General features: G+C 41.5%; 3 protein-coding genes across 11 annotated transcripts in view; 1 reads left to right on the top strand and 2 right to left on the bottom strand.

The window, feature by feature from the left end:
- Positions 1-9,832: 9,832 nt before the first annotated feature.
- On the top strand, positions 9,833-15,827 carry fgf16 (fibroblast growth factor 16). Its single transcript, XM_030739790.1, has 3 exons — positions 9,833-10,982; positions 12,494-12,597; positions 14,484-15,827. The coding sequence occupies exons 1-3, from the start codon at positions 10,679-10,681 to the stop codon at positions 14,727-14,729; spliced, it is 654 nt and encodes a 217-aa protein (XP_030595650.1). The 5' UTR covers positions 9,833-10,678; the 3' UTR covers positions 14,730-15,827.
- Positions 15,828-18,387: 2,560 nt separating this feature from the next.
- Positions 18,388-59,455, bottom strand: atrx (ATRX chromatin remodeler). Of its 8 annotated transcripts, none has more exons than XM_030738840.1 (35): positions 59,363-59,439; positions 57,840-57,983; positions 56,488-56,549; positions 56,336-56,385; positions 56,089-56,210; positions 55,923-56,003; positions 52,858-52,967; positions 52,695-52,762; positions 50,669-52,599; positions 49,990-50,059; positions 49,180-49,322; positions 48,926-49,093; positions 48,705-48,819; positions 48,520-48,619; positions 48,080-48,256; positions 46,240-46,381; positions 46,006-46,115; positions 44,906-45,052; positions 44,644-44,821; positions 43,806-43,943; positions 43,497-43,672; positions 43,292-43,409; positions 39,490-39,620; positions 39,124-39,218; positions 38,870-39,009; positions 36,682-36,832; positions 36,487-36,587; positions 35,616-35,724; positions 35,265-35,442; positions 33,426-33,617; positions 24,094-24,243; positions 22,288-22,404; positions 20,925-21,020; positions 20,709-20,837; positions 19,827-20,051 (listed from the first exon to the last, which is right to left on the bottom strand). In XM_030738840.1, the coding sequence occupies exons 3-35, from the start codon at positions 56,542-56,544 to the stop codon at positions 19,827-19,829; spliced, it is 6,015 nt and encodes a 2,004-aa protein (XP_030594700.1). In that variant the 5' UTR covers positions 56,545-56,549; positions 57,840-57,983; positions 59,363-59,439. The 8 variants fall into 8 exon arrangements, with proteins under 8 accessions (XP_030594703.1, XP_030594695.1, XP_030594700.1 ...); XM_030738838.1 differs by having other exon boundaries at positions 59,239-59,438; XM_030738839.1 differs by having other exon boundaries at positions 57,840-57,963; positions 59,239-59,438.
- A 4,623-nt stretch (positions 59,456-64,078) lies between these two features.
- The window catches only part of kif3a (kinesin family member 3A), a 16,401-nt gene continuing 8,980 nt past the window's right edge, over positions 64,079-71,499 (bottom strand). The window contains exons 10-18 of one of the 2 annotated variants that reach the window (XM_030739229.1): positions 70,607-70,615; positions 69,885-70,041; positions 69,616-69,796; positions 68,532-68,642; positions 68,175-68,300; positions 66,268-66,321; positions 66,098-66,166; positions 65,862-65,992; positions 64,079-64,866 (exon numbers count right to left, since the gene is read on the bottom strand). In XM_030739229.1, coding sequence (XP_030595089.1) covers positions 64,818-64,866; positions 65,862-65,992; positions 66,098-66,166; positions 66,268-66,321; positions 68,175-68,300; positions 68,532-68,642; positions 69,616-69,796; positions 69,885-70,041; positions 70,607-70,615 — 887 coding nt within the window. In that variant the 3' untranslated portion in view covers positions 64,079-64,817. The remainder of the gene's footprint in view (positions 64,867-65,861; positions 65,993-66,097; positions 66,167-66,267; positions 66,322-68,174; positions 68,301-68,531; positions 68,643-69,615; positions 69,797-69,884; positions 70,042-70,606; positions 70,616-71,499) is intronic. The other variant, XM_030739230.1, reaches the window with a different exon arrangement.

Raw genomic sequence — 71,499 nt, 5'->3', positions numbered from 1 at the left:
AGTCACTGTGGTATTTATAGTGTGTAAGCGTTTAATTTGAACCAAATCAGTTTATTAAATTGAATTAAATATGTAATTGCTGGCCCTGAGTTACTGCTCCTCAGAATAGAAACACAATCAATCACTGTTGTCCAAACAAAGCTGATGAAATTACCAAACGGCATTTCTCATAAATGCTGGCAGACGTCAAGCACACCCTACAGTGTCTCTGCACCAGCAGCAAGCAAACATCACCGCCGCCCGTTTGCCGACCCAAACGTCTAGTTTGTTACATCATTTCTAACAAATATGGGTCAAATCGATCTGTCCAGTGGGAATAAAAATGCGTGTACTTCGTTATTTTCAGTTCTGTCAAATCCTCAGCTCTTTCGGGGTGGACTGCAGGGACATAGACGCTTGTGGGCTTTGAAAGGTGGGAGTTGCACAAAGTCCGCCAAGTCCATCCTGGTGTCCTGCGGGGTGACGTTTCCTCTTTATTTATCACCTTACTAGAGGCCACCTACAGCTTAGCACCGCATTACTGTCACACTCGTTTTGCATCTGATGGATGGGGCATGGAAAATCATATCTGTTTCAAATACTTTCACAACACTACAAGGCCTGAACCTTAAAAAAAAATGTGTAATCAGTCCTTTGGCATCTAGACAATTCAGCAGGCCAAGTGCAAAACATGTAGTTATTTTGAATCACATGAAATGTAACAAACTAAATAGAAAATGGCATTTGTGTTTGTTTGACTACAAACACCTAGATTGATTAAGCCTTTGTGTGAGAGTCGAACAACAGGTGTCTTTGTGCGTAAAAGGCTGCAGCGAGCAGAGCCCGGTCAGCGCTTAGGGTTTCATGCTTTGAAAGTGATATGGGTGAGCTGCTTTTCTCAGGCCTAACCCCAGATCTGCCGCTGATGGACAGACCACCCAACTCTCAGCTCTTATAGGCACACAGTGGGGCCACTCACAGCAGAGGCAGTCCCCCTGTCATTCTCCTTTGCGAAGGAAATGGATCAGCCGACTGTTTGTCAAGTACACTGTCAGGGTCTCCTTCAGAATCAAACAGCCAACATTACACTAATGGATACCACTAGAATGCATTCAGTGCTTTGCAAACCCCCAACATTAGTCTTCCAAAATGGTTCAAAATGTGACAGCAGAAGCACCAACAGAAAAAAGATAACTCCTGCTCTTTGTTCAAGTACAGAAAAGTAACTTCAAGGGAAAGGAGGACAATGTGACCGAGTAGAATAAAAGATAAATTACATTTTTATGGTGATCTGTCCCCCTCGCCTCTGCAGCGCAGTCCAAGGTTTCTCTGTTTCACTGTTTTGTGGGACTTTATAGGAGCTTTCTGCCACGTATTTTGATCAGAATAAAGATTCCCCCAGGACGTCACCGTGCCAGAGCGGAGGATGCCAGAGTCATTGGTCAGAGGCGGAGGAATGGGGCTCAGCCTCCCTGGGCTGTTCAACTGACAGCATGTTGTGGCCAAGAGTGGACTCAGGCTGAGACAAAAGATTCACACCCATCCTCTGCTCTCCAGAAACATCTTTTCCCCAAAGTCTTCCTGATAAGTCACAGGGCGAGGAAAGCCACCAAATACACGTTTTCTGTCCGTATCCTCTGTGCTGCTGAATTATAAATACTGAAACAAAAAAGGATTCAAGTGGGAATCTAGTTCTTCTTTCCCAGGAGGAAAAAGGCCTGAGAAGAGCCAAATGTTGCATTAAATCTTGAGCCAAAATGAGCTGCTCTACCTCTTGTCCTGGCACATCAGTCCTGCTATCTTCTTGGACAAAACCCCCCACATCTATCTCTCCCCTAAATCTTTCTCAGAAAAATGTTGATAAATACATACTCACACTAAGCAGCCAGGATACAAGTTGTATTTGGCTGGTAAAGAGGGCAACCCTGTAAGTCCAAATCCTAAACATATGTCTCCCCCCCCCCCCCCCCCCCCCCCCCCCCCCCCCCCCCACACACACACACACACACACATACTGGATGAGATCTGAGATACTGATAATTATTTTCATGGCTTTTGCTGGGGTGAGCTCTTGTGAGGGAACCCCTCCCCAATTAAACCGGGGCCCCATGTGTCTCTCCCATGAATAAAATGCAAACTGGACTGAACAATTCGGCCAAAAAAAAAAAAAGAGACAATCGTTGGCCTCAGTTTAACTTTGTTTAAATCAGCATAAGTGCATAATCCATATGCTTATAAAAGCGTGAAATGTTACAGCTATTTCTAGAGCTTCGGCTCAGCTTCGAATTGGTGACTCTCCTAAAGTAATCCAGCCTCCAGCCCTGAAATAAATCAATCTCTTGCCACATAAATCATAACAGCGTATTAAACAATGGGGCTGAGAAAAAATTAAGCCCGTGATTAATTTTTCTCTGGACATTTTTGTCAAAACGCTTACTTCATCCTATTCTTTATTCATTACTCAAACACATCTGGCTGACAGGTGCCCCGTCTGTTAAGCGTTGAGTAATTTCATTCCAGCAAAGACGAGCAAATGGAGAGCAGCGGAGGATAAGGTACTCTATCTTCTATCTGTGATGACATCAGGGCTCGGAGAGCTTGTTAGAGATGGGGAGGTAGAGCGGCGTTACTCGCTTTCTACAGACAGTAATCCAGCCCCACCGCTGTCAGTGCCCTTTCAAAGCACTGATTACTCCATTTCCAAGGGCCTAATCTCTGTAAACAATCTCTGTTTTCATTATCTTTTAAACTGATTAGCCCGATGAACATAACTTTCCAGCGCTGGGCTCAGACAGAAAAAAGCTTTGCCATATTGATGCCAGCTGTAGCTGCATGACCTTACAAGAGAAATAAAGCTGTGATACAAACACAGATAGAGGAGCGGACTGCGGAGGAACATATGTGGCTAAGACATTGCTTGAAAAGTATGACAGACATTGGATTGAAAAGAAAGACTTCCTGGGGGAAAATCCTTAACCTGCTTGTGGTTTTGCACAATTTGCAGCTGGAGATTATAGTCAAAACCTGGGAATAAACAAAGTCTCAACCATTTTCTCTCAGAATAGATTGACAGTTAAAGCACATAAAGATTTTTAGTGCTCGCTGTTGTATTTTATCTTCAGCCGCGGGGCTTGGACAAATGCTAAAATTAAATTTTGATTGATTTCTCTCTTATCTTTCTCCTTGTCTTTCTGTGCATCTCCACGTCCTTCGTGCCATTGGAAATTAAATGTTGCTTTCCACCCCATCCCCATTCTCTCCCCTCTTTCTGGTCAAAGTGAGGTAACGTTTGCCAGCACATGTCTCCATCTGTTAACAAACACTTCCAATATGCTGAGAACAACATCTTGGCCCTCGGTCTCCTCCATCAGGATGTGATGAACATGGTGCACCTGTCTCAGCCCCCAGCCTTGTTTCTGGCAGCGGAGAGACTGTCTCAACCTAACAACTATTCACCCCCGTAACATCAAAGACGGAGAAGCTGAAGACTTCAGATGAAAACAGTGAGTTTGTGAGCTTTCTTTTCCATTTTAACCTCCCAATACAAATCATCAACAATGAACCCGCTGCCCCCATTAGTTCCTCTGGCGTTTTCTCATTTGCCAAAAATCACTTGTAGTCAATTAAAAAGTCTCTTGGGGAGAAACTGTTTAATGTCAGTGAGCACGCAAAAGACATGCCTTGTGATAATTTTATTTGGTGCACAAATGGTGCGTTCTGATGCACAGGCTCACACAATCAGTCTGAACCGTAAATCACTCAGGACACTAAAATACCTCCACTAATATACCAGATCTAAGTGTTCACTTAAGTCAACAACCAACCCAACAACAGAGGGGAGAATAACAATGAAAACTACGTCAGGAGCTGAAGCAGCCTTGATTACAGAAACCTCAACCAATCAGGCCGGGGGAGTCGGAGAGTTGGATTGGGCTCTGCTTTTGCATCGTGACATGGACGAGGAATGTTTAAGAATGAAAGCGAGAAAAGAGAGACGACCTGCATCACCCCGCTCTGAACTCCCCACTTTAATTAACTAATGTATCTCCATTTGTCATAGCGTGACATTGCATGATTTTGAGGCAATCTGAGATGTTGGCTGAAGCTCTGAGAGGGGAAAACATCAGCACCCTCTACTGACGAGCCGGCCAGCTTCAGGGCCCCAGCGGACTTTGATTTCATTTCCTTTCATTTACATGAAGGTTGCTTGTCTAATTATCATCTTATGATAATGCTGCCACCGAGCTGCCTGTTAATGAGCGCCAGATCCTTCCCAGAGCGAGAAACGCTCTGTGCTGTTTTGCATCATTTAAGTCACTGTGACTATTACTGAGCCTTAAGGAATAAGAAATAAATGCAGTTAAACGGCAGAGCCACACAAAGGAAACACATTTAAGAGTCACTTCTAGTTGAATGTATAGAATCTGTCCACGCTTGTTTCACAGTTTCTCGCAACGTTTGGCTGTAGAGCAACTAATAAGGGGGGAGAGGCAGGGGCAGAAAGGAGGGAGGGCTTTGCATCTGGATTACAGGGATGTGTCTTTAAACTTTTGTCATCACAGATTTCTTTGTTTATTATTATTATTCAGTTCTCGTGAGCCACAAGGCATAAAAGCAAGTTTGGCCCTCTCACTGCACTTCTGTCAAAATTTTTGCCAACTTAACGTCACGCGAGTGCCACTGTTTCACTGATAAGATCAGGTTTAAGTCTCCATCCTGAACTCCTCATGTACTTTGGTTGTTAATGGTGAAGATCACTGCATTATTATTTTAGATGCCAATTTTGTTGCCATTTCTTTTTTCTCCTACTGAAAGAGAAGTCGTCGGGTAAAGCAAAGGCCCCACTCTGTGCAGTAATTTGTGCACAGAACTCAAAACTTTACAGATGAGTTAAATTAAGCTGAATAACTCACTTTACAAATGGCTTTCCTCTAGCTATGCAAGAAGTAGAAGGCATTTTATATCGCCTCACAAGATTAGTGAGAAAGCAAACAAAAACTCTGATTCCAGGAATGATTCTCATTATAAATCCTTCTCTCCCACATCTGCTTGGACTAGAGGACTATAAGTCAACATAGCAGGTAGAATTTTGGGGGGATATATTTGGCTTTTCTGTGAAAGGGACTAACTAAATATAAAGTGTGTGGTAAAGGTTTGCGTCACCCCCGAGATATTCTGAGATATGGGACGCCTGGCCTTTTTCATCTCTGTGCGAGTGAACCTGTGTCAGTATGTCACTGTCTCCTCAGCTAAACAAATTTGTACGTTTGATTGATCAAAGTTTACACGAGGGCAGGTATTTGATTTCAAAATGTGAGGGGAGGAAAGGGGGGAGGCAGAGAAAGAGAGGGAATGTAAATGCATAGACGCAGGCAGAATGAGAGGGCAAAAGGAGAGGGAGGCTTTGAAAGAACGAGAGAAAAAGAGGAGAGACTGAGCAGCTGGATTGCCATGTAAATAGCTGTGCAGATAGGTAGGGTTGGGCTCTGTGCCAGAGGCTCTACAAAGGGCTCCTAACATCTGTTTGAGAGTGGATTCCTGCTCTGTGTTGTAGTAAGAATAATAGTCTCACTCTGAGGGCTTGTTCCCTCATCAGACAGGATCATGAGCACGCATATACAATCTCTAACATCAGACCGCAGCCCTGCAGAGCTGAGAAACAGTCGAGGTGTTATTGCCGTTGCTACACCGCACCTCAGCACGGGCGGACAGGTGGAACATCACTCGGATAGCGAGGACTCACTCGAAGCAACAGCAGACTGAAATCAATAAGAATCAGTGCCAGTATAATCCTATAAATGTCCACTCATGATAAGGTAGACTGAGCCAAAGAGCATCAAGGAAGAAAAAAAAGGCTTGAAACCCCCTGCTTGTATCATGGATAAGTAGGAAGTTTATACCACGAAACACAACTTTTATTGTTCCAGTTTATATTTAAGTCAGGCCTCTGATGAAAACAGAAAAACCACAAGTTTGGAGTATGGATAATTAACTGCTAAACCAGAATGTTGGAGACAAACTTAAAATATTCCTACCGAGGTTTTCCCTTCAAGTTCAAAAAAAAGGACATCTCTGTTGGTGTCATAACAAGGATCTTTTTTTTTCCCTCTCTTGAGGACATATGCAAGCAATTTGTACAACAAATGTTGGTTTTAGACTGTGTTCCTTGAATACAAGTGGCTTCTCAAAACCTACAGGGCTCCATTCGTTAGTGCTTGAAAGCAAAGCAAACAAATTAATTAACACTATCTTTACATGGGGTGGCCAAGTAAAGCAGGCGCTGAAATGTTACACCATTACCTAAATTCGCATGCATCTGTCTGTGTCTCCCCCTCGCCCCCCAAAACCCCCCATGTGTACTCTCCCAACCCTGCCCCAGCGCACACAGCGCCCTTGAACAAGGCTGAAGGACCACCTGTGTGAAAGAGGAGACCCTCTCTGTTATGTCTCTGCTAGGGAATGAAATAACATGGAATCCAGCTCTGCAAATAACTCACAGTGAAGATCATTTTCCACATGCTGCTTGACAAAAGGTAAAATAAGAACAGATGATATCCCCTCTCTCTCTTGCTCTCTCTGGAAGTTTGCAGCTCTTCTTTGCAGCCATACTGCAGTTTTACGTTTACAATTGTCCAGCTCTGCATGCAGGCAGACAGGAGGTCCTGACCCCTTTAGCGGCCTTGTTAACCGAGCAGTATGAGATATGAGGCCTCGTTCCTAATAGCCACTGATACTGAATCTGCCATTTTTTTTTCATGCTTTCACAAGGGTGCAGTTGAGAGGGGTTTTGAGGAATCTGATCTTAGATCTGTGTGTGCCATCATAAGAAGCAGGAGGTCTTCTCTTAAACCGAGCATCCGTCACAGGAAAGAGGCAAGATGAAACCGGCTCCACTGTGACTCTGGCCAAGATGTAGTCCAGCACATAAGCTCCTGTAAAGCCCTGTGTTATTTTGAAACTTAGGTTTTGTGGAGATTAAGCAAACATGGCAAAACATGGTAAGGATTGTGGCAATGGTGGCGAAACTGAGCCTGCTCCTCCTTGTTTCTAGGCTTTATGCAAAGCCAGAGCTGGCTCTAGCTATTTTGGTGCCCTAGGCAGGATCAGGATTTGGTGGCCCCAACAGCTGTAAAGAGCTCACATCACAACTCAGAGAGTTCGACTGTGTAGCAAACGATTGAACTTATGTTGTGTACTGCTGCAGGTAACCCCAAGAAGCTGCAGGTATTTAATAAGCTCAGGAGAAAGACTCTTACAAGCAGCAGAAAGCAAGAACCAAAACCACGGCTTCTGTCACAATCAAAATTAAATTTGTAATTCTGGTGATTCTTACCTCTATACTGTTCTTTCTTCATCCCCCTCTTTTTTTTTGCACCACTCCCCGCCTTGTGTTTCTGATCATTTTAAACCTTTCATGACTCATTTTGCAGATGTGATTCAAAGGCAGGATTAGATGCAGACTTGGAGGATAGCGCACATGCTATCAGGGACTGGCTTCATGTATCACGTCATGATAGCAGGCAGTGTTTATTCGTGTAGTCCACGTGAGACTGACAGTTCAAAAAAGTGCACAAGATTTTTTATTTGTAAATAAAATGCTGCTTTTATCGATAAAGCTGTTAGTGTAACCACATCGTGCTGCCCTCCTGGCATTTTAGAGCCTAGCCAACCACCTATGGCACCTACGCCACAGACCGGCTCTGTGCTAAGCTAAGCTAACCAGCTGCTGGATTGTATTTACTATGAGACCTGCATCAGTTTTCACATTCAAATCTGGGCAAGAAAGCATATCTTGCAGAAAAGAAAAAAAATGTAAAACTTCAATAATGGCTCTGACAAGCACCTCCCGAGAGCTTCATAATCAAATTAAGCAGACCTCAGTCCGTACATTATTTGGCCTTGCAGACCTCTGCTCACCTCTTGGAGGAGGACACACATAAGAAGCTGGTGTAATCCAAATAAACAGGTGAGGCACTTATTAGCCCCCCTGTTCCCAGTGCAAGTGTAACTTCATTTTCAATTCCGACTCTCTCTCTCTGTGACTCATGGGAGAGCGACTTCAAAGCTGCAGCCATGCACTTGAGGTCATTATCTTCATTTCTATATCCTCTGCAGGTTCTAAGCATATGGGAACATTTTGACTCTGGATTTTTTTTTTTCATCTGCAGCCATAAATCTGCCATGTCAACTATAAAATATGGCTGACCAGCAACAGATGTAGCTCTAATAGCTACCAAAAACGAAAAAAAAAAGGAAATCAAAATTTACCACCACTACATTTTTATTCTACTACAGATTGATTTCAGTTTTGCGCAGAGGTGATGGACACCGAGCGAAAATCAGAACATGCCCGTGGGGAGGGAGGAAAAGTGTGTTTCCTTTTAATGTTCTATTATTCTTGCTCAGTCACTTTCTTTCTCCTCTTCTCTCTTTTCTTTAATCCTTCTCCTTCCACCCTTTAGCTGAGACGAATCCCCCTTTCATCCTCCTCGGCAGCGAGGGCCCTGGTGTCTGTTCACACAAAGCCTGCCCATCAGTGACTCCTCATCAACCCCTTTGCCCAATTCATCAAGTGGAGGCCCATGGGCATTTATCACCCCTACCACCTTTCATATCCTGCACCAGCTGAAAGCCACTGTCCCTCCTCTGACTTCAATACAGCCATGACACACCCCTAAGATTTATAGAGGCATAATTAGTAGCAGTGAAAAAGGCCTGTGTGCTTTGGAAGGTCAATCATACTGTATCCCACTCAGAGAAAATCTCAAAGCCAGTAACATCTGCTTCAAAATAGATTGCACCACCACCACAAAAGTTGATAAATTAGTCCAAAACAAGAAGCCAAGAAATTCATCTAAAGCCTGACAGTGACATCAAAACAATCATACGCACTTTGGGTCATTTTAACATGCTATTCGTCACTGTTCACTGGAAGTGAGGCACTGTCATAAATCCCCTTTCTCTACAGGGAAGCTGCTGCTGCCTGTGATGAGCAGCTCTGAGGTGAGAACTCCCCCTCAGGACGGGGGTTTCTGAAAGCAGCTCGAGGGAGGTCTAAAATAACACACCTTAATAGTTAAATGGTGTTATTGATGTAATCATGCCTTCTCCCTCCCACCCCCTCCCGCTGTCACTGATATCTCAAGACCAGTGAACTAATTAAAACACTCCTGGAGTTTGTTTTTGATCTTCACACAGAAATACAGTCTTCACTAAACACCTTTGTTTTTCTTTCTTTCTTTCTTTCTTTTTTCCTGCGCAGCTACATGTTAGAACCTGTTGTGCGATTGTGCACAGAAGGGATGCAAAAATCCCCATTCAGTCATGAATTACACCTATTATTCATTAGTCCTGCAGTGACTTTCCCTGTGTTCTTTAACACGGGCATGATGGCACACATCAAATACTGATTTATTTGACAGCTGTAGTTATTAGTTACTTTTCAAATTATTTTTTTTTTACATCTAAAACATGTGATTGTCTTTAAAACTAATTTAACTGAAGCTGAAATCAGCACAGCCCTGACTGAGAAGTGCATACAATTTCTACTACTGTGACTTCTCACAGTATAGGGCTATTCCCGCTTTTACTTTATTCAGTAAAGATAGCAATATTTCCTGTGTAAACAGTGTTTCATGTAGAAGTTTGAAAGAAAAGTCCAAAAAGCATCTGCACTACTTTTATCAGAGTGATTGTTCGAGTTCATAGCCTATACTTGTGCACCAATCACATTTAATGCTACATGTCATCAGGATTTGGATTTTCCTTCCCCCCCCACCCCCCTTTCTTTGCCAGTAGTACAAGTGGTTAAGCTGCTGGTTTCGCTGGAGCACACTGCAAACGTTGTGCAGAGGGGCGAGGAAGCACCTGCTTCCAACAAGGAGGTGGAGAAAATGCTCTCATGAAAAGCTCCAACTGCAGTGGTTGGCACTGAAACTTGTGCAGGAGGGTTGGATTACTCCGAAAGTATGCACAGGTTATTTTGATAATCTTGTGGGGTGAATGTTTCTTTGCGGTTTTCCTTTGTGGCTTCCAGGAGTCTGTGGTGTGACTGAAACCCAGTCAGTGTACATTATGGATTGCCTTTGTGGTAAAGTGGTTCTCACAGTTTATGATGCATTTTCGGCTTTATGTCAGCTGTCATTTGTCTTTTAGCCATGGTGATCTTTGATTCTGCACCAGCGTCGCGTTTTGTTGCACCGCAAACTTTTGCCAGACTTTGCTGCCTTAGGATAGGCGATGCGGTTTTATCAGACGGCCACGGAGCGCAAACAGAGGAGCTGCGCGAAGATACTTCTTGACCTGGACTTATTTGATCACAGGATCAGATACGGCTTTCCGAGAGCGCAGACACACACATACACACACTTGCAGACAGCGGCACCATCAGAAGTAAAAGTTGGACTCAAAGTGCACATTAAGTAAAGCAAACTGATGCGCGTAAGAAAGGATGCCAGCCAGGCGTGGCTTGTGTCTGAATATCCAATGTGAGAATGCGTGGGGAGTATGTATATAATAGAGTCTTTCTATTTGATAAACACAGATATCAAACTCATGATTACAGCAAAGTACTATCAATAAACTGAGAGGACTCCGCTGATTTGGAGGAGCACGGCGCGCTGCATGGTACGCTTTTGGCGTGCATGGACCGGACTTCTGTAAACTTTTCTCCCTCCTGAATTTACCAACTACATCCCAAATGCCTTCGCTTAATTTGACAGCTGTGCATACAATGGCAGAAGTCGGGAGTTTTCTGGGGACACTCGACTTGGATTTACAAAGCTTTCCTTCGGTGGGGACTATGCCCGTACCGGAGTCCCCTGTAGGGCTGAATGAGCGACTGGGGCAGATTGAAGGCAGGCTGCAGCGGGGGTCTCCGACAGATTTCGGCCACCTCAAAGGGATCTTGAGGCGGCGGCAGCTCTACTGCAGGACCGGCTTTCAGCTGGAGATATTCCCCAATGGGACTGTGCATGGGACAAGACAGGACCACAGCAGATTTGGTGAGCATTTCTTTAATCTTTAATTTTATTTTCTTTTTTAAAATTTTGTTGTTGTTGATAGATTTTCATTTTAATCTGCATAATTTGTATCTCTTGCTTCACAGAACCACGTTTTGTTTTTAGTATCAGAACTCTAAAAAGAGGGTGAACTTTCCCCCCCATAATTCCGAGGCAAGGGCAGTTGCGTGTATTATATGGTTTGCTGGCCAGTTAACCCGGCAAAGAAGGAGTTTCATTAAGCATCTTTTTCCCTGCCGCGCATCCCCGGTGAATACTCGTTCGTGCGTCACTGTCACCTGGCGCGCAGGCACACACCTTTTTCTGGCAATCCCCGCTGCGCGTGGGGCACAGGTGTCTCTAATCAGGCGCAAACAAGCGGCGTGCGCGTGTCCTGCGGCAACAGCAACAACAAGCTCGCAGGTGCGCGCGTGAGTCTGAGGATTTTGTCTCATTAATAGACGTTATTTCACAGCAGGAAGCGCAGGTGTAAGTGATAACATAAATATAAGAGTATTTAATTTATTCTCGTTTCAGAGCCCTGTTTCTTCTTCATTTTTTTTCCTGCATCCTTTCACCATGATGTTTGTATCACCTGCAAAAAAAAAAAAAAAAAAAAAAAAAAAAGGAAAACCTGTGTGCGGCTCGTGGGAGAGCGACAGGCTAAACAAACGAGGTCAGAGGGCAGACTCGCACATGTCTCTCGCCTCATGTGCGCGCAGTCTTGTCACAGGTGCAGGCCGGGCGCGCTCGCCCGCGGAAAAAGCGGAATAGCTCTAAATTAAAGCGTGACCACTGCGGAATTCAGAGATGGTTTAATGTTCAAACTTGAGCCAAAACAAGCCGGTTTAGAGAGATGGGTGGTCCGCGTGTTTGTTTCTGGCTTCACTTAGATTTAAAATGCAAAGGTCTTTGTCAGACCTGCGTGGCTTTGATTAGAGGGAGATGAAACACACCCCTCTGGAAAAAAAAAAAAAAAAAAAAAAAATTAGAAGGATCTTCTCTGTCATCCTCTGGCATCGGATGAAGTCGGAGAGATGGGGACCAGGTGGCTGTAAGCTGGCCTCTGCCAGTCAGCACAGGCAGCTGGATCCTCTCTGACTAACCTCCGCATCACAACAGCCAGTGGCTTTTAATTTTACCAGTTGTTTCCCGACCTTTGATGTAGATGCTCACTTTACTGTTACTTCCTCCAAGTCAGCGGTTCACTAAACCAGTTACCCACATCTCAGTTTCATAGAAGTGACTTCACAGCCTGCGGGGGAAGTCCCAAAGACAGGAGGAACACATTTATAGACGAGCTATTACGATGGAGCAGAATGATAGTGTTCATAGGTAGGATTAAAAGGAGAGACAGTCCTGTGGTTATTGAATGGCCTTAAAACACCGATTTATTTTTTTTTTTCAAATGAAGTCTGGAGTAGCAGTAATACACTGACTTTTCTCCTTAGGGGTGTTCACACTGAGTTTGTGGGCTCCTCTGATCAGTTTCCATGTTATGCTTTTGACCTCAGGTATCCTGGAGTTCATAAGTCTAGCAGTGGGTCTGGTGAGCATCAGAGGGGTGGACGCTGGACTCTACCTCGGCATGAATGAGAAAGGAGAGCTCTATGGGTCGGTGAGTCAAATACCCCTCCTTTCTTTTACCACCCCACCCCTCACCATGCACTCACTTAACACCCATAACTTGTTTTAAAGTATTTAATTCCCAAAGAAATTAAACTTTACTTCATTCACGTTTCTTTTTTTCCCCCACAACATATGTCAGTACAGAGCTATCAGAAAGTTTATCAAGGTTCCCATAGCACAGGCAGACAAAACAAGTATGTTTCCTATTACTTATACTTGTTTTCTGTGTGAAGGGAGTCAAGGAAAAATCAGCTTTGAGAGAGAAACCCGACCACTTCATTTAGTTTTGAGATATGCAGAAATATTTACATATTTTCCCAAAGTGGAGACAGGAAGGGCTGACGTTACTTTGGACATGAGCTGTGTGAGAATTTGGTTGAGATCGCGTTTCTCTGTGCTCGAGTTTGACCTGCAGTGGTATAAATAATATGGAGGAGAAAGATTTTGGTACTTTTTCAAGGGCCTCTCTTCTTTTTAACATCATTGCCGACTTTCTTTCACATGCGGTGCATACCTGCAGTCAGAGGGAGAGGAAAGGGAAGAGATAAAGACAATGAAGGGGAAGTATGTGAGGCTTTACCTGTATCAGGTGTCCCAGGGCATTACCTGAGGGCCTCTCGGGGCTCAGACCCCTCCACCCCCCCGGAACATTGCGAACAGAGGCTACTTTTAAGCACAGCCATTATGTGGAAAGTGCAGATATTGTTACTGCATGCTATCAGAGTCTGGCTCCCATCCTGGAGCTTTGACCCAGGGGAGGAGGGGGCGGATGGTGGTGGTAGGAGGTGGTGATTTGGGGGGCTGGGGGTAATTGCACACCTGACTGAGTCACCTGACTGACAGAGGGAGCCATGTAGACATGTCTGTCTGAATCTGAGCGGCCAGGAGTTGAAGGGAGGGGGGAGGATAGCAGGTAAAAGGGTGCTTCCGTCCAACAACTACCAGACCTTGACGAGCTTTTGAGCCGATGAGGTCTGTGTGTGTGTGTGTGTGTGTGTGTGTGTGTGTGTGTGTGTGTGTGTGTGTGTGTGTGTGTGTGTGTGTGTGTGTGTGTGTGTGTCTTAGGATGGCGCTTGCCCAGTCATGTGCCCTCTGGGCTGTGTTTACAGACAACAGCTTCACCACACAGCCGCAGCCAAGCAGAGCCTGACAGCCAATCAACAAAATTGCTTCTGGAATAAAACACAGCAGTCTTGCACAAAGGCTTGTGAGTGTGTTAAAGGCAGAGAATGACAAATATTTTGTGTTCTGTAGAAGTGTTTTCTGCCAAAAAAAAAAAAAAAAAGAGTGAGCGAACACTCAAAAGTGGTCCTCTGCTGATGCCCTATCACTTCACAGGGTCCGACTCTCTTATAGACCAGCAGAGGCTGACTGGTCTTGGCAGGAAAGCAGCTCAAACCCCGATTGTCTCTTACTGTTCCCACACACTCACTCAGCCAGCATGCTCTCACCTGCTGAACCCACAGCCATCGCTCATGCTGTTCTGTCAGTGAAGGCTGAAGCTTTGAAATCTGCTGTGGGGGTGGGTGGGTGGGGGGATCTGCTTGCTGTTCTCGTTGCATCACAGGGAGGGAAATAATTCTGTGCACAACGAGAGGTTAACAGGTCTGTGGAGTGAGTGTGGAGCATAAAAGTGAAAAGCCCCTCATAATGACTTCCCTTCTGTCATAATGAGCACCTGCCTAAATGAGTTTCTACTGGTTCATTCCCACTTTAAAGTGCAATCCAAAATAGTTAATGACAGACATAATTTGGCACATCTAGAGGAGTGGAATCAGGATGTGAGGCTGCATCACCCAGCTCAGTCTTAGCTGCATTTAGTTTTTTCTTCTTTAATGTTGCAAATGCTTAAATCTGTTGTTTTCTCTCCTGCAGAAGAAGCTGACAGCAGAATGTGTGTTCAGGGAGCAGTTTGAGGAGAACTGGTACAACACCTACGCTTCAACTCTGTACAAGCACACGGACACGGGGCGCTTCTACTACGTAGCTTTAAACAAGGACGGCTCGCCCAGGGAGGGCGGCAGGACTAAAAAACACCAGAAGCTCACCCACTTCTTACCCAGGCCAGTGGAGATTGAGAAGATCCCTCAGGAATACAGGGACTTATTCCAATACAGGTGACCAGCACTTACGCTGGGAGAACTGGTTGTTTCGAAGGAATAGAAATAAAAAACAAAAAAAACAAAACAAAAAAACCCACAAAAACACAAAAAATCAACAAAAATAAATAAGTAAAAGAAGTGTGGATATTTTGGACCTGTTACAGAACTGTTTACCTTCATCTCCCCTCTGAGGTTACTGCACCTCAGCCCACTGCCAACAGCAGTGACACAAACATTGTTCCTGGATGTCGCTTCTTTGCATCTGCAGCAGACTTCAGGCAGGAGATCAAACTTTGCTGTTAAACCACTGCTACCACGGACAAAGGAGACCCTCATGACTGCCCAGCTCTTGATGGTTTTGAGCAGCATTAAGCTGGCAGGAGAAGAAATGATCGGTTGTCCACGAGAAGTGACTTTGAGGAGCTAAGGACATAAAGCACTGCACATGTCACAATGTGCACACAGCTATGTGATGTTAAATGGAAGAGAGAGAGAAGGCACATTCCACATATACAGCAGAGACCTGCAAACTTTGTGCTTGTTGAGCGGTAATTTGGGACGCGCGATAAGAGTGTCTTTGAGTAAATTACAAGGCAAACTGGAGTTTGATTAGGTTTTCTTCACTTACCGCACATCCCAGCTTCACGCTCACTTGGTCTGAGTTTAAATATCGCATTAAAATCAGACGAAAAGCTGCAGAAATTATATGCAAAAACAAGCAATTAAGCTCGGGCTAAAAGCACTTCTCTGACTGCGGTTGTGAAGACTAAGCAATGGGTTTTTAAAAGGATGACTTGTAATGTTCAGAGTGTTGGGAACATTATTAAAAATGCAAGCAGCTGAGGTGTACATATGGGTGTTCCTATTTATGAGCTGTACAATATATTTATTTTCTACATATAAAGTATAAATGTAAATCTATATATTAATTTATTGCAAAGACTTTATTTTGTAATGAACTTGAAGTTATCTGGACTGCAGATTCTACTGAATTGACCCCCCCAGAAAAAGCAATCAAAAAATGAAGAACTGCAATGAAACGCGACAATAAAATTGTCCTGCTATCGAGACATCATTGTGAGAGACCATTTTTGCTTGCATTAAAGTCTGTACCAATTAAAACCAGATATGACACGTGTGAAAGTTGCATGTCTTTCCTGTGATTTCAGCTGATTCTATCAGCACGGCGCTACAAGTGCCATTTGTTGAGTGTAAAATATCTCACTTTCAGATGGTTGCTGTAACATTTTATCACTTTAACATATTTTCACCAACATTAACGCCTACATTTTGCTAGGCTGTCCAAAAGAGAGTGAATATTAGGTTAAAAAAACATAACAGCAAATTCTTTCCCATACCAATTTGCCCTCATAAAGCCCTTACCAAGTGAGGGTTACATTATCAAGTAATGTGCACAGGCTCTCTCTGTCTCCATGAGGTCTTAGCCAGCTCACATCCACCATACAAAATCAGATTCCTTATGCAACTGGATCCCTAATTGGCTTTACACATCAGCGTGGATTAAGAGCAGTGATTGGTTGTTCACTGCAAGGGCCTCACAGACTCTGTAAGTCTGGTCTACAGCGGGTCTTTTCAACGGACAGAAACAGCTGCGTGTGCCGCGCAGAGAACCAGCAGGGATGTGCTGCAGACCTGGAGTGGTGGTTCTGGAGTTAAGTGAGGATGGGATCAACATTTCAACATCTGCAATAGTTGTAATGTTTCTCCACTGGCAGATATCTGTAAGCTGGGAGAGCAAGCTCCCCTGGGGGGGAGGGAATGGAAAAGTCAAAGACATGCAGGGGAAAACCCTGGAAGGCTGAGAAATGAAAACAATACCGGCAGAGGGGGAAAAATAGATGAAAGATTGAAGGGAGAAGAGAGTGGGACAAAAGGCACTTTGCTGTGGGTGTGAAATACAGGGACACCGCATCAAGATGAATCAGCGTCCCAGCTGTTAAAGGAATAGTCGTAAATTTTGGGAAATCATTTGCCCTCTTGCCAAGAATAAGTTAAGAGGACTAATACTGCTTTTATATCTGGCAGAAATAGGAAGCTGAAGCCAGGAGACAGTTAGCTTAGCAAGCTCACTGGTTGACATCTTCAACCTAATGAGTCCACCACCACCTTTCTACTGTGATAAGCTGAGGTGAGTAGCTGCTGCTGTGGCGTCAGATTTACATTGCTGTGCAAAAGTCTTGAGCCACCCCCTCATTTCTTTGTATTTAGCTTCCAAGGATCCAGACTTAAAATAAATAAATAAAAGTGGCCTTGAGCAATAGTTCTCCAGGCTTTCTGAAGGTGTTTCCAAGTTTTTCTTTGACCATTGGCTGCTTTTTCACTCATTTCCACTCCAGTCCTTGTTCCTAACCATTTTCAGAGGGTTTGCTTTTTTATTTGTGAATCTTTCAAGCATAAAAAGGCACCTAACTCTAGGGATGAAGCAGTTTGTTTTTTATCTGCACATAACAGACAACAAAATTTTTTTAATGGTATCTTTAGGCACTTTGTTACTAGCAGCCTGTCACAAAAACACATTTTAGTTGAATGAGCCCAAACACAATGTCAAAGGTTAACAGAGTCTGACTGGAATAAAAGTGTTTCTACACCAAAGTGATTCCTGAAGAGCCATTAGTTGAAAACTTGGCATGGTGTGCCGCGCGACTTCAAATGAATGTGAGGAAAGTCTGAAAGTCAAATCCTCAGGTCTGATGGAGTGATGACGTTTTGGTTCAAATTATCATCACTGTGCACAGGAGGTCAGGAGAGAGGTGCACAGTGAGTGTCTACAGCCATCTGTAAAACAGTGCAGGCTCTGTCAGGTTTGGCTGCATTTCAGTCAGTGGTGTTGAGATCTTGTCAAAATTGATGGAATCATGAACACAGAAAAATACCATCAGTGTTTGATCCACCATACAGTAACATCTGGAAAGTGTCTGATTGGCAGCAGCTTAATTTTTCAGGATGAGAATGATCCCAAACACACTGCCAATGCAGGAAAAACATACCTGGATATAAAAAAACACAATAAAATAGTATCAGTCATGGATTGGCCTCCCCAGAGCCCGGACCTCAATATTACTGAAGCAGTGTTTGATCATCCTGACAAAGAACAGAACAAAAGGCAGCCAAAATACAAAGAAGAGCTTCAAGAAGCCTGGAGAACGATTCCTGAAGACCAATTAAAGAAATGACAAGAAAGCTGCCTCAGAGAGTTCAGGCTGTGTATTCCCATTTATTATGTGTATTCTGTATTCCCATTTATGGTCACACGTTTCAGTACATCGCTGCACTCATTTCCCATTTTCCTAACAAAATATAAAGAAATGATGGGTGGCCCAAGATTTCTTGCACAGTACTCTACCATAGACAAATACAAGCAGCACCAATCCCCTAAACTAACACTTGGCAGGAAAGCAAATAAGTACTTTACAAAATATAATCAAAATAATTTCCTGCCTATTAGTTATGCAGTTATTTGATGTGTATTATTCCCCATCAGTCTCCACCCAATTTCACCCATCTAATAAAGGCATAAAAATGCAACAATCATCAAGGTAGAGCTAATCAGCGGGATCAAATAAGAAGCCAGCATTCCTCTTTATAAACACAGCGAGGTAAATCGGTAATAAGTATTTCAATCCCTAAAAACAAAACCACTCAAACACGTGTACCGGTTATCCTTTTGGTCACTTTATTAAATGTTATATTAAATACTTATCAAGATAATAGCAGATCAGATTCATGGCAAATCATGTTGGTGTATTTGCTAATGTAAGAACATTCTTAGACAAGGGCAAAAAACTTTCTACATGTATGAAATACACCTTGTGCAAACACAGGAGTCAATCAGAGACGGCGGGCGTCTCTCCGTGAGAAATGTTCCTCATGTTCAACAGCTACACCAGTTTAAGCATTTAGAAGCAAGAATGTGCCAAAGTAGAATACAAGTAGTCTGGGGGCCTGCCGGGTGAGACTACAGTGTCCAGGAGAGCATTTCTCACAAAGCAGAGTACACAAATCAGCCAGGTATAATAAGATTTCCAGTCTTTACTCTGTCTGTCAATCCCATCTGGAAACCAATATTTCAAACGCTGAAAGACAATTAAAAGGGTAAAGTTTGGGCCCCTGCGACACCTGGCTGAACCGGCTCTGCTCTGCGAGGCCCAGTCGCTCACCCCAGGCTCGGGATCAACACAAGTGGAACATACTGAACATAATGAACGAGACGCACGGTGCTATGCTAGACAACACGTGACAATGAGGATGATGTTACAAAAAGGTCATAGGAACTGGCAGGCAGTTTTGAACAACACAAGCATTCCGTTAGCATGTTCAGCGACAACTAATGTAAACACGTAAAAGCATAATAGAAAAGATTCTCAACAAACCTCATATCTTTACAGCTTTTTTTTTTTTTTAGGAAATTAATATAAGGCCATTATTTTTCTCAAGATATTTTGACCCCCACCCCACAATTTTCCTTGTTTTATTGGTTTTTCCCATCCTCAAAAAAAAAAAAAAAAAAAAAAGCAGGACTTGCAGCATCAATGGCTGTCTGCTTTGCTAGATAATGGTAGAGGAATCTACTGGAGTTCATCATCATGTAACGCTTTACATCATAGATTCCTGTCAACAATAGTGGTCCCACTCAGGTGTAGTTAGGTATTTAAAACTGTATAAAAAAACTGAGCTGGAAATAATAAGGAAACCCTTTTTTAAGGGGATAACAACACAATGCTTAAAAGCATTGGGGGGAAACTTTAAATACATGAAAAATTAAGATATAGAACTTGAATAACATTAAGGCGGTATATACATTTTTTTTTTCTCCTGTTGAAATTCCTAACAGACATTTCACAGAGTCATTTTACATCCTCTCAGTGAGTTACATATTAAAGCACTGAGAGTCTCTCCCACTTGAGGCTCCAGTGGACAGCAGTCCAGTCTCAAAACTACTCCACCCTCTGATTGGTGCACCAGTGTGTTTTGAGCTCTGAGGGGGTCTTGCAGTGTAGAGAACTGGGCCTCACTGGGACTGGGCCACTGGGAGCTGGACAGCTAAGTGGGGGGTGAGGGGTGGGGAGTGGGGGTGGTGAGAAAGAGTCATTTTGACCTACAGGCCCTTGGAGGGGCCAGGATTCTTGCCCATGCCCTGATGGCTGCCCAGGCCGTGGAGCTGTTGGTAAAGAGTGAGCAGGTCCATCTGACTCAGTCCGCTAGCTCCCATCATGCCGTTCTGCAGGGCCAGCTGGTTCAGATAGCTGGCCTGGTTGGCAATGGCCAGCTGCTGCTCCTGCACCTTCCTGTTGGTAATCAGCTTCTGCACGAACATCATCAGCTGCAGCACAGAGATGTTCAAAATTAGCACACAATTAACAGCTAAATAAGTCAAAGAACAATTAAAGACAAAAGAGCTATTTGATCTGTTAGGGTTAAATGACAAAATTTATATAAAGAAATGTCCTAGTTAAAACCCAAATGTACCAGAGACACCACTATATGTGACCTCTAATGTCAGCTGTTCATTAGAGGTCACATAGAGTGGTGTCTCTGAGATGCAGTCAAGGCTAAATCAGAGCTTTTAAGGGGTCAAACTGCGTCATGCTTTCGTAGACAGACAGTAAACACAGATACTAATCCCACAGTTTTTTAGCTGATGCAGGTAAACTGATCTAGCTAGCTCAGTACAATCCGCTGTGATGCAGTGAAATTGGTGCCCTTTTTTTAGGTCTTTTGACTGTTCTGAACAGCTAATCAACATGTTTCTACCTGCTTGGTCATAATATCCACAGTACAAACTAATTTATTAATGTGCAAATTATCTTGTTTAAGCACCATCAAGAAACTAATGAAATTAAATTATTACAGGTAAGACCTTCACCACGCCAATAAATCGCCACAGTATTTTTTTTTTTTTTTTAGTTTTCAGAAGGAGAAAAAAAAAACAAAACTCATTCAGCTATCAGTTCTGACTCGTATCCAGAGCAGCTCTTACCGACTGCTGCCTAGTAAGGACATCCCTGTAGATGGCTTCTCTGCGCTTAAGCTCCAGCTCCACGCTGGCCTGTCGCCCCAGAGCAACAGCTTGGACCTGGCTCTCTGTAAGCGCTGGGTTCTCTTTCCACTGTGGTGAGAGGTAACAGTCAGCAAGTTAACTACCATTAAAACATGCAGTGATTCTTGCTGGAAAACAATTTAAAAAGACACTCACGGCTCTGCTGATTATATCTTCCAGTGGCTCCCGTGATAAAGATTTCAAAGCATTTGTAGCTTCAATGACTTTCTGTCGCCCCTGGTTTATGAGCTCCTGAAGAGAGGGGGAAGAAAAAAAAAAAAAAAACAAGGCTGAGAGAAAATATGTGAAATGAGGGCAGGTGACCCTTGTGCATAATGAACACTTCAGTCAAGTATTTTATGACAAAAAAATAACCATATATTCAGCTGCCTGTTCAACAAGCCTCTCTTATCCATTTTAACAACTCCAGAATTTTAGATACTGATGGTAGTCCTGCCCTCAGCCATGATAACCTCACCCTAGTGGCACCTGAACCAGTGCTCCACCTGCTTAAGAGTGTTAAAACAGCTTGCAGCAGATCTCCACAACAGGACAAGGACCACTGTGGCCAGCTAAAGCCCAACACAGCAGAGTTGGAGTCTCTTCAACCTCGGGATCACACACTCAATGTAGAGGAGACTTAATAAATATGGAGCACTGTCACTGGAGTGATTGGTCAGCTGCTGTTGGGGAAACAAGACAGGAAGGCTCTGGGTGAGGCAGCTGACAGCAACTAAACGTCAAAACAAAAGCATAGGGATTCTCCCAAACAGATGGCAAAGTAAAACAGTTTAAAAGATGCCAGATATGTACGGTAATCTCTAAAATGTGCATCGTCAAAGGGTATCCCCTTAGTGACGAACCCATGGCGAATTATCTCCATCTGTGCAGCTCCACAGAAATTCTTTTAGCTTATTTGGTTTTTTACAGCCTGCACATTTACTGTAATGTTGACTCTCACCACTTCCAGCAAGTACCAAAAAAAAAAAAAAAAATTAGAAAGAAAGAAAAAGCTGTAACTGATTAGCGTCGCCCAGCACCAAACAGCAGACAGATAATGTTAGCGACTGTCTAACGCAGAAGTAAAAATCAAAAGTAGTCTAAATATTAGGGTTATGTTAATCAGATGGCCTGATATATGAGCACAAATAAATGCTAATCCTGCTGTGTGTGTGCTGGATGTGAAAGCAGACGATGTGTCAGCAAAAATCCCTTTTGACCTCCAAAATCCATTTATCAGAGTCTGCTGCAGAGGTCATGCGCTTTCTGCAATCACAATATCTCACATGTGATTATTAGAATTAAGACAACATATGTTATTTTATCACTGGGGGGGAAAAAAAAGTTGCTGCATATTAATAGCTGCTACCCAAACAGAGGTAGAGGTTGAGTGGCGTGGGGCAGAGTTGGGCCCAACCGCTGCTAGACTGCTGTCACAATTAGCTGTGGGGTCTGAGGAATGTGAGCCGCCATGCCACAGGGTGGGGGTGGGGTGGGGCATGTGGAGCTCATTACTTACCTCCAGCTGCGGGTTGGACATGGAGGCCAAAGCTGCCATGTTGTATGAGAAGTAGCTGGGGCTGCCCATGTCCGGCTGAGTGTATGACGTCTGGTAGTTGGTCCTCATGGACAGACCCTGAGAGATGAAAGATGAGGAAGAGACAGGGGGAGGAGGGAGAGATCATAGGCCAATTATGCAGGTGTTAAGAGCCACTGAGGGAATGATGGGAAAAACTGTAAATAATAACTGCTGCTGACAAGAGATGACAATTCGCTTTGCCTGTCAGCTTCAAGTTGCACGGTGACTGGATGAGCTCTTCATGTCATGCTGAGCTGTGTTCATGAAGCTTTCATATCATACACAAATAACTCCAAAAGCAACAAGCTGTCCTACATCAGCCTGCTCCTGTGGTATTAAAAATGTGTGTGAAAGTAGTGACCTGAAGTAAACAGTCTCGTCCCAGTAAAGGCCGGCAGGATGCCGATGTTTGTATGTAATTGAGTCTCTGCTGCAGATGGTTTTCCCGTGCCCTGTAATCTGGCCATCCGGTATGTGAGGGGTGTGTGTGTTTGGGTGTGTGTGTGTGTTGGGGGCCAGTGGGGATATTTGGACCTGGTCTGAGACAGGTGTGCAAACCTAAACAGTGCAAAACTCTCAACAAGCATGAATACACACACACACACACGCACACACGCGCCCCTCTTGAACTTCAGCAGCATCCTGCGATGCTCTGCAGCTTTCATACATTTTCACACAGATGGAAACAAAATCTAGGCTTCGTTTCCAAAATTCAGTATCTGAAATCTAAATTTATGGCATCAGCCTCGTTAAGCTTTGTCCCAAGCTGAAGTCATCCCAATGAGACCGAAGGCTCTTGGGTTCAATTTCGTTTTGGGCTCCGATCACATTCTCACTTTTTTCCATTTCCCTGAGTTGCAAATGTGATATTCATACACGCAGCTTTTTCTAGCCACCACCAGGCCAAACCTTAAGTTGTGAAGACATTAGCAGAGGTTGGGTTACGTTCCAGTTGTTTCTCCTACAAAGCAGAGCGTACAACCTCTCGCAGATGACGGCGACCATTTCTGCTTCTTTGCTGAGACAGATTGAAGTGATGGGAACGGACTTAAAATCCTTCAATTTGACCTCACTCAATCTTTTTTTTTCCCCCCTCCTCTTTACTGTGACTGGGAACCCTCTGTTCTCTTGAAAAGCAGAAGAGGCTCTAAGGGAAAATCAGCTTAAGACACAGAGGAGAGAGTGTGTTGGAAAAATAATCATTAGCGTGAATTAGAATCTAGGATTACACAGGGGGGGAAGAGGAGACCTGCTCTAGTTCAACATACACATCTCCAAATAAACCCCACTAATTGCCCCACAACAAAGTGAAGGAAGAGGAGGGGACAGGTGTGTGTGTTAGTGTGTGTGTGTGTGTGTGAGAGTGAGTGAGTGAGGGAGAGAGCGAGAGAGGATAGGAGTCCCTAAACCTCTGTAGTCTTGCAGTAAGTAGTGCCGACACTACTTAGACAGCCTCAGTGATTGTATAGCAGCTCACTAGCCTGACGGTGGGCCAAAATGACCATGAGCAAGGGGGAGCCCCTGTCATCTGCTTACTCTAGGTGATGAAAGGATTATACAGATCAACACTAACTCACGCATCTTGACAAAAGTGGGGCTCTTGCTCAGTTCACCTCACACTTTGATGTCAGTGCTTTGGAGAGTGATGGACACAAGGCCTAAGTGCTGTATGTGTAGCCCTTTGATTTTGGATCTAGTGGATGTGCCAGTATGCGTCTATATGTATGCATTTTTCACCCCGCCTACCTTTTTCTCTGCTTCATATTCAGCCCAAGCAGCCTTGCGGTCCTCCTCGCTCAAGGCTTCCTCCTCCTTGTGGTCCAGCAGGGAGTCGTGTTCATGGTAACATACAATCTGGTCCTTATTGTTCTGCAGCATCTCAGCCAGGAAGGGATCCTACATCAAGGAAAGATGAGAACAAATATGGTCACGGTGGGTTCAAAATCATCATCATTAGAGGGGAAGGAAAGATTACTCTGGAGGACTCACAGACCTCCTGAGTATTAAAGGTTCCTCTATATTCAGACCACAAGTACAAATCCTTTTTTAATTACAGAAGATTTCATGTGATGTGCAAAGAATGCAGCAAGAATATCCATGAACAGAGGTACATATTTACTGGATCAAAACAATGTGTTTCTCAATAAAAATGTTCTGTGAGCTCCAAACAGCTTTTTTTTTTTTTTTAATATCTTTTGCTTAATTGGCAGATTTTCCACATTCACTCGACTTCCAAGACATTAACTTGTTACATTCAAAACTGATTGGAGATAAAAACATGCATCATGTGCTACAGTAATTTTAACCCCCCCAAAAACACACAGTTTTTGTGCCCTTCTGCTTTTATTTAATGACTTATGATGTCCCTGAAGGGTCAATCTTCAGTCCTTGTTTAAACTCAGCAACATCATCCACCTTACTTATCATAGTTATACCAATGACACAAATTTATTCTCATTATACAAATGCAGCCTGAAAAAAAAAAAAAAAAAAAAAAGATTTCTCAAAAATTTATTTTAAGAATAACTGAGGTCATTTTATTTAGAAACAAGAAACAGACTTTTTCTCCAAATCCTGTGGTTATACCGGCAAGCAAAACATATGTGGACTGATCAAGGAGCGGCTGCTGCAACGCTACGCTTATATTTTAATCAAAGTGGCTACACCAGATCCATCTTCCATATTTCACACGAAGTGTACACGGTCGTTTTATGCAGAAATGGACCATTAAGCATTAATAGAAGAAATGACTAGCATCTGCATTTATGGTGCCAGTACCATTACCAGCTACCAGTTGGTTACACGCAGATGATGCAGCTGTTATTTTTGAGAATGGGAGTGCACACATCAAGAATGATGTCATGCGATGAAGTTTCACTTTGTTTCAGTTTGTCATGTAACTTCTGATTTTTGTCACCTGGGACTCGCAGCACAGCTGGCGTGGTCAGGTTAGAGGCATGTTTGTATGAGCGGGTCGGTATCTACATGCATTTCAGTGATTTATCAATGCAGTAGCATAAAGATTCCCACATGGCACATGAGGTGATTGCTGCAACAGCTAGGGGGAAGAAAAAAAAAAAAACATACTGAACAAACCTCTGGATCGTTTTGTTTCCTGTTTCAACTTCTTCCATTCCCATTTCAGCACTTTTTTCTGAGTTGCAGCATCTATTGTTTAGAGGTAGACTGCAGCAAACTGAGCGTGCCTCAAGTGTAAGTACAAATGGTTACAGGCTGTGCTGATGTCAAAGTTTGCATGGGCATTGTCCAAGGATTAAGCATAACAGTGGAATCAGCAACTTTCTATAGCCTGCAGTAGCCTGCAGAGGTTAACTTATGCAGGATTCATGGTACTGTGTGCGTCTTTGTGTTTCTTCTGTATTTGGTTATTCAGAGCAAAGGATTCTGGGTATGCAACTTAAGCAGATGTGCCAGCATGCAGCCCTCCAAAAACAGCGTGTTGCTCGACATGGATGACACTCTCAGATGCCAGTAGGCTAAAAAGTGGACTTGAACAGGAAAAGGTGCAATGAAATAGGAAAAAAACTGATCAAAGATTTTAAAAAATGACAAAAGCACAGCGACTGGCTGCAGTGGACACTTTTCACTGTTTTTAAAATCCGACTTCACTTCATTTATTTGTACATTATTAACTCTGGTCTTCTCCTGTGGCAGCTTGAAGGACCAACAAAAGCTCAAGAGAAAAAGTAACCCACAGTATAGTTGATTCACAGATTTTTTGACACCGCCCCCTGGTGGGGCGGACAGTAAACAGCTCCAACATGTAGACAACAGTCTTCAAAGCTGTGCATAGGCTCTGGGTCACAGCAACGCAAAACCATGTTGGTCCCTTTACCCAACTTTCACAGTGCTGTGCTGCAGCTAAAAGCTACAGATGACACAATCTCCAATAAAAGCTGAACGCTTTGTTTTGATTGTGACTCAAAGCGTCCGACAATGAAGTTAACGTGGACACTCCCCAAACAGTGTGCATACATTATTCACTTAATGAGAAGTAAGAGTTAAGGGACTACAAACCAAAGAACATGACTGTGTGGTTAAATGTGGCTTAGAAAAGTGTCAAACCTGAGTTTTAACCACTGTGAAAGAGGAACAAAAATCAACATTTTAGCACCGTAAAAAACCAAAAAGGTTACAGATGACAAACCTTTTTTCTCTACAGAACCTTGAATCTGCCTTTGTGTACAAAAGGTGCTTTATAAATAAAACCACCCTGCCTCTTCTGTAACCTAAAATGCAAAAACAGCAACATGAAATTCAGACAGGCAGATATTTCACTGAAAGCAGATTAGCATGTGTTCAAATGTCAACACAGAAAGATAAAGAAGGCCCGAAGACAAATTTCAAGACAATGTGGGAAGTTCAGTTCTGACACCAAAATAAATCGATAAACAAATGTATTTTTTTCAGCATGTGTTTTGCGGTTTCCATGGCTACACTGTTATTGAAAACAATACCTGTGAAAAATTAAAAGTTGGGCCAGGCTTCGCTCACACGAGCATGGTTTAAATTACTCTGTGCAGCATGTTTGCTTTTCTTTGTCTCAACGTAGCTTTACATTAAACTGGAACCTTGCGATCTGGAGACGTCATACAGAAGTTGCATCATTTAACTCCACACGAGCCAATTCACAGAGGGGCTCGGTCCTCCTCCCCTGCTCTACACTGTCTCGAGCTCAACAGTGACAATGGGTGAGAAGGTGCAAACAAAATTAATCAGAGATCATTAGCAATAAAGTAAAGAGAGGTAAAAATTTAAACAGAAACATTAAACTATAAAATTAAAAGACTGATTGTGAACCTTTATCAAACAGAAAAAGAGCATTGATATGTAAGAAACACCATTATTTTCAAGGCCTCCACAACTGCAGAGTTAAAAAACTAAAACTAAAAAAAAAAACAGGTGGCTGAAACAGGTAGAAGCAGACTGAGAAGACACACAGTTCCTCAGCCGCACACACCACAGCCTCCAACACTTGGATCCTGATCCCGATTGTGCTCCTCATTGACATGTGTTTATGTTTCCCAGCCATCACACTCAATCAGGACAAAACCAGGCCACCCCTGAACAACCAGACATTTTAGAGCGGCGGCACAGGCAGCGATTCAACTGCTGCTTTACTCTCTAATTAGGACATAAAAGCACAGAAGAGCCAGTTGGTCTGACTCGGATAAAAGGCACCCATCATGGTTTGTTCTGCCAAAATAAGTCAGCATGAGGTCAAATAAAGGTCACAATCAAGGCCAGCACTTAGAGCCGTGCACACTGCATCCCAACAGCAGTATTTTACTGATTTTAAACACCAAACTGAATTTAGTGGTAAAAACAGATCCAGTGGTTACTCTGGACCAGTTCACCGACAAAAAAAACTAATAAATCCAAAAGCTTTGTGACTCGCCTGCTGACTTGTCTGGAGGAGAGAGATAGCAACAGGTACAAAGTTTCCAACAACTGCTAACAGCTTCATATCAGTAATTAAAATGAAAGAAAAATCAACGATCCGGTTCCTCCCCTCAAAAGAAATATTATAAAAACGTTAAAGAGAAAACACAATTTTGAATTTCTTTGTGTTTGCTGTTTTTACTGTATAGGTGATTTCTAGAGGGAAAAAGCTGCCATCTGAGCATGTAGAAAATGTGTGGTGTTTTTATTCAAATGCATGAAAGGGGAGCATTTTTGACCGCTGCCTGAGTAACGGGTCAGTGGAGCTGCAGGTCAAATGACAGTACAGAGGCTCCCACTGGAACATAGTGCATTCTGGGATACCCAAGTAATCCCTACCAGCAATGGCTCCGGGGTGGTCCGGTCCATCTCCCATCCTAATCCTAGTGCTGTGTGTGTGCGTGTATCCTGAGGCGGCCTTAATGACTGTAGGTAACTTGACCTACCCTATTGTCATCCGTATGGAGCTGCATGGGGAAGACTATCACTTTACTGCAGGGGGGAAGAGAGAAGCCAAAAGACGCCGGGTGGGCAGATGCTCAGAGAAGCCGGAATCAGCCAACTCAACTCCATTTGAATGTTTTTGCCTTTTTGAAAAAAAAAATAATAATACGGGGGAGACATTTGGTGTACGTTTGCACAGATAAAGCATTGGAGATAGCACGTAATGCTTGCAGGCAATCTCGAGACTTTCTTCAGTTTAGAAAAAAGATCTCAAACAACTCCATCTTAAGAAGATTCTGATAATCATCTGTTTCAAATCCAAGCAGCACTTTAGTGCAGGAAGAGCAAAACAAACTGAAAACGCTTTGCTTCAATTAACATGCAAACCAGTACCTCTATAAAAACTGGTCTACCTCACAAACAAGGCTTCCACTAAGGCCCCGTTTCCACAATGCCGTTTCCACTGGAAACGGTGTCGTTTTGATGCGTTTCAGCCTTCCGTTTACACGACAGCGTTTCAGAAACGATCTGTGTTTACACGATGACACGTGAAACGATGAAAACGATGTAGTTCCCATGCCAGGCCACAAGTTGGCGTTGGTTTTCTCTTTGCAAAGCTTGTTTACGCAAGACGCGCATGCGTGGAGTGACACAGTAGGAAGCGCGGTAAACTGTTCATTACTTACAAAACGGCCAATGTGAGAGGTTTTGTGTGGACTGATGATGAGGTTGGATCGCTGGTGCACACAACGCTGAATTACAAAATGGTAAAAACACAAGAAAAGCATAAGAAGCACTCGAGAATCCACGAGTACGGTTTATCAATTTGCGCATGCGTGCAAAACTGTGGCCGTCGCAAACATAGTGCGCATGTGCGAGTCACCCATTTTCAAATCACCCCGGTTTCACGCATTTACACGAGAACGCAAGCCGGTGTGTTTCTGAAACTCTCCAATCTGGACCCCATTTCCGAAACACATCGTTTTCACTCCGTTGTCATGTAAACAGAAGGCCGAAATGCATCAAAACGACGCCGTTTTCATTTTGAAACTGTGTTGTGTAAACGGGGCCTAAATCTACCAATGTATGAAAACCTTCCCATTTTTCCCCTCAATAGAACAAGACATGCCCCCTTTAAACCAAATTCTTGTGCATGTATAAAAATAGCTCTCCTGCCAACAGTTCATTAATGATGTAAAGGAGTTTTCAAACGCCGCAGCCTCACACATCACAAAGATGAAAACTTGGGAGTCAATATAAGTGGGCCTCATGTACACTTTACTACTTGGCACAAGAGCCAACCTGTACTGTTACCAACAGCTTTTAGGTCGCGCTTAACTGTAAAAAGGTATGACGCCATTAAAGAGCTGTCTGCACAACAGGCAGGATTTTTTTGGCCACGTTATCAAATACATTCTGAACCTGAGAACATTTTCAACCATGTCAGCTCAACTTCCCACATCCTAAACGATTAATGTGTTAACAATGAGGTTTATATTATTTCTGTCACTGCCACAATTATAAACTTCCACTAAGCCATAAAATAGCAGGAATGAACGAAAGACCTAAAAGTAGATTTAACATATTAAAAAAAAAAAGAAAGAAAGAAAGAAAAAAAGGAGAGTTTGAACACATTGGCATGGCTGCGTGTGTGTGCCAGAAACTGCTTTTGACACACAGGTGCATCAACCATAGCAACCAAGGGGCCTAAAGCACCAGGAATGTGGATGTCTGAGATATCTGTACTGCCTAAACACTCAATCCAGTCAAAACTCTCTCTCCACCAGCTGCACGCCAATGATACACAACTCTACTGGCCTGTTCTAAACAGTTTCTTGGAAGACATGCACTCGGCCCTTGTGCCTGACATCAGGAGGCCAACCCTGCCCTTAAAACCATGTTGTCTTTACACCCTCTGGGGTCTGAACACAAGTCAACGGGTTTATCTAGCTGTCAGTCAATTAACAAAGAAACAAAAATCACGCATTTCATAAAAGGCTAAAAAAGACAACAAACATGCCACATTCCAATAAAAACAAGCCTCAGCTAGCAGCACTGGAAGTGGGTGGGGGGTGGGTGGCAGTAGTTCTGCAACGGCTTGCAACAAGAGACAGCCAGCTGGAGCTGAGGGTTGATTGAGGGGGGAGATGAGAATATGAAAAATAGGAGTCAGTCTCTGAACAAGCTTGAGGTGAGAAACAGGCGGGAGAGAATGTGAGAGACGAGAGGAGGCAGAGTGCTGCTCTTTTCAGATTCAGTCACTGGCTATAAAGTCTAGCTTCAGTCAGAATAAAGATGCCAATGCACTTCAACCAAACAGCGTGCAGGTTAGTCAAACAGGTTCGGTCTCGAAGTCTAGACCACGTCAACTTTGTGCCACTTCACGCAGTAAGCTGTGCAATCATTAAAAATCAAGTGCAACTATGACTGACTGATCAGTCTCAAATGAGTCACTTTACTACAAGCCTATTTTGGTAGAGGAACATTCTGCCCATTGATTAGCAATGCAACTTCAATGCCACACTAAAAACAAAATGTATGATTTCCTGTACATACACCTACTCTAAAGCAACCATACAAAGATAGAGTCATCACAGAAAAGATAAACAAGTCAGTGTCTCTAAAGGCAGTCCCAGCCAACCAAAATACAGCAACAGAGGTCTGATGATGCCTCTTGCTTTTTCCCCACCTGCAACCACTTAATTTCTTGCTGTAACTATAATTAGTGCTCTCTCCACATCCAATACAAGCTCGTGCATGTTTTCTGAAAGCAGACAAAAAACATTTTGGGAAGTAAAAGAAACCGTTTACCCAAGGAGAGACAGGACTGAGGGCAGGTAATTTACAACAGCAGCATCACAAAAAAAAAAAAAAAAACCCAAAAAACTCCTGTAAACTACTGATCATTCATGTAATGCTTAAAGAGTATTTAAGGGAGATTTTTCTCTTTAAAGTCAAAGTAACTTCCTACCCCTAATGAGACAAGCATGGTGTGCTTTATAGCTCCAGTCTGCTCCTGTGTATACTGTAGTTTGACTGCAGCCTGCCCACAGCCTTTCAGCGTTCCTGACAGAGCCTAATGACCACTGTAGCCATGACCTGCTGAGAGCACGCCAGCCGGACCGAGAGCATTCAATGCAGTGAGCACATCTGCAGAAAATGCTGGAGACCTGTATAAAAATTGTTCAAAGACTACCAGCATAACTTAGAGTACAAGTGGTAGCATGTTAGATGGAAGTGTGTGATGAACAGGAAGTAGACAAGAGTGTCTCAGAGTAATGGGTGGAGAGTAAAAATCTCATGTCTGGACTGCAAGGACCTTCTTTGTCATTAGCGGGAAGTGCGCCTGCTTCCTTTGTCTCCAATTAGTTTTTCTGAAGACCAGAGAGACATCTTTAAGAGAGGGGTTTAAATAATGACCCTTCATCATGCAAGGGGAGGCCAGAGGGAGAAAAAAGAAAAACAACTTTACTCAGATCGCTTTGAACATTTGGAGGCAGAATGGCGAGTCATAGCAACAGATGGTCACAAAGATGGCAGAGAAAATAAATGGTGTGGATGGAAGAGAGAGTGGGAACATGAGTAAGAAGATTGGGGGGAGAAAAGTGCAACTAAAGGTACGGTATGAGGGTATGCGGTAAGGGCAGCTAAAATGACAGCTAAATCTGTAGTGCCTTTTCCCCCCAATAAAGTTTTAGAGAGGCCAAAAAAAAAAACAAAAAAAACGAGCCTGTCTGTGACCCAAGTTTCAAAGCAATACATATTCAGTGGGTGAAAAAAAAAACAAAAACCCTGCACTTTGCAGTGTGAAGAAATGGGGAGAGAAAGTACAAACTCTCTTTCTGTATGGAGTTTTGTTGGCTGAAAATGATGGAGGGTGTCTGACTCATCTTCACATCATTCCAGATGGCAAATTCCTTCCATAATACTGCAGTCCTGCTGCCACATCATAGTTAACCCCTTGGCCAAAACAGGTCGGCTTTATAAGAGCTTGTCAGCTTCTCCGTCTTTAATACCATGTCATATAAATGTCACTGGGCTCATTAAAGATCATACACATCTAACAGGCCGCAGCTCAATGAACACATCTTTCCTCTTCAGATCTCCAACTGTTCTCTGCTGCGCTCTAAGTAGGCTACTCTGGGTTTAGGGAAATATGGATGGTGGGAGAAATTATATCAGCTGCTCACTGAGGGGGATTCACACAGTACTCCTACCTGTTAATACTGTTAAGGGAACACTAAGTGCAAAATTTTCTATCAGTGTCAATATAATAACAGATTTTCCATAAAGGTGAACTGGAAGGCCTTTTGTCCAATGAAAGGGCAAACAAGCTGTATATACAGTTTTTTTTTTTTTTTTTTTAAATCCTTTCTGTTTACAAGTTTCTGCAGAGTGACCCAGGTCAAACCAAAACAAAGAGGTAAAACCACTTAAGAAACAGATCTGAATAAACCCAGAGAGTTCAAAAAAGGAATGAGGGGGAAAGAAGGAGTAATTCAAAGATCAACAGAGAAGTAAAAAGCAGCAAGGAATGAATGAAAAAAAAGAGGAGTGCAGGTTTATAGCAGGGCAGCAGGAGTGTTGCAATGGGAAGACTATTTAGTAAATAGCAGTAAACAGACAGATCTGTGCAGCTGTGCTGGGCTGGATGGCCCATGTAAGGGCTGTGTTGTTATTAAACCCCAGGGGGCCTAAATAGTGACACTGCACCTGCATTAGGAAGAGAAGAGGCGAGGGCAGGATTATGAAAGGAAACAAGAAGAAAAAGAAAGATCCCAGAAAGGCTAAGCAGGATACAAGCTGGCATTGGGTTTAAATAACAGTTTATCACTGAAGTGCAAAACTTCAAAAGGAAGAACAAGCTACTCGCTGCAAGTATGGAAAAACAAGCTTGGCATTTATAATAGTATCCTGTGCCATGTTTGCTGAAGGGGGGGAGAAAAAAAAAAAAAAAAAAGACTATTTTACTACTGTTAATAGGTTTCAGCCTGCTTTTCAGCATTTCCTTTAAGGATCGGTCTAAAGAAAAACATGAATTCTCAGTCAGTGATTCATCAAAGCCCAATTACATGTCTGATTTATAGTCAATTTAACTTCTAAAAAGACACTTAGCTCAGTACTGAAGCCCATCGTCTTGATCTGAATGCACACAGTATATGAATGTTCACCTTAGGGAGCACGGGCGTGGCTTTCTTGCTCTTCTTCTCGGAGGGATCGTCCAGCAAGTCCGGCTCAAAGGTGTAGAGTTCAGCCAGCTCGTTCATTGTAAAGTGCCTCTCAATCTGCTGCTGGTCCACAACCCGGAATGACAGGGACTGTTTGGTTACCTGCCGTTCATAAATCTTCTCCTCCATTGTGCCCTAAAATAGTAGAATGAAAGAAGAACAGACAACTAGAGGTTTGCTTGAATGTCAAATGACCTATGAATCAGAAGTCTATCAGTATTATAGGGACATCACACCCACCTATACTGGTTTATTACAGATGCATCAATAGATGATTTAGCAAGAGTTGAGAGTAGTAATTATACTACACTTTAGTGAGTTTATCATCAATCCACATTTTCCTACTGAGGAGAAATAATCTTGGGCAGAAAAAAAAAGACAAGACTTAAGACGTCCTCACTATGAACTACTGTTACTATTGATATTTGATATGTCCAATATGACAGTTTAACAGAATATATTGCAGAAGAGATGCTTGGGTCATCACTAGTTTGCCCAACAGAGTGAATCCAACTCTACTGTTTGCAGTACTCTCACAGGTAGAGTAGCATCACAGCTTAGCACAAAGTGGGGTAGTTATTTGGCATTAGAGTCTGATTTATTGGCAGGCCAATATCAGCTATTTGCTCTGGTATCAGCATTTTATAACCGTCGATAAACAAAAATGGAAAAAAGTAAAGAGGAAATGGGAGAAACACCCTTCAACCATGTTGTGAATGTTGATGTTGTAAAGGTTGTCCACCAGAGGGCACTCAGCAACTTCCCTGCTGGCCACAAATAAATAGCTGATCCGAGCAGAGTTTGGCAGAACATAAACAAGTAAACAAATAACTACACATAACAAATGTAATGGAAATCTGTTTCATATGTCTGAAAGAAAAAAAAGAAGGCTGATATATTGGGGGGGGGGGGAAATTCAGCAGATATGTGTAGTAGTGCATGTAGTATGTAGCAGACTGAAAGGTAAGCACCATCTTGCAACCATCTTACACTCAGGTCACACTAGCTTTAGCTATCACGGGGCTGACTCTGACTCAGGCAGAGGTCTCTCATATTTCACCAAAATTCACATGTAAAATGGTCAGAGTGAAACCAAAACTCAAAGAGTGAGTGTCCCCCATTCCCTATCAAGTATTGGGAACAGATTTGTTGCTGCTTTTAAATAAACAAACAAAAAAAAAAGGTTGGTAAATGGGTAAGAAAAGTGACCACGGTGATAACAAAGAGGGGGTGATCTGTATGTGATAATCAGGCACATGGACTAAGCTGGTAGTCTAATATTTGTGTGTAATGTTACTGACTCACAGCACTGAATCTAGGTATTAAGATTCAATACTGTGTGCAATCAAACCCCCAACTTCCCAAACCATCATTTACTCTCCCATGACAAATGTTGCTTCCTGCATCAGGCACTTAACTAGCCATGTAACTACTCCCAGCCAATCAATACTGACCAACTGGCTGGTACTCCTGATCAATGCTAGACCTTTTTTTTTTTTTTTTTTTAACTATTAAAATTGATAATGGCTCCAAAAGTTCAATAGCAGCTCAGCTCTAGCTGAATGAGCATGCTGGCCCAATTCTCAATTGTTGACACTATGGGTATCAAACGAGTTGTTATACTTTAATGCGGACTTTAAAGGCTTCCTTGTTTTGCTGGTAAATGTTTTTAAGTCACAACTTATACAAAGCATCTTGCGTTTATTTGTTTATGGACATGAAACACACATTATTAGAGGTTACTTTAAAAAAAAAAAATATCAATTTCTAATTAAAGTTCACCTGAGCAAGGAACCTGTAGACGTAGACAGTCTTAACCTGCCCAAAGCGGTACACCCTGAAGATACTCTGAATGTCGTAGGATGGGTTCCAGGAGGCGTCAAAGATGATGACCCGATTTGCTGCCACCAGGTTGATGCCAAGTGACCCAGCTCTTGTTGAAATGAGAAACAAACGACCTCTGTGTATGAAAAAAGGGAAAGAAGCATCAGTGAGCATTATCTAACTCATGATTGTATCCTGTATGACTTGCAATCATTTTGCTTTGAGATGTACAGCGAAAGCTTAAAATCAGATCTTTTCCAAAGTTGGTGTCATAATTTTGCATCTTTCAAGACAGTGGAGACACATCACCTTGTGTTACTGGTGTCATTAAACTCCTCGGCCCACTTCTTCCTGGTGGTGGCGTTGGTTGAACCATCCAGACGGTAGTAGTCTATGTTCCTGTACCACTTGCCTTCACCTTCACAAACATGAGAGGTACGAAATCTGATTTGAAATCTTCCATCTACGCTCAATGGAAACTTCAAAAGCACATGTATCTGTGTCAGCGCTGCCTTTCCCTTGTCAAAGGGACTTAGCTTGGGTATTAACAGGCAGCAGATAGATGGCTGTGTTGGTTAGAGGCCAGCCATGTTTAGCCTTCAAGATGGCCAACCCCACCCCTCCCACCAGCCTTCATAACCAACATTTCAGTATGTTTCCAATTATGGCACTGTGATCTTTTCATTACAAATTACAAACCCTTGAGCAAACATTTTTTGTCGAATAAAAAGTCAAGGTCTAATCATTTTCAAAATGAAAGCAAAAACAGCTGCTGAAGTTTAATTAGGAACATGACCTTACACCAGCGGCAATGTGTATGTGTGTGTCTGTGTGTGTTTAAGGGTAATAGGCACACCAGCCTGTACAAGAATACATGTTACATGTGGGTTGACTTACCGGTCTCAAACCTGCATTTCTATGGAAATGCTTTATCCTTCTCCAAGGCTCATGTTTTTTTTTAAATCTCACACGCAGTTTAGTCACTTTAAAAAGCACAGTGCAAAACCACAAAAATGAACCTTGGGACAGAATGGAGCTTGTCAATGTCAGCTGTGTTATATTAAACATTTCTTGGTTAATTTTAGTACATCATAACAGTAAGAGGGCATAGGGTCATTTCTGAACAACAACATGGAGTGGTGCTTTGTAATGTTTTAAATAAAAGTTCCCCAAAACATACCTTTGTATGGAGAAATTTTTTCTTCGTCTTTAGCCCTGCAAGCCAGTTCTAGGAAATCCTCAATCAGATCCAGGGAGATGAGAGACTGACTGAACACCAACCTGAGGACAAACGCAAAGATACGCTTTGGAGTACTACTGCAAACTGACAGAAAATGGCCAAAAAGGTTACAATCAACACGTAGTACAGACTTACACTTTATCGTCCACTTCCTCAGCCATGCGCAGGATCTCAAAAAGCAGCATCATCTTCCCTGAGTGCTCCAGGATCTCAGCGTCAGCCTCTGTGACAAACTCCTTGTGCCAGTCAGGAGTGGGACTTCCTGGTGCGGAGCCAGAGGGCCGAGCTGTTTGTAATACAGAGTTACAGATTAGTCTTCATGCAGTCAGCAGTCTGACAACAGCAAGTTCGTAACAGACACCAAGCTTCCAAAGCCGAGCCTCACTATTACACGGTTTTCTGTTATGTTACAGCTGAAAACGGGAGAAAATATTTTGTTTTAATGTGTTAATATACTCAATCGAGCCCTTAATGCTTGCTAATCTTTTCATGCATTTTGATTATTAGTCATCTCTAAAGGCACAGAGTTTTCAGAAGTCTTGTAAGTTTACTGTCTGCCACACTGTGCAACATGGATCTAATCAATGAATGGCACGCACTTTCATGTGTGTAGGCTGCGATGAAGATGTTAAAACAACTGTATTTTAGGCTACATGTTACACAGCTGCAATTCCTTCTTCATTTCTCAGTATGCTTTGTCCTTGAGGAACACAATTTTCTGCTGCTGAAAAGAGCTGAAAATCCCACACTTTATTTTGCACATTATCCCACTATTTATGTAAAATAGTTGGGGTTTGTTTCTTCTTAACACAATGATGACAACAGTATTGTGCTTATCAGTCCATCATTTCATGCTGCATTCTGACTGACTGGTCAGTGGGTCCGGGTAGCAGTGCTAAAATTTCTGGCGCCGTCAGTATTTTTGTCCCAGACCATCTTTTGTTGCACAATTGTTGCAGCTACCTTTAAACAACTCTCAGTATTATGTAGTACTGCTGGTATACCATATAGTGTGCCTTTGGAGTCACAGCCAAAGGTACATTATATGGACAAAGGTATTGGGTCACTTAATCTTTCAGTCCCATTACAACAGATTTATAAAACCAAGAACCATTTACAAAACATTTGTGAAAGAATTGGCCATTCTAAAGAATGTGGTACTGTAATGGGATGCCACCACTACAACAAGTCAGTTTGATATTCCACCATCAGCTATAAGCAGTATTACTGCAAAGTGGAAGCAACTCAGCCACGAAGTAGCAGACCACGAAAAGTTACAGAGCGGGGTCGCCGAGTGCTGAGGTGCATTAAAGTCACCAACACTGCAGTTGCAAACCTCCTGTGGCATTAACATCAGCACAGAAACTGCTTCAGTGCATGGGCGTCCACGGCCGAGTAGCTGGCACAGTACTTTTGTCCATATAGTGCATCTCCACAATTCTTTGACTTTGAAAGTGAAGATTTTAGACTTTCCCAGATAAAACGTGACCAGTCAGTCCACAAGACCCACAAGTAGAATTTACAGCCTCACAGGTGTACACACCTAACAGCCAGTAAAGTTCCAGTTTACATCCAGGTGTGACCCTTGAGATCTAAAAGGTCATCACTTTTTAATTTCATTCTGTTACACCTTTATGTGAAATTTTTGCTTAATTACACTACATGTACACATATACTAAAAAACACAATCCTCCCAATAGTCCTTCTCTGATACACAACTTACATTCAGAAGCACTATATACACGTCCCGCAGATGGGGCGTGGCCAGTCAAAAGGTTAACAGATGTGTATTCTTGGGTTATGGATAAAAAAATGTGTTCTTCAAGATCACTGTGATCCTTTCAATCAGTTCATCATTGATTAAACTGAATGTTTGTGCCAAATGAACAGAAATCCCCTCAAAGCATTCATGGAGACATTGAGTTGATGAGAATGGGATGGAAATGCATGCTGATGAACAACCCAGAAATGTATCTGTTCATAATGAGAAGTGCATTCAAAATAGCTTCTGCCAGGAGCAGCAGCTGGATGTGAAGCCTCCTTTCTAAATAAAATGGATATCACAATATAATAATGGTTCCTCAGTAGTTCTGTGCTGGGAATGAAGAACACTGATCAGCTCAGAGCCTGTTAAATACTGCAAATTCTAGACTCTTATTTTTATTCACATGAGCTCACAGACTAGCAGGGAGTGCCCTGAGCTCAATTTAACAGTGATACAACATAGCTCCTACCAATTAATTAGTTAAAGAGCAGGTAGGACTAAGACTCTCTTAAACCCAGCCAACTACCCATAGTTCCCCCATGTGTATTACACACTCACGTTCTTCTACAGTCTCTGCTCTATTTCGGCCCTCTCCGTTCTTGCCACGAGAGCTGGTGTTCCACTCCTTGATGACCTCAACATCATCACTGTCCGAATCATCAGATCCCTTCTTTCTTCCTTTCCCCTGCTTCTTTTTCCTATTAGCCAGAAGGCACAGCAAAGGAGACAGAGTCAGCAAGAGTAACAGATGCCAGGGAGAAAGGCAATTTAATGAAGTCATATCTGTATAAATTAATTACAAAAATAATTACTTTTTGATCTTCTCATCTTCTGAAGTCAGACTCATGGAGGATTCTTCTGTTTCTGAAGCGATGAATTCATCCATGCTGTCCTCATCAAAGAAACCCTGTGAGAAAGTGCACTTCTGTGAGGCTCAACTGCGCAGTGACAGGTCAGTTATATACAGAGCTTGGTCTTGGACAGCAGAAATTATGCATTATGCAATTATGCAAGGTGAAAATTTTGCTGCAGTAGCAGTATGTGATGTTGTCCCTTGAAGCATGACCTGTCAGCAATATGTTTCTATTGTTTTCCTACAGTGTGTGATTTGTGGTAATGTATTTCTAGTTTTTCAGTTGGTGTTTGCTGTGGTTTAGTCTCATCTTCTGCAGTCCTACCCTGTTTTCTTTACTGATGTAATCCAGCTGAAGGCACCAGGGATGGGTCCAGATTCTGCTGAGCATCTGGAAATCCTGGAAGAGTTTGGTCCCCGCACGGCCCCGGCCCCCCTCCAAAGCATTCCCCACACCTGCACGCAAGGCAAGGAAAAAAATATGAGGGAGAAGATAGATGTGTGTTTGCATTACGCACCTGACAGCATGGATTCAATCCCTTTATACATGCAGATAATACGAAAAGGGGGCAACTAAGTTTAACCCTCTATAACCTGATATATATATATATATATATATATATATATATATATATATATATATATATATATATATATATATATATATATATATATATATATATATATAAATATAAAGTAAACCCTTCACCTCATTTTTAATTAAAAAAACAATAAAATAAATACACTGGTCATAAAAGATAGAAACTATTTAAGTCTGTCAGTATTAACCCTGTGTGGCTACAATCCATCAAGTTGTAACCACACAGGGCTGAATGGAAAGAGAAGAGTAGCAGTCCATGGTGGTTCAGCCTCTCATCTGCACTGACCCTCTGCCTCTTCTTTGGATCTTATACTTCCCGTGCAGTTATCTTTACATTATCATCCTCATCCTCATCCTCTTTCTTCTAACTTTTATCTACCGCTTCCATCACTACTCTCTCCCCCTCATATCCACGTCTTCCTCTTCTTCCCCACTTCCAAGTCTCAATGGTGTGGGCAAAAACATGCATAAATTGTTCAGTCGCAATATTTTAGCAAATAGTTACTGTCAGCAGATTAGACATGCAACTCTCCCCTGTAACAAGACAGCTAATGACTAGCTGGCTATAACAACAATAACAGCAGCTGTTTAGAAGCTAACATTACGTTAGAACCCAGATTTAGGCTGCAGTGTCCTGAAGATTTTAGTGTCCTAAAAACCACACTTTCACATCGACAAACAGTTCGATTACATTCACACATCGTGCTAATTGCCAGAAAGTAACAATGTTGGCTCTGCTTCAAGGAAAGCTTCAATGACACCTGCAAAAAAATGCCTAATGACAGAAAATTCACCTTAATATCACTGTCATCCAACAGAAATGAGCTTCATTGACTCAACCAGTTTTAAACATACTTACACCACGTTTCACAGCCTCCTCCAGAGCAAACAGACGTGGATGTGTCACACTGGGTTTATTGACAGCTGAGGTAAACAGTAACCTGACAGACAGTACTTAACACAGATGAATGCTGGCCAGCATGTTTGAAGTGATTCAGGGAAAAGCGACAATATTGCAAAATATTTCATTGATGCTCATGAGTTTTACCCAACTCATCTTTAAAAAAGGATTCAACTTATACTTCTAGATCAATCTACACACTATACTGAAAACCAAAAAAAGCAAAAACAGCATTTGAAGCGAGACTCACATTTGAGCTTTATTTTATCAGTTATCCTCGAGATGCTGCTGCAACTTGATTAGAGCTCAGCACTCCTGCCATCAGGGCTTCATAGCACAAGTAGCCAGAGGGAAGTCACTCCTGTCTAAAAGACACATGACAGGCTGCTGGGAGTTTGCCAAAAGGCACCTTAATGACTTTCATACAATAAGGAGGAATATCCTCTTGTCTGATGAAACAGAGACTGAACTATTTGGCCACAAAATGCAACAGCGTGGAAACCAGAACTCAGCAATGCCTCACTGATATTGGTCAAACAGTGGTGCCTGCCTGTGGCAGGTTTCCTGTGACAGAATCTGGAGGATTAGTCAGGATAGAGGTAAAGATGGATGCAGAAAAATAAGTCCGTAGTGCTCAAGATCTCAGAGCTAAAGTTTCTTTGTCAACACAACAATGCCCTAAAATGTGCTGCCAAATGACTAGGGTTAGGCCAAACTGAAATGTATTTCCAATTATGATTCTGTTTTGAAACAATTATAAAATCAGGATCACCAGGATTATTGTTCATTATTTGCAATGATGAGCTCTTGTCTCTTTCCTCCCTTTATAGCACCCCCACCCCCACAGACTTCCTAAAAGGCCAAACTCGCACAATGTTTAGTTCAACCTGAGCCAAGATGATAAAAAGAGCCTTTGAGAGCTAGAGAGCCAGAGTCCAGGCCTGAACTCAACAAAGAATCTCTGGAGAGACCTGAAAATGGCTGTGCACATAATCTCCACATCAAACCTGGTTGAGTTTTTTAATTTTTCTGCCAAGAAGAATGGGAGATCACTTCTAAGAAGACTGGAGGATGTCACTGCTGCCAAGAGGTGCTTAAACAAAGCACAAATGGAAAGGTCTGAATACTTGTAAATTGGCTATTTCATTGTTTTTCTTAAATACACAAAATACCCAAAGACCTGTTTTTGTTTTAATATTACGAGTATTGTGTGCAGACAGACAAAAAAAAATAAAAAATTATTGGATCCATTATAGATAAGTCTGAAAATTAATGAAAATGTGGAAAATGTGCAACGGCCTGAATACTTTCTGAATGCAATGCGCGGTCAACTTCAAGTAAAGTGAATATTTAGACACAACAAATCAAACCAAGCCGTAAATGCCACTCGTTCTTCTGAAAGAGTATACTGCAACTACAAAACACAATAAAGCTGGTGAGTAATGGCTAATCTCAGACTTCTAATCTGCTTCCCAAAGCAAAATGCTGTTGCTGACACACTAACGTACCTGTTCAGTATGCTGACCTGCACTGACCCCAAGAGGTCAGAAGTTAGTTCAGGTTTTATAAGAGCAGCAGCAAAAGAAGAACATTTATGGCCATTCCCACCACAGCCGACTGGTGGTCTTTGGTCCAGAGACACGACTGTCAAACACTAAATCCACAGTCACAACATCAGCGCTGTGCACTGTGGCCAACCCAGCCTAATGAATCACAACACATAACAACACCCCGCTCCTGTTCTTACATACCAGCCCTCCTGTTCTTTGTTTTTGATTTTGGTGTAAAACCTCTGGCCCCTTCTCCCTCTAAATTTCTTTCCCTTTCCTTTATGCCCCCACATCCCTCCCCTCTTACCCCACACCCTCTGCTCCCTCACTCCCAGAGCTCTTCATTAGGGAGACGTGGGAAACTGGGCTTAAACCCTGCCTGCGGCACTGTGCCAGCTGCCACACACACACACACACGCACACCGGGCCACAGTCACAGGAAAAGTTCACTAAATGACTTAACAATGCGCTACCAGAAAGGCCCTCCATTTATCTAAAAACCTTGTCTGAGTAAATCCAGTAAAGAGAGCACTTTTGAGAGAAACGGGACTCCTGCGGTAGGATTTAGCCTAGTCCTAGAATATGCATGTTTTCCAGTCGAATTCCGTAATTTTGTTTTAGTCGAAGCGTGGGCTAAATCTTTGTGTGGGCAATCAGATCAAACTTGTCACTGGAAAACCACTGCTAGCAACCCCAAGAGTCCCTGCTGCTCCTAACCCCCAAAAAGATCCAAACAGTTTAAAATAGTGGTTGTTAAACTGTGCCATGGGCCCCACTGGTGAGGCAGAGAGCCACTGCACTAGGGCGTGTATAACCAGGGGAAAAACATGGAAGGGAACCAAGTTAAATGAACATAATTTAAGTAGGAAAGAGTTTTCTGATTATATCCTGCTGACCTTTATTTTAGTCAAATTTAACTTGTATCCTTTAGTGATGAATAAAAATTAGGGTTTTGGATCATCAACTTTTTAAAAAAGGTTTGAGAACTGCTAGATTAACCCCTGCTAACAAGTGACTCTTTGATATTATGCAATAAAAAGCTCCAAAAAAAACTGCATTACAGCGTGGTTCTCACCTGTGAAGTGCTCCAGGTAGTATCTGTAAAGTTTAGCCTGGATTGGAGTCACTCTGACTGACAACACATACTCATGCTTGGGAGGTAGGAACTTGGTGAGAGCAGTGTAATCTTTTCTCTGTGGGAAAAAGACATTATTAAAGCAGGAAGTCAAAGAGGGCCTGAGTGAACCATTTCAGTCACCTGTTTTTGTTGTTTTTTTTACCTGGACACATCCAGCCAGCATTTCATAGAGAATGTGAGCTCTCTTCTTCATGACCCGGACATCCTGCATCGTTGAGTCGGCACACTGACCGTTCTGGATGGGGTTAATAAAGCGGTTCCTAAATTCCTTAATTGAACCAAGGAGGTTTTCCTTGATGAAGTTCACCATGCAGTGGTCTAGTAAAGGAGAAGACAAATCAGAAGTGTTCATTTTAACAACAAAAATTTACATCTAAATTTGCCCATAATAGAAAATAGCTGCCTTTCCCCCCCTTATATGAATCATATGGAGGACAGCAGGAAGTCTCACATTCAACAAGGTTGTTTTGCAGTGGCGTTCCAGTCAACACAATCCTCCTCCTAGTCCTGATAGAGTTCATTGCTTTGGACACAGCAGAGGCCTCATTCTTTAGGATATGGCCTTCATCACAGATTACCAAGTCTGGACCTAGTGAAAATGAACACAAGGATCATTTTAATGTGGCCAATTTCAGATCAGGTCGCACTGCTGGAATGGCATGCACATCAAGAAAGAAAAAAAACAAAAAAAACAAAGGGTGGTGGTGGGGGGGGGGGGTTACCAGTAACAGGCACAGATGTAAACAAAAGAAAATGAAAACAGTTTGGCTAATTTAGTACATGTGGCCCCATTAGAACAGCTAATGTGCAAAAAACAACCCCAGGAATAAGTCTACAATCAGCCAGAGAATAACCGCCTTCAAGTGAATCTGAGGGTAGTTTTAGCTTAAATCAGTTTCTGAAAAGGATCATTTGGACCACAAGATAGATCGTTAGGAGCACAGACAACTGATGTATCCGCTGTCAGGGTGTGGAAAAAAGTAGTTGAAAAAAAAAAAACTTTTCACAATTTTTATTTTACTAACAATCTAATTCAAGTTTGAATGATATCCTTGTAAGTGCACAATAAAGAAGACCTCTATAGATGAGAGATTATCAGTTGTTCATTTGCAATAACATGAAAACAATACCGTCGCCATGTTTTGTGCTTTGCTTTATTATCACCAAAAAGAAACTGAATGTCACTTCTTTTTTATACTGTAGCAAGAAACAACCAAGACTTTTAATTGTGGAGTACTCACAGATTGCTTTCACAAAAGTGGACTTTTTAAAACATAAAATCACTCTACCTGGATCTACCAGTGTCTTCTGAAAGGTCTCTTTGAGCTTCTTGCTCTTGATGTTCCTGCCCTGTGTCAGGTTTCGGTACATTTCGTAGCCCATGATCATAACACCACCCATCTCCTGCCATCGCTGGAGGGCATATGCTCGCTCCTGTGGCCTCTTTACTGTGGCCAATTCAGTTACCTGTTAACCACACCAAAGGTCAATGTGATAAGCACTACACTCGAAATAGAAACAGCTTGAAAGGTCACAAGGGCAACCCATTACCTCTAAACTTTCCTCATCCTTCATTCCTTCTTGCCACTTTTCAAATTCGTTGAGCCAGTTAAGGACGGTGTTCAGGGGACAAACCACCAGTGCAGTGGTGAAATTGAGCTGCTCACAAAGCAGCAACGTGTGAAGAAATGTCACCACCTACAGGACAAAATGAGTCAACTTTTGTCAAACACACCAACAACACAGAGCTTTGCAGATGTAGTGGCTGCAGATATATGAAATGAATAAAATCATCCTGATCCAAGATTTTAGATCTGCTGGCATGTGCTGAAGCATTTGATTTTATGTGAAGGACTAAATATTTCATGAATGTGTCCTCAACAGCTATTTTTAAATATTACAAATTCTCTGCAAAGGACAATTTCAGTTTAGAAAACAGCATTTTGAGAAAGTAGAGAAGCATTTATCCTTATATATGTCCTCTGCCTTGCTATTATCAAGGCAAAGGGCGTGTGCAGGCAGAATGTACCTACAAAGTAATCAGATTAACCCTTTCGCATGAAATGTGTCATCAGTGACACAATGCATTTCAAATATGCCACCATTCACAGACTTCTGGCAACAATTACCGTATGTTGGGTGTGAAGCGCAATTTCTCAGCTTTCGGAACCTATCTGAATTTTTCCACTGGACAAACGGTCATGTAATTACGGTAATGCAAAGTATGTTTGATCAGATGTCTCAGCTGTGATACGCTCCGTGTTAACCAGCTGTTCACCGCAGGTAACAGGTTTATCGGCAGCTATCGCCAGGTGTTAAACTGTTCACATGGTACAATTTTTTGTTTGATCAGGTTATTAATACAAAGTTTAAAATCATACTTCTGCACCTTTTTGAAATTTCAGTTAGTTTGTCTCTTTTTACTCTAAGGTGTTTATATGGAGCATTTATATTCTGTTTGGGCTTTTATCTGGCTTCCTGTTAATATAGGCACTAATTTAATCATCTGTAATTGCCACTTACTGTTGTACTACAGTACCACAAGAGGTCATTCTGTAGACTTAGGACAGCTAAAAACAGTAAATTAGACAACTGGCATAGTTTTCAGAGGACTGAAAAAGAAAGAAGCCAATGTAAGGTAAGCAACTCACTTGCAGAGTTTTTCCCAGGCCCATACAGTGGGCAAGGATGCAGCCAGAGCCAGCAGACTTCTCTATTTTTTTCACAGATTCACAGCAGCAGTCCCAAATAAACTGTACTCCTGACGGGGGGAGGGGGGGAAAAACAGCATAGGTGACATCAGTGCAGAGCACCTCAGACTTGTTCTACTAATTTTGCTGCCAGCTCCTACTATTTTTAAAAGGCTCAGGGCATTTTGTCCTTACCATCAACCTGGTGAGGTTTGAGCTTTGTGACCAGGTTCCTGTGCACCTGCACCAGAGGCTCTTTGGTTTCTTCATCTTCATCCAGCACCAGCTTGGTGGTGATGGGACAGGTAACCTGGGAAGACTCCTCCACCACAATCACCTGCAGATAAACATGAAGAACAGCCCAAAAGATGATTTCCAAATTTAAGCAATAAAGACATCTCTTAAGAAATATCAGTTATTGTTCCAGTTTGTCAATTTACATTACTAAATATCTCTAACCAGATACATCTACAGCTGTACGTTTTTGTATGCGAATGAAGCAGACTTAGCCTAATACATGGTCTCATTTTACAAATTAAAAGGAAAAAAAGAAAAAAAAAAATCTATCATGCACTTTATTCCCATTTTATTCATTTTATTGAAAAACGTAATATTTAAGGAAGCACCCTGCTGCTTGTTATATTGTCACAGTTTAATTTTGGCAGAGTTTCCCTTAAATGCATTCAGCAGCGGTGCAGCGCTACTGCTGAATTATGAAAACACGGATTAATTTGTCCGCGGGTCATGAATATTCCCAACCAATGTCACCACCACAACTGGCACTTTCTATGCTGTATGTATATGACTCAAGCTACTATGAAACCAAGTGTACCCTAACATACAATCACCAATAATACAATAGGGAGACAATAGAGAGCAAGAAAGACAAAGTGAGACAGCTGTGAAGCATGCTGTAATTCTGTGACCCTCATCTCCCCAACATCTGCTTCCCTCCAGCTAATGTTTGGTTTGGATGAGCAGCACCACCAAACCACTTACTGCTGGCAGTACTGCTCCCAGAGGCAGTCATCAGCGGACTTCTTTTAGATGAAGGTAAAAAGAGAGGAAAAAAAAAAAGTGCCACTGCAGGCAATAGAGAGGATGAGCAGAGTGGTTCAAAGACCACAGCTGCCAGAGAGTCCAGGTACAAATACCTGGAACATTTTACATCACAAGCTGCAGCTACCAGACAACAGGAAGCACTGAGACTTTATTTAGCAGGACGATTGTGAATATCTTCTGCTAGTTTCATCAGAACCACAAAACACCCTGATTTAGTTCTCAAAATTTTAGTGGCATGCACCACTTCAGAAGCACAAAAAAGTCCAACCCATATACCACAGATCCCAACAACAAAAATGTGATCCCAGTAAAATTTCAGTGAATTAACGGTCCACATGGCAGCATTTGCAAACGCTTTGTGATTTTTCATTTTCCCTACACAAATTATATCCATCAAACTTCCCTATCAGGGAACCACTCCACAGTTTGAGAACCAATGCTCTAATTCAGCAACTCCACACTGGTGTGATGAGCTCTGACCTACCACCATGTGTGCTGCGGTACTGCCAAATTTGAATTTTAAATTTGTAGTAATAGGCAGATGGGCAAATATTTCCCAACCAATCAAACATAAATCTGTATTAGCATAAAACCTTGTCCATGTAATGCACAAATTAGACTGACAACCCATCTTTTCACACTAATCTTTCTTAATCTTCTTTTCGTGTGTATTTTAAAAAGGTAATTACTCTAACTTCCAGAGCAGACTCTCCAACTGCTTGAACTGAAAAAGTGAATAATGCATAATTGGTTGCCCAACTCGCAGTGTTTATGTCTCATAAACTTAGACACATGATCTGGTTTAGTAAAAAGTACAAATGATGGAACATTATACTGCTCATCATTAGATCCTCTAACACCTAAAATCCTGTGGAAACTATTGAATTACATCCCATAGTACAGAATGAGAACAGCTCAGGGCTTTGAAAATTGAGGCTATACTCCTGATAACCGCCGGGCATTTCATAGTTACCTCTCGAAGTTTCTCCCTGAGTGCCTCTCTCTCAGCTATACGCTTCCTCCTCTCCTCCTCTTCTTTCAGAGCATCCCTCGTCTCCGTCCGCAGTTTGTCATCCTTCAGGATTTTGCGGATCTTTTTTCGGCCTTTACGTCCTTCTCCATCTTGCTCCTCCTCGCCCTCCTCACCACTCTGTGGAAATGAACATCAAGTTCAGCCCTCTGATGTTCAGCCCTTAGGAAAAAAAACTCACTTCCTATGATCGTGATTGGTTTGTGCCCTCAATAATCCTCACAACACACTCCAGGGTAAGTTTAAATAACATTTTAACTGTCATGCATGACTTGACTGGTAAATTTCATGTGGCTTCATTTCCTCTACCTAGTAATCCAACTATGAAAAAAAAGCAGCTTTGGGACAGTTCAAGAGTACCAAGTGCACTGCATTTAAAACACCTTCTCGTTGCTCGAAGAGGAATCCTGAACTTTGATCCTGCGTCGCTTCTTCTTCTGAGCATAACTTCTCTGTTTTTCATCATCCTTCTTCTTTGCAGCTCTACAGACAAAGAGAGAAACACTATATTCATCCAGATGCACTGGCAGTCAAATGACCACCACTGACTGGGGGCCTTTGTTCTCACCTGGTCTTTCGCCGCTTGTCTTCATTCTCGGAGTTGCTAACCACCTCACTCATGGCCGAATCTGCGCTTGACTCTGACTTTTCAAAGTCTGAATCTGCAGAGTCATCGCTGTCCACTGAAAGTCAAATTGAAAAAAAGAAAAGCCTGTCATGAGACAGTTTCTAGATTTAGAATATTTGAACCTAATGCGGGGCACAGTGAATTAAAAATTCAGAAACAACCTTTCCGTCCTGATTTCTTCTTGCCCCCTTTCTTCTTCTCTTTACCGACAGCTTTCTCCTCTCCTGATTCACCCTCACTCAGTGAGAGTTTATGACGAAGCAGTTTGTGGCGTCTGCCACTCTTCTTCACTTCAACATCAGAGCCAGAGTCTTCTGTATCCTCATCATCTTCATGGACAGAAACAAATGTTTTGAGACAATGTACAGCAGATGAGTATTATTTGAAAAGGGTATATTTATTGGCTAATTTATACCTTGCTGCTCCTCTTCTTCAGTTTCCTTCTTTGCTTTCTTGGAGGACTTTTGGTCCTTTTCTGCCTCTTCATTGTCAGAGGAGCTCTCTGCTCCCGAGGAATAGTTGGATTTTATTTGGGCGAGGAGCATTTTCTTAGCAATCCTGCAGGAAAAGGAAAGAAAAACACAGACAGAAGAGTTTTGCATCAATCACATAATGAAACAAGATATCCACAAGATATCTCAGTGTAATATAAAATCAGCGCATTTGCAATAATATTCAAGGATCTAATACCAATTTCTCCTTTGAGACCATTTCAACCTGTTGTACTTTCACAGACTAGCAACTGAACAATGTACTATGACACCAATATGAGCATTACTGGCTAAAATACCGATCTACTGGCATAAATCAATGAAGCCTTATAGACAACATGAATTATCTGAACTAAAACCATTTTTCTGGCTGGGTTCTAATTGCATAGGGCAGAATTTAACACATCACTGATGGTGATATCCTCCCACCATTAATAAAAATATAAAATCAATTTAGAAATGTGGATAACAGGCCCATATTTTGCCCAGATGGACAAATTTCATGTTTCACATCTTTGAAGAGTAAAGAACATCATGGCTCAACTTCTTGTGGTTTTGGAGTCTATACACCGGAAATGTAAAACCTCACGGACAGACGATATGACAACAATCTCCTCCTAATTTACATACATTAGGTGAGAACCTGATCGTGTTTCACTGTTGTTGCTGAATGATGTTGATACCACTTTCTGCCTGGTTGGGAGGATCTCTGCAATTTGTTCTTTTATACGTACCTGTTTTCAGGATCATCGTCGTCATCGTCACCAATTCCACCAACTCCCTCTTTAGTGTCCACTTCATCTCCTGAATAAAACACCACACATTATAGCAAGCCCTTCTAACATTTAAATAGATATCAACAATATAAATAATAATTTCTAAATTATCCTTCAGAATTTCCTTTTATATTTCAACAATCTATAATGTAATAACAATTCGAGTACGAGTAAAATGATCTTTACCTTTAATAAAACTAGTCAAAATTACACTTTAGATATGGAACTATAACAAATCAAAATTGAAGGGTAAATTTGAATAGAAGTCAGGGCAAAATGCTGCAATTAATTAGGTTACTAAAGCTGGAAAGTTCCAGTAAGAAATAAATTGATATGAAGGATTAACACAGTGACTAGTGAGAAATAAACTGGAGATAGCTTTAACAGGGGTGCCCTCCAGTCAAAATTACACTGCTGGCTTTGATAACAGATCAAAAAAGCAGTTGTTTCAGTTGCTGTTAGATTAAATGTTAAAGTGGTTTCCCATACACACATGCAGCTAACTGAAGGTCATTAAAAGAATAGTTTATGACACCTCTATCTTGCTGAAGCTCATTCATTAGCACATTGTTACCTCATTTGATAAATTCATGGTGCAAAATGGGTAAGGAACTTCCTGGAGTGTTAACGAAATTACCTGAGGACTGAAGAAAGGCTGAACTGCCCGCCAAAATATTATCCTCCACAATGGGTTTGATCTTTTGCTCGTCGCTGTCCTCCCCTGACTCACCTTCAGCCTCCTCCTCATCGTCACTGGAGGTCAACTGGAGCTTGGAGGCTGCTCTGGGGCTCTTTCCCTTGCGCTTCTTTTCGTAGGACCTCTTAAGCTTCCTTTCAGGCGAGTTTTTGTCCTCCTCTTTTGTGTCATCCTGCTTCTTCACACGGGTAGATCGCCTCCTTGCTACACTCGCTTTACTGTCCTTCTCCTGGTCAGAGTCAGAGTCTGAAGAATCAGAACCATTCTGTTTCTTCTTCTTGGATGTCTTCTTACTCTTATTTGCTAGGTCTGAATCAGAGCTTTCGGATTTCCTTTTGCGTTTGGACAATTTTTCTGTATCCTGTGCAGATGGGTTTAGTTTGTTTGAACGCTTTTTTGAAGTCATACTTCCCTGTTCCTCATCTGTGCTCTCGCCTGCTACAACTTTTTCTAGCAGTGCATGAGGAACTTCATCTGAGTCAGAGTCTGTGGTCTTTTTATCTAATGTCTTGCCCTCTTTTTCGTCTTCTTTTTTGGCGGTCCTGGATTTCTTGGAAGATTTGACCTTGTCTTTACCATCTTCCTCCGACTCCGAGTCAGAGGACTCATTCTTGTCCTTATTCTCAGCTTGCTTCCTCAAAGGAGTGGTCTTCACTCTACTAGAGCGACGGGTGGGCGGTGGGCTCTCTGTCCCATCTATTTCATCAGAACCTGCATTTCCTTCCTTCTTGCATTCTTCTTTACACTTTTTTGGCATCTCACCATCCTTTTCTTTGTTTTTGGACCTGGAGGACCTTGACCCACATGTTGTCACAACTGGGACAGGAGTCAGTTTGACTATGAGGTTCTTTACCTTGGGCTGGGGCTGCTGAGTCTCTGTCGGGTTTCCATTTGACTGTGATTCAGTATCTGTGACTGAGTTTGTGTCAGCCTGTGGTAGCATTGAAGAATCTGCAAGGCTCTCCACCATCTGAAAGAGCTCTTCGGGAACCGAAGGCGGCACAGACATAATATCATGATCCAAGGATGTTTCACCAGCGGACCCTAGCCCATCATCACAAACTTCAGGTTTAACTGTCCTTTGGGTTATGTCAGTTTCTGTTTGGTGTTCTTTCGTTTCAGTCTTATCTGACACCTGATCATTTTCCATTTCCTGCTCCTGGGGTGTCTCCTCGTCCACCTCTTCAACTGCATCAGTTTCACACACCGAATCGGCCACACTATCCATATTATCATTTTCTGTAAGTGCTTCAACATTAGTGCTCTTTCTCACAACATGCTGACCTTCATTACCATTCTGTAACTCCATGTTTCTAAACTCAGGCTCCAAAGCCTCCTCCAACGCACTGTGGGCCTTTCTCAAATCAGAAAGTACGGCCTTGAAGGCTTTCAAATGCCGATACCTGATACACTTATCTCCCTGGTCCTCAGCTGCTTGTTGAATGAATTGAATGAAAGTGTTATTCAACCCAGTTGTGGTTTCAACAAGCTTCTTTGCTTTCTTTATAAGTTCTTTTGGTAAATGCAGTTTTTTGTAGGAGAATGTCATGGTCCCAGAGTCTTCTGTGTGTTCTTTTCCATTGACGACAGCTTTGTGCTCTTTGGCTGCTTTGCTCTTATGCTTCTTGCTCTCACGTTCCTCCGTCTTCTCGGATTTTCGTTGCGTAAGCTGTTGTTTCTCCATAATGCGACTGCATTTGGAGACCAGATCCTGGAGGGGCTCTGATCTGCACACATAGCAGTGCCATTTTGAGTTCTCATCAGTAATGCCCGACAGCTCCTTCCTGCCCAGGTTTCGCAGAATACACTTCTTGCAAAAGGCATTGTTGCAGTAGTCACAGCAGATAAGTTTGCCGCCTTCAGCACACCACCTGGGGAAAATGTTCCAACATGGTTTGAGTGCAAACAGCAAATAAGGTCCTCAAAAACCCCTCCAAACATTAATACGTTGCGCAAAATTTTGTACCTGCACTGCTCATCCATCCCATCAGAGTCTCTGCTGATATCATCACTTGTATAATACTTGTAGCATGACTAGAAGAAGAGGAAAGAATGTGGTCATAACACAATGAAAATGGCCTTTGTAGAACTTGTAATAATATGTGAAATGTCTATCTGGACTTTCCTACCTTGCAAATAAGTACTTTGAGAGCAGGATGTACAAACACAGAGTTACGCTGGAACTGGTTCACTTGTTTTCCACAAGCAGTGCAGTTTACCTTCTTCTGCAGAGTATCATCTACAATGAAAGAAATCAGCGAGTGTCACTTGCCCCCCTCAAATCACTACATTATTACCTTCACCCAATCAACTTCTTTCACTTTAAAATTCAAAGTGAAGGTTCACTTGCAAATGTCAACACACCAAAAGAAAAAAAGGTAGCTTTCTGTGGGCAGTATTTACTTTTAAGGGAATAATACTGTATTTTGTATATATTCATTTTGTTTTCTTTGTTCTTTTTAAAAGTACTTTAAGACGTTTTTAGTGCAGTGAAAACAAGTGCAAAGTGCAGGCTTTTGTTATTTGCCCATTTTGTTCTCTCATTGCACAAACTATTTGTTGTTTGTTGCTACTTCTCTCAAAACTGGATCATATTACCATACTGGTGCATTTGTATTTTCTGTATGTAAGATATTTTTATTCTTTATTTTCATAGAATCTTATGCAATTTTTAATATAGTCTCTACTCTCATTTGCTTGAAATATCCTTCTACTCAACAAGTCAATTTCCCCCAGTGGGATCAATAAACTTATCTACCTACCTACCAAATTGTCATGAGATAATTTTGAGTATAATTTTTTTTTTAATCTATCTGGATTTATTCTCCTTCTGTTGACAATACTTTCAGATATAAAGATAAAGATATAACAAATTTTGGGGTCAACTTGAAAGAAAGGCAGATGTGAAATGTAAACGTGAGATCAGAGGTCAAATGTGGCACGATACTTGAATACAAACTATCACGTGATAGTTAGAATCCTCATATGCCAGTAGGGCTGCAAGGACTAGCCGACATTGTCGACAATAATCGACAATAAAAATAGTTGACGACGAATTTAATTGTCGATAATAGTCGTTTATTACTACTGGTGAATTTTTTTTAACGTAGTGAGACATCTTCCTGTCTGTTTATCTCTGGCGAGCTTCACACATGCGCAATCCGGTTAAGTGATGACGTAGAACTCCATTTGCGGGTCCAAACTGTCACGTGATTAATTTTCCGCAATGCTGTGTCCCTGATTGTTTTTCCAAAAGAAAAAAAAAAAAAAAAAACCACACTCAGCTGTGTTTTACCGATGAGAAAGAGAAGCGGAAATGGCTGCAGTCGATAAGGTATGTTACAATCATCTTTAATAGTGAACAGTCATTGGTTATACCGTTGCTGTTTATTTAGAAGCATTTGGACCAGAAATGATGTCCGATTTAAAGACCGGATAGCATTCAGTGGCACGTTTAGTGATGGGGGATGCTGGCGAAACGGTGCCAACTTTGTTTTACAGGGACGAAAAAGTACTATTTCCTTTTTTTTTTATGGTTGGAAAAATGGACCGTTAAAGTTATATCAGTAGCAAACCTGATTAAAGGTTTTGAATGAAGTATGTGTTACTACCACATTTTAAATAACCTTATGCAGGGCTTTCAAATTATGCCGGCGGCAGGCGCATTTTCCACCTACTCCACCGCTCTGCGCCGTCTACTTTTTAATTTTCCTAAAAAAAAAAATAATAATTTTGTGCCGTCCACCTTCTCCGTATCCAGCGCCATGTGGACGCACGTGACAATATTTACGTTCTTTCAATCTGAGCCATTTGATTAATTCACGACTGAAATGTGACTATTCATATCGTCTGCTGCCGTCATGGCTTCGGTCTCGGTCACAAGGCGCCTGGTACTTTGACATGCCCCCCAGCTACTCCAAAACAATTTGAAAGCCCTGCTTATGGAAAATGTAAAAGCTGATAGCTAAATAAGTGTCATTTCATAATTATGTGATTCATAATCCGATTAGTCGACTAATCGTTTCAATAGTCGATGACTAATCGACTATCAAAATAGTCGTTAGTTGCAGCCCTATACCAGCAAAATTTTCTAAATGTTGCCAATACAAACAAAAGCAGGAGAACTGTAAGCAGAGTTTTACAGATGTTTTATGAAAGTTTAACCTTATTTGACCTTAAAAAGGTCAAAGATCCAAAGGAATGTGATATTTAGAGCTGTCAATACAAACAATGGCAGCAGAAGAGCAGTTTTAAATAGCTCTATATAGCATTCTTACCACTCTGGCCTTCAGATTAATCTGCTGACCTTGAACGAGATGTCAGAGGTCAAATGTGATATAGTACTTTAAATCTTTACACAGTAATTTCTATATGTTGACAATGCACACCACACTTGTTTCTAAGTTATTAGGCTTTTTGTCAGTTTCTGACCGTAAGTTGACCTTGAAGACTTTGGTGGATGTGAGCCAATTTTAATGGATTGTTAACATGACCCCACTCGACACCCCTACAAAATTTGATCAGAGTTAATTTGAAACTTTTCAAGCTATTGTGTTTACAAACAGAATGACATGCACGCAAAAAATGCTAACAAAAACAAGTTCCTTGGTGGAAGTAACCAGTGTTCCACACATACTTTACTAGAACAACAAGTCCAGATACATTACTGGCTATTTAATTATATTTAAATGTTTTCCTCTATCTGAGAGTATGACATGATCACTTTACTAGTGGACAAGTTTCTTCTAACCAGCTATATTACGGTCTCCAGTTACCCTAATAGCAGGCCTTTCAGGTCACTCTCGAGGTAGTTTGAGGTCATGTAGCTACACTCTGTGGACTGCAGCTGGCAACAGGAGAACCAGGACTACTGTTGCCAGCTGCACTTGGAGCTTCTGGAGTGTGAGTGCATTCACTTACTGCTGATTCCTCTTATGTTATTTATTGTCACAAAATATATTTACTTTTACACCTCCTTTCATGCAACCACTGCCACAAATATGATTTAATTCTGTGGGAAACACTGTAAACACGGCCCTGTGACAGGCTGGCGACCTGTACATGGTGTACCCTGCCTCTCGCCCTGTCAGCTGGGATAGGCTCCAGACCCCCGCGACCCTGAACAGGATACGCGGAAGTGAATGGATGGATGGACACTGTAAACACATGTTTTTAAATGAATAAATATCATTACCTGTTTTTTTCTGTTTGAAATCCACCCTGAGCTTCATAGCACCTTTGTTTTCATTCCCAGCTGGCCTCATCACTAAAGTGCCTGAAGAACAAAATAGCACTGTTTGCTACACAGGCATCAACAGTGTGTTGATTAAAATCAGTGCATACCCTCATATAGTTCATACCTTTAGAAACACTCCCGGTGTTACTGTCTGAAGGGTTGTCAGAAGTGGCACCTTCATTTTCACTTTCGGCTGAGGACTCTGATCCATTCTGGTCAGTGTGCTTAGCTACACTGCTGGACTTCCTGCAATCAGCCAGGGAATCAACTTTAACATTTCAAACTGCATCATCTTTGTGAACTATTCTGACCACATGCAACTGCATAAACAGCAAGAAAAAGCATCCACATTTAAGAAATCTGCTCCGCACCTCTTGTTGCGAGAAGAGGAGGGCTTCATAGTTTCTGCTGAGCTACCAGGCTGGCAAGGATATAAAATTTATTTTAATTGCTTGACAATAAATGCATTTCAAACATTTGAAGGTCTAAAACAAATGTAGCCTCAATGAGGTGGCAAACTTACCTCCTCTTCCTTTTCTGCCATTTGGTCTTGGTGTGATTCTGAAGAAGCCAGACTCATTTTACCTGAAAGGAGATTCAAAATTTGCTTTCTAGAACCATGTTACATCTGACGGAACAGATGGAAACTTGATGCCATTACAGTGGCATATCTACCGTATTTTCCAGAGTATAAGTCGCACTTTTTTTCATAGTTTGGCTGGGGGTGCGACCTATACTCCGGAGCGACGTATATGTGACATTTATAACACATGAACCAAAATACTCCAGCCACTTGACATCTCCGTGAACTGCAGCTTTAAGGCAGTCTTGCGTAACCTGTGGGCGCAGTGGATGATGGACGGAGAGCACAGCTTAACGGCAACTGGGAGAATGCGCCACCCAACTTTCCTGGAAGTCATTGGATGGATCAAGAAAACATGGGCTTCAGTGACAACCAAACCATCCTGTTGGGATTCAGAAAGGCTGGAATAATTGGAACTGCAGCTGACGACGAGTCTGACTAACGCGACACAGAAGAGGAAGCGGCGCTTCGTCTACGGAGTGTACGGAATTGTTTAGAAGTGACACCGAGGATGAAGAATTCAATGGATTGATGGTTTGGTTAACTTGTTAGTATGTTCTTTATGCTATGGTTATCTGAATAACTTAATGTTACGTTAACATACCGAACACGTGTTCGTTGTGCGTCATGTAGCTGAATGTGCTACGTTAGCATAACGTAGGCGTAACCGTGTTCGTCCTGTTCTTTAATCCATTATTATTTTAAATTGCCGTTCAAGATGGAATTTCTGCTCTGGGTCTCGGATTCTATTAACCCCCCCCCTCCCTCCCCCCCAAAAAGTGCGACTTATAGTCCAGTGCGACCTATATATGTTTTTTTCTTCTTTATTATGCATTTTTTGGCTGGTGCGACCTATACTCCGGAGCGACGTATAGTCCGAAAAATACGGTATGTGTATTTACTGCAAGACTGTATGTTCAGTGTTTTTATTTATGCTGTTGTTGCTTTTGTATTTCATTTAAATTTAAAGATTTCAGAACTTCTACCATACTGTTTTGCTCTGCAGTCTTGCTCTGTATAAAGTCCAAGGTTAACAGCATTTCACTGATATAAACATCAACAGCAGCAATAGACAAAATTAAGATATAAAAGAAAAAAGCTTTTCTTTAAGGGACAGGTCACAGCAAAATATTTACGTTTTTGCCGCTGGACCAGTTTTGCAGATATCGGCCACTTTATCTTGGAATAAAGTGCAATTAAACAGTAATTGCACTGTGGTGCTCAAAGTGCCAAAACACTAAATTATGGCCTGATTACTTAAAAAAAAACAAAACAAAAAAAAACCATGTCACCTGCCAACCATGTCACCGTGCATCTACCATGATGGGAGGCTCCTGCTCTCAACACTGTAACAGGATGTAAACTTTGATGCCATCTCTTTCAGGTGAGCTGTATGGGTTTCTAGGTCCATGCTTCCTGTGGTTGGCAGATGTAGACTGATACGAGAAAGGGAAAAACATTGTTCCTACCTACATAAAGCTACTCAAAACAAAGTCTAAAACTTATAAAAAATAAAATAAATAATAATAATAAAATAACTGGGTCGTAATTATTCTTTAATGTTTTCAGTGAGGATTTAAGCAGCACTGGAAATCTGTCATGCGCAATTCAACAATCTGCATGGATTAACTGATCCTTTGAGAGTGTATTGTTTTTCTTGTTTTTAATTTCCACTGCACAACAGCAATCAAAACGCAACTATGCCAGCTGCCTGCAACCCTACAGTATTTATGTTCCTCCAGTGGTGGCTGTCTGTAAAACAAACAACGATAAAACTCAACAAATGCAGCTAAAAGAGCTGCCAATAAAACGAGCAAATCCGCAGCGTTTGTGAATTTGCACGATCACGCAATTAAAGGTGCCCGTGTAACCTGCATGCTTTGTGCATTTCTTCGGAGCACGCCGCTCTCCGGGCAGAGCCGCCGATGTTTATTTTGCCGTTTTGCGTCATCATAACGTGCTGATTAGATGCTACGAGATGTGGCGAACAATCAGTCGGTGTTGCCAGCAGCGGCCGGCCGAGTAGTTTTTACCCAGTTCTTCCTCGAACGAAAGAAAAGAAGCGCCTGTATCTGTATTTACAGCTTCTTAACCTCGACGAAGCCTTTCCGGGTTTTGACAAGTCACAAACTCCCCACTATCAGGGTTACCAAGTTCTGCTCTGCTACTATTAGCGCGTTGACCGCTGATCCAGAAGTATTTCTTTTCACTGCCCCCGTGTTGCCCAGGCAACCTTGCAGTCTCGGCCATGCACACAAGCTCCGATGCATGGGCATGCACCGCTGCATGCACGGGCCTTTTCTCTCCCCGTGACGGTGCCATGACACGAACCCGCGCGCTACCTTACCCGCAGACTGGCACTGCCTTGTTTAGCATCCCTCCTAGCACTGCAACATTTAGCTGGCTACAGTTCATACAAAACAAACTGCTACTCAAAAAAAAAATCAATCACATTTTAGGATTTTGATCACTTTGGCAAACACCCCGACACCCGCGTGTGCGTGTCTGAATGTGCGTGTGCGCGAACTTGAGCATTGCCGGCTGCGCAGCTAACGGCTGACAACTGAGCTAGCCTAGCTTAGCTTAGCTAACTAGCAATAGGCTCTCATGGCCCGGCTCGTAGCTAGCGAAGGCAGCGCGGCAATCAATGCATAACTGACTTGTCTAAACAAACAAGACAAGTGTTCATACCTACTTCTCGCCGTCGTCATTTCTTGACTCGCAAAGACGCGTTTTGTTTTTGGCGCAGGTAGCCCAGTTCAGACAAGCATGCAGATTTTCAGTGGTGTGGAAGCGAGAAGAAGCAAGAGAATACCGAAACAACTCCGGTCAGGGGAGACAAAGCAGAGGGACCATCTTGCCGGATGGCTGTGGACGCAGTAAAATGGCGCATCTAGCCTCAATCCTGTGCGGGTTCCTATTGGCTGACCGCCCCGTGAGCTTTGGCGCTCTGAATGGTCCAGGCGCTCCGGAGCTGATTGATCCTCCGACATAAAGCAAATATTTCCTCAATAAAAGAAGCCAAACAAGAGCTGCAGCTGTTTCTACCGCTGCCGGCTGGCTTACTTGTCATTCATGTTAAGGCTACTCACCGGGAAAGATTTGTAGCAATTTCTGTAAATCTGCGGGAATAGTTGGGCTGCTCGAGTATTAGAGACGTTCAACTAAATATAAATGTAGGATGTAAAAACCTCAAAAGATTATATTGTGAAAGGTAATATGAGGCATGTAGTTACAAAAAGGGTGGGAGACACTTTTTAATCTTTAGCAGTAAAACTGACAAATTATATTTTAAAGGAATATGACAAAAACACACACGAAAATTGTAAGTTCAGCTTTACCAGCATCCAATGGCTCAAATAAATGAACATGATTATGTTGTGCAGCCTGTGGTGCATTCTTTCCTTTTTGGATTTTTAAGGCTGAGCTACTAAATAATACCTAAAGGTGGGGCCCTTACTCAAAGGATGTGAGCAGCTGGCCCCAAGTGTGCAGCAACAGCAAAAGTTAAACATAAAATGTACAAAATATGAGTGTGTTAGATCATGAAAAGGTGTGAGGTCAAGCTTCAGCATATAAAGGAAACATCACACTATAAACCAAAGTGTTACAGCTATCTACCAAGTATGATGATCACTGGTGGCTGTGACTAATTCTACTCAGTGATGCTGACTTATCTTTGAGTATTTCTGTCTTACACAACAATAAAGGCTAAGAATTCTATTAGTTTTAACAAAATAATAATAACATACTTCTACTGTATTCTCTAATAATGACAGGTGGATAGGGGGTGGGGTGGTATTATATAGAGTAAAACTGAAATTAAGGCTATTAGGAATTTTCTCCATCACACACATTTTCCTCTTTCTAATGTGTGGGATTGACTAAACATAAAAGCTTGACTCAAAATATTTCCCATGTGCCTACACATCACGATCACTGTGATATGTCACACAGGAAGGGCAATATAGTAACAAAACTACTAATAGAAAACCCCATTAGTAATGTAACTTGCTGTCTCTCACACACACACCAGTTCTGCTTGTACATTAAAAGTGTGATAAGTCAAAATGCCCAGTGCGAGTATAAAGGGTACGCAAAGGATGCGGTCATTATGGTAAAAATACACTTGAGGTGTGAGGTGAATAGCAGCAGTTCTTGGTGAAAGCTTTTCAGGAACGGAATTACCAGGTGTCTTCTTAGTAATTGAATGCACCTAGTGGAATATTTAATGATTGTCTCAAGCTCCTTATTTGGTCTTCCCCTTTCTGACGTGGTAACGTGTCAGCATGATGTTTTGTATAAGAAGCAACAGTAGTAAGATTGTGTAGGGAATGCACCTTTTTCTACTCGACCAGACACTCCTGGCTCCAGGGCTCTTTGAAAGACATGAAGAACTTCAGTACTCAGTGTTTAACACTGATGATGATAATTGTGATGGTCTATACAGCACCAACCAACGATCCATGCAAAGAAAAAAGGCTGCAGCTGGAGCACATTAAAGAAGCAGCCAAAAATGCAAGAAATCACGGCGTAAGTAAACGATATGTTACTTTGTTAGTATAGCATTGACTCTTTGTGCATAGCCTGACATTTTTTTTTATTATTATCCGTGCAGCTGCCTGATGATTTAGCTGTGGATGATATATCAGGAAACACAAAAAGATGCATAGTAAGTTGGACACATTTTATATTTATTCAGATTATTCTTCACAGTGTTCTTTGACATCCATCTCACACACACACACACACACACACACACACACACACACACACACACACACACACACACACACACACACACACACACACACACACACACACACACAGAGAGTTCCCACTAAAGTTTCTTAAGAGTAATTCCAGCATGTTGCTTATTGCTCTTTTCTCTTCACAGGAAAAATTCTTCTGCTTAGCTTGTAAATCTCTAAACAAAACGATGAAAGAAAATTCAAACAGTCTCCTACAAAAACTCGAGCGTGCCCTGGATGCGTACAGCCAGGTAAAGTTCCATATTTACTATGAACACGTTTGGCTTGTAGTCAGTCTAATAAAAGCATGTGTTTTAATAATTTACAAAACATGTTACTGACATGAAAATAAATTTTTTTTCATATGTTTAGTTCTGTCTTCATGTAGATTTTATGTTCAAAATGTAACTTGTCATTGTGATCTTGTTGCAGAATGAAACCTGTCACCTGGGTGGGAGGGACCAATATAAAGTAAAAAACTTCCTTGATGATATCTTGACATGCGTTGACTACGCCTTGAACAACAAGAGAAGCATATGCCACAAATGAAGTGAACACATGAAGTCTCAGATCGACTATATATTATTTATACATGTATATATATATATTTATTTTTACATATTTAAATATATATTTATTTTCTAATTGCATTTTTCTATTTATTTATATACATTTTAAATAAATTTGTCAATGCTGTTTCTTCTTTTTTACACCTTTGTGTTTTTAATCTAAGCGGGCGGGGGTGGGGATGCTATTTTACTTCAGGAAAGTAACTCTAATTCTTTGTCAGCTTGAGAAAACCGTGTGTTTTGATGCTGACCTCTTCCACGGGAAAGCAGAAACAGTCCATCGCTTTCAGCCACCTCTCTGCAGGGCAACCCCCTGGTACGTTTACTGACATAGCAGGCTTTCAGAGTTTGAAAGTCAAATATCTGACAATGACTTGGCTCTGTGACCCGTTTCACATCTTCATGGGCCGCAAGTTGTAACTTGTGACAGATGCAGATGTGGTTTCCAGCAGGATGTCATAGGTAGCAGCGCTGGTGCATGGCTGCAAGTAGGCAGGGGGGGTTAAACTGGGACTGAATGATCCAGAGTCTTTAGGTTAATGTGTGAGCATTTAAATCTAACTGGCAGTTAAATGCAGGATGCTTTTCTTGGTGTATTCATTTTTCATGTGCTGCAGCTTCATGTTGCTTCCAGTTGATGGCACAGAGATAACTCGCTCCTCAAATTCGAAAGCAGTGTCATCTCCCCCTCTCATCCCTGTTTTGTGTTCATGGTGCAGATGCATGGATGCACAGCTTATTGCTGCAAAACGGGAAGCATAAACCATATAACTGTTTAAAGTGGCAGGTAACTTCAAATGCAGCGTTTCAGTCAGCTCAGCAAAAATCAGCACATGGTTCCTGTGCAGTTTGAATCAGAGTCTGCCAGATAAAGGTACAGAGGCTGTAGCTGACGTGTGCTATCCTGACTCAGTAGATTTTTAAATCACAATGTATCTGTACATGATATGTGGCTGAAGTTATTTGGTTATTTCATATTGAGAAATGACTTGAAAACAAATTGAATTACAGTCTATTCAAATGGCAGTTCCTGGCAATTTAGTGCAGTTTATCATACTGCACTATATTGGACTGGTGCGAAGCAGACTGTGGTGTTCAAAATCACTCTTAGATTAGAGCAGTGGTTGTCAAACTGTGGGGCAGACCTGACTGGAAGGGCACTGACAGCCGGGTAAAAATATGAAGCGAAAATAATGTGAATAACTGATTTCTTTTTATGAGAAAATAAATAAATTTGCTGATTCTACACTGATGACATACCTTTAAGTGCACTTCAGCACAAATTGTCTGATATTTTTTAATAATTAATAATCTATAGATGTGGGCTGTGAACTTTTTTTCAGCTTTTGAAGTGGAGCATTTTAATAAAAAAAAAAACAGTGAAAATCACTGGAGTAGATCAAGGGAAGCAGATAATGTAAATTTAGGCAAATGAAACTGTTTAGTTTGACTCATAAAATTCAACCTTTTTATACTGGCTTGGAGTTGGAAAATGTATTCAGTTCAATTCAATTTTATTTATATAGCCCCAAATCACAACAGTCGCCTCAAGGCGCTTAAATATGTAATAATAATATTTAAAGCATGCTTATATCTTCCTGAATTCAGAGCAGTAAACCTCAGAGCCAACAGCAGCACAAATCAGCTGATCACAGCTTGTGCAAAAAACAAAACACCTGTGCAGCTCACAACATAAATAATTATTGGGCTTCTTTCTAAGGATGTCATGCTTGCACTGCTACACTGGATCTGACAAAACCCACTTTAACCCCTACACTCAGGGGCTAAAGTGGTGACTGATGAGGATAATCAGGTATGTGTCTGACAGGAATATCAAATGATCTGCGGCTCTGAATTCTTTTCGTTCTTCTTTAATGTAACTAGCAGTTCTTTTCATGCTTGGTGGCATTATGAAAAGTGAGAAGGAATGGGATCGATAACCCCCCCTTCTAGGGATGAGAAATTTTTCTTGTTTGTTTTTTTTTTTTTAGCTGAGACAGGGACATGTAGACATGGGATCCCCAGCAAATCTCACCCAGTACCAGTGGGTAAAACTGCTCAGTAACAGCTGTTTAATGCTGAAGAGAAAGACAAACCAAATTCACTAAGTTTACAAACTCATTCTGAAAGAACGTTGAGCTATTTCTGGTGTGGCGTAGTCATCATTATCTGGCATTTTAATCATAAGACACAGAAGCAGAGCCACCAGAATGTGAGATAAAATGTGGAATAATTTAATAAATAATAAAAATGAAACAGTGGTTTCAGGAGAGGTTGTAAACACTTGACAGTATGATACAAAATAACAGCCAGTTAGCCTCCACTATAAAACACCATGAAATGAAATGATCTTCACAAAAACTCCTACAAGTGCATCATACTAAGGCATACCATATGCATGGAGTATCTCATCATATAACACAGTGTCCTGACATTTGAAAATAAAAACATTACTTTCTTACATTAGCTAATAAGACTAACCATACGAGCGAGCTTGCATGCATGCTGCTAAGCTCCTCATCTACAGTAAAGTATAAAGCAAACTTTTCATTTACATACTTATTTAAATACTTTAACTTTCGCCCCCAAATGATCTGTGAAACTGCACACACAATCAGAAATTAATCATAATGCATTCATATCAAGCTGGGTCCATTTCATATGAATTAGTTGGTCAGGAAATCAGTTAAGAAGGTCACAGCTCTATTTTCAGCATCCTAAAAGTGAGAAATGTCTATTTTTACGGTTATGGTGCTTCCAATTAACTGCCACTACCAAAGCAACATAAAAATACTGCAATACATGTAACAGGTTCTCTTGGCCGAGAACTTTTTTTTTATTATTGTATTCAGATAATCTTTTAGACACTGTTCAGCCATAAACTGGACTAACAGCTTCTTTCAGGTAACATGAATATTGCAGTGAACTGAGGGTCTCCTCTGTGCTGTCATCACTGTAGGAGGGATTCGATCACAGCTTCTGGCTTTACAGATCTTTTCCTGTGTGGAGATAGGCGTGTGATAAACATTATCAAAGTTTTCAGCGTTCTCAGTTCTCAGAACAGCAGCATATCGTGATATTGAGTAATGCTATCATTAGTTTCATATCAACCTGTCTATAAATAGACTAATTATGGAGTGCTGCTAAACGTCTGAGTTCCTAAAAGATATTGAAGAACTCAAATGTTCACTATATATAGATCATTACCCCATTCTTTAGTTGGACAGCATATATTCTCCATACTCGTGCAGTTCAACTCAAGAACAAATAAAAGGCTAAAACATGATTAGAAATGGCAATCAGCTGACTTTCATTAACTAACAAGTACCGACGCACATAACGAGCTAAGAGTGTAACAAATTATTCTGAACCCTGCTTTTAAATGCCACATTTACACTTTGTCCGTTCCTGCATCTTTTGCACCTTAAAAGTACAACCAAGAAGTCGAATCAGTTTCAACTGATCAGTACTTTTACTTTGAGGAAGAGCTTCCTCTGTGATAATGACAGCTAGGGTTACACTAAAATTATGCAGAAATCAGTCATCTTGTTCCATGATAAGCATATGCAAGAACACAGGTTGCAATTGCAACACAGCCAACCAAGAGCAGTAAGTATGTTAAGCTGTATCTGATCCTCATTTACTATAACCACTGAGTGATAAGAAGGCAACATTATGAGAAATTATGAAGACAAGCAAGTTTTCAGTTCGTTTTTTTTTGTCAGTTAATGGTAATTATTAGCTGGCCCATTAAAGGGCTGTTGTGCTTTTCTGGTGGACAAGAGGCAGTCCAACCCATGGAAACCAAAATGGGTTTAATCAGATTAAAAAAAACAACAACAAAAAAAAAAAAGCGAAGATGTAGTTCATTACATCCAGGTATGACATGCAAATGCATGTATGCAAATTCGGTGGTTGGGGGGTGTAAACTACACAGGGGACAGGTAGCCAATATTGAAGCACAAGGTGGTGATTTGTGTAGAAAGCACTCTACCTTCGACCAGTCTTGGGACGACCACTCTTGCTACTTTTAGAGGTCCTGGGCCTCTCTAGTTTCATCATCGACTGCCGCATGCTCTCCTCTGTGTAGGCTAGATACACATGAGACAGATTCACCTCAAATGGCTAAAGGTGACAGAGACAAAAGAGAGGTCAACATTGCATTACACATGAAAAGAAAAAAAAAAATCCACATCATTCATTATACAAAAACAATTTTCCACAACTCACATCTTTCTCTTTTTTGTCGGGAGCAGGAGTCTGTTTTCTCATATTGTTGCCAGTGTAAGCCACGCATTTCTAAAAGACACACAACGAAGTGACCAAAAAAGAAAACCTTCAAACCGATGCTGATCAGACTGCACACCGGTGTGTGGATTAGCTGTGCAAAATGTGCTCACCAGCTGCCACTCTCCAATGTCTTCATTCCAGTGCACGTAGTTCTCAATCATCTCCTACAAGGAAAACATGAGAAAACGTCAAAAGCACAGTCTGCCTGCCTTTCAATGAAAATCTGTTCAATAACAGCAGATGTTGCTTCTCTCGTAAAAAGACAATTGCACAAGAGAAGCATTGCTAATATTTGACTCCTGCAGGCAAAGAAAGTAGCAATTTCTCCAGTTTGGACATCTGCACTACCCACAGTGCATTTAAATGCATTTTTTGAGCATTTTGAATTTTTATTATGTACATTTCCTGCAGAGTCAAAATATTTTTTCAAATGTAGTGTATTTTGTGTCAGTGTCTGCCCTCTCCATCTGAAGTCGTGCTAGTTTCTACCATATTTTGTGTTTTAAATCGCACTTAAACTGCTTATTAAATCTTACCTTTTTTTCAACATCTGTTATGCAAATATACACAAGTGGGACAAAAATACACGTAACACTTACAGGAGCTGCTCACTCATGGAAACTCATGCTATAAAGGTAGCCACACAGTTTCTGTGATGATTTTAGCAGCAGAGGAGGCTTACTAGGTCAGCAGTGTTGGTGCCTCTCACATATTATGCCCCTCATGATTTGGCAATCCCACTCTGTAACTTTACTTGATCTGCCACTTTTGTTGCAGAGTTGCTGGGGTTCCTAAATGCTTCCACTTTGCACAAGTGGCTGTAATTCCTAAAAATTTGATAAAACCCTTGAATTAAGGCACCTCAGGCATGTAATTGACTGTTTGATTAAAAAAATCCACTGTTGTAGTGTGCAGAGGCAGTACTATGAAAATGATGTCTTTGTATAACAAACATGACTAGCAAATATATCTTCCTGCTGATATGTGAACACACAGTAGAATACAGCATTTAATGAACAGTCTATGTATGTGAAGGTACTTTGGTGCAAAAATCTTTTCTTTTTTGTTTTTGGTTGTTGTTTTGTTGATCTTGTTGGAAGCTACAGTTAGTAGATAAACTGTATCAACTTCTCTTCTGATAACTTTTCCTCCTTAAGCGTATATTTATAGATCTGTATTCGCCAAAATACAGCTGATTAAATCTGACCCTGCTTTAACTACGGTCTACTCTATGACATGATGCTGGGTTGGTTATCTTAATGACATCTGGGCAAGCATATGAAACAGAATTAAAATTCATGTTTGTAGATGTGAAAAATCATTATTTGGTCAGGTCGGTAAAAAACCACTAAGCTCTAGCAGTAACAAATCTCCTCTCTTTAGCAAACTTTTGGGAAAAGGCTTCTCATCACAGTCAGTCCTGTTGGTCAATATTTAGTGTGCACTGTTTAAGGGTGATTTAAGTTACTATTGTTACTCTCTGTAAGGTGACTGGGTGTCATTGCAGTCCCAACAACTCCCACAGAGTTGTGAGTCTTCAGTGAAGCTGATTGCATCACATTAGTTTCACAACTGGCATCTTAACAACCAAGACTTTCATTTGTACCATATCAGCAATTTAAATCGCCAAATTTTCAGAATAATCAGAGCCTTCAGTATGTCGATCAAATATGTGAAACTAAACCCTGTAATTTGTTGCTACTGTTAGACTTTGTTTCTTTCTGCTGAAAAGGTAGAAAAAACATAGATGGGAAGATTTTATTTTGAAATTCTAACACTTTAAAGCTTTTATTTAGAAAGTGAGATATTTCTAAGCATTTCCTTCATTTTCTATAACTTAAAAAAATGGCTTTTATTTTTTATTAGATCACCTTGATAATGTCAAATAATTCGAAGAAGTTTTCTCAAAACTGACATTTTAAAGCTCCCTGGTAAATTCCTTTAACTAAAATGGAGTCTAAATGGGGCCACTTGGGACTGCATTATCCAGATTTCCCTTAAAAGCCGGCACACAGACCTGGTATTCTTGAGGAATAAAGTTGTCTATGATAAGCATCTGGAGCCGGAGTTCTCGGCTCAGCTGGCGGATGTTCTCCAGGAGGCCCTCAATCTCTCTGTTATGCTCTTGCTGCAGATCTGCCATCTAATGGATGAAACACAACAAACACAGTAGATCAGTTTCTGCTCTGTACTGACCAATCCAAGCTAACAATAAATGGAGACATGAAGAACTATTTGATTAAACATGAATATATAGTACATATACAATTAATTATACCAATACTTTAGTATCTCATAACAGTCTTTGGCATGACACAATTGTGAACAATTCAATGAATGGTCTTTCTTGGTGTAACCCTTTTGTTAAGCTTACTTCAGATTTGGCAGCCATCAGCATGGTCCACACTTTCTTCAGCTTCTTAGTCTTTCCTTGAGCCTCCTCCTGCAGGCTAGTATACTTCTCTTCTATGTCCAGACGTTCTTGCTGTTTTAAAAGGGACAAGGTTCAGGGACTATGCAGAAGCAAGGTACTTTTGCAAGCAGCAATATACACAGATGGTACTTTTTGCTGCTCCCTTCTTTCCTAAGGGGCTGACACTTGTCTGATTTGGCACAGACTTTATGCCGGACACTCTTCCTGACGCAACCCTCCTATTTGCCTGAGCTTGGGACCAGCGCAAGGAGTACAGTTATGTGCGACACCTAAATGAAGGTCTTCCTGGGCTTTTTTTGTTTGTTTTTTGGATCTTTTGTATGTATGACGAGTGACACTACACAATGGAGCCCCAAGCAAGACTCTCCATAAAAAAAAAAAAAGAAAAGAAATCCAAATGTCTCTTTAAAAAAGAAAAAGGTTTAAAATGTCTTCATGGTTTCAAAAAGACATGAATCTTGATGGCCTTTATCAGAACAGATCCTAATCAGTCTGCACTAGACAGAACACAAGGGAGTGAGTGAGTATCACCTTCTAACCATATTCCCAACCACAGTGACGCAATAATTTTTCTGTAACGCAGGCAATGTTGTAACTGTGAGCATATCCTGTTATCGCTGTAAAGCACGGTAAAGTAATGAATAGCTTATAAGCGGCTAAAGCTGAGAGTGTTCTCATTTTTTTTGAAGTGAACTGTTGAATTAAAAAAAATAAATTATCATTTGCAAAACTATTAATTTAGCTGTTTGTTTGCCTGCTGTCCACCGGTTAAAACAAACCCAAAACAAAACAGGATATGCTCTCCAAGGTAACAGACATGTGGATAGAGGCTTAATTTTCCTAGTTAAACTTTTACGTATGACTTTACTGTGGTTACAGAATGCTAATAAGCGAAGAATTTTCCAAGTGTTATCACTGATTCATTTCTTTAGCCTGACTGAGTAAATTAAGTGATTATCAGCTGACAAACCAAGGAAAGTTTTAGATAATGTGTTGATTCAACGACGATGTTATTTATCCTTACCTCTTTCTCTTCCAGCTCTTTCCGCAGCTGCTCTGCTCTCCTGCGACGCTCTTCAAGTTCATTGTTGGACTCCTGCAAAAGCTTCTCCTGCTCCTCAGCTTTGGCCAAGAGGTCCACTCCACCCACAATCACCTTCTTTTCTAAAGCCGACAATTTCTCCAGCAGGAGGTGATGCTCCTGCCTAATGGTTTAAAAGATCCAGTTACCAAAATGAGCAAATGCCACATTTGCAATTAATAATAGATTTTATTTCCTCTTTATTAACTCACTGGGCTTTAAGAAGGTCCTTCTCCCTCTTCTCAAGCTCTGCTCTTGCCTTGTTCCTCTCCTCCTCTTCCATGTCCAGCTTGGCCTCCAAAGCCTTTCTTTCCTCTTCAATCTTTGCCTGCATCTCCACCATCTTGTCAGGGGAAACCTTCTTTCTTCCTGAACAGAGACACAGGACAACAAAGAGTCTGACGGGTTGTTTGACATGTACTTGTCACTGTAGAGGTATTTTATTTTATATTTAGTTATTTAAAAAAAATAAAAAATAAATAAAAAATAAATAAAAATCAGGATTAGTATTATCTAATCTGTGCAGTTTCAGTTCATAAGTTTGCAACTGCGTAGTCGCTGCAAACTTATGAGCAAACTTGTGAGGTCTTCTGAATGAACATGAATCCTTAGGAGGCAGTGCCAAAAAAATTCTTCTGCATGTTTCTAGCTTGCTAACACACAGCATTAAATAATCACTGTTAGTATAAAATTATAAATAAGGGAAACTATAAGAAATGCAAGGTTGGTAACATGGCGGTTATGAAAAAAGTGAGTATCAATGGTGGCAGGCGGACAGACAAACAGAAAAATGCAAGCAGTGATTATATAAGCTGTTATCCAATCAGAGTCAGGGAAAAGCTACTGAAGCGCGTGTCGGCCATCTTGATCATTTTAAGTGAGTAAAACCACTGTTTCTACACGACAGGGGGACCGTGTAGATTCTTACACCAACCTCTTTCTTCTTGAATTAAGAGGTGCATAGCAAGTCAGACAGGCATCATTTGCACCAGGAGGAGGAGAGAGAGAAAAAAAAGCAACACATTACAGAGTGATTCTGAAAGTCTTGTGTCTCTATAAATTGAAACAAATACAGAACACGGAATGGGTGAAAGACAGACTGCTAATGAGAAAAGCATCTTTCAGTGATGCCAGTCATCAGACGCGCAGGAAAGAAAAATGAAACCACACATAATGAAACATGATGTGGGTGAATCAGGCCATAAAGCGTTTCAATTCACAATTTGATTAAAAAAAAAAAAAAAAGAGTTAGAAAGTGAGGTTACTGAATTGGCATGCACAAAAACTGATCATTTAGGTCATTTGTGAAGAAGAATAGTAAAAAATATTCTTCGAATAACATCAGCCTTTTACACAGCGCTGTCCAGCTGGGCAGGTGCAACAAATGAATTCAGGAATCGGCAACGCAAGCGCCTTCATTCAACTGACAACCTTGCAAGAAATTTTATTTAAAGCCCAACAAGATCTGGGGGATGAAAATGAAGGCATGTTGAACAGTTGCGGTGGGGGGGGGGGCTGTGAGCCTATAGGAGTGACAGAGACTCAAGGAAAATATGAAGCCCCTTTCACACATGTACTGTAACCCATAAACACTGTCAAGTTAGCAACCAAGAATGATTATCCAGCAACACAATCCACTAGAGATTCTAATTGTAATGTAATAGTGCGGGGGTGGGGGTGGAACCTCCAGCACCAATGGATCAATGCATAAAATACTTACAAAGGGGACATTCAAAGATTCAGGTTCCAAACTTTAATCTTGGATTGAAACACATTTTCACCAAAAATAAAAAAATTTGGTGAAAATCGTTTTAGTGTGAATTTTTT

The sequence above is a fragment of the Archocentrus centrarchus genome, chromosome 10, assembly GCF_007364275.1.
Source record: "Archocentrus centrarchus isolate MPI-CPG fArcCen1 chromosome 10, fArcCen1, whole genome shotgun sequence".
NCBI classification, from domain to species: domain Eukaryota; kingdom Metazoa; phylum Chordata; class Actinopteri; order Cichliformes; family Cichlidae; genus Archocentrus; species Archocentrus centrarchus.
Note: the sequence above shows the minus strand (reverse complement) of the source record. Positions and strands in the feature narration are given on the sequence as shown.

Bases quoted from the DNA above. Each gene is read 5' to 3' on its own strand.
- fgf16 (XM_030739790.1), top strand. From the start codon at position 10,679: ATGCCTTCGCTTAATTTGACAGCTGTGCATACAATGGCAGAAGTCGGG. The intron at 10,983-12,493 runs GTGAGCATTTCT...TTTTGACCTCAG, and splicing joins ACAGGACCACAGCAGATTTG to GTATCCTGGAGTTCATAAGT. The intron at 12,598-14,483 runs GTGAGTCAAATA...TCTCTCCTGCAG, and splicing joins AAGGAGAGCTCTATGGGTCG to AAGAAGCTGACAGCAGAATG.
- atrx (XM_030738835.1), bottom strand. The intron at 44,822-44,905 runs GTAATGGGTTGC...TGTGGTTAACAG, and splicing joins AGGATGAGGAAAGTTTAGAG to GTAACTGAATTGGCCACAGT. The intron at 33,618-35,264 runs GTGAACTTTAAT...CTACTATTTTAG, and splicing joins TCTACAGGTTCCTTGCTCAG to GGCACAATGGAGGAGAAGAT.